General features: G+C 50.7%; 1 protein-coding gene across 1 annotated transcript; it reads left to right on the top strand.

Annotated features, from left to right (window-relative positions):
* The first annotated feature begins 3,955 nt into the window (after window positions 1–3,955).
* Window positions 3,956–41,257, top strand: WNT9B (Wnt family member 9B). The gene is made up of 9 exons (XM_061140774.1): window positions 3,956–3,983; window positions 4,249–4,308; window positions 12,491–12,568; window positions 20,395–20,425; window positions 20,619–20,777; window positions 21,016–21,183; window positions 38,791–39,044; window positions 39,605–39,870; window positions 40,708–41,257. The coding sequence occupies exons 1-9, from the start codon at window positions 3,956–3,958 to the stop codon at window positions 41,179–41,181; spliced, it is 1,518 nt and encodes a 505-aa protein (XP_060996757.1). The 3' UTR covers window positions 41,182–41,257.
* The last annotated feature ends 22,885 nt before the right edge of the window (window positions 41,258–64,142 follow it).

The raw sequence follows: 64,142 nt of genomic DNA, 5'->3' as shown, positions 1-64,142 counted from the left end.
AACCCATTCCCCTTGCTTGGGTTTCATTTAAGGATAGGTATGGGATCCAGTTTAGGCTAGTGAGACAGAAGGGAGTTCTGCTGGAGGGTACAAAACTTTTCTGCCAAAAGCTTTTTTGAAGCTCTTAAAGTGATACTATCCCCATCACTTCATGGCAGATAGATGGGGAAACAATGGAAACAGTGACAGACTTTATTTTTGGGGGATCCAAAATCACTGCAGATGGTGACTGCAGCCATGAAATTAAAAGATGCTCCTTGGAAGAAAAGCTGTGACCAACCCAGACAACATATTAAAAACCAGAGACATTACTTTGCCAACAAAGGTCCATCTAGTCAAAGCTATGGGTTTTCTGGTAGTCATGTATGGATGTGAGAGTTGGACTATAAAGAAAGAATTGATGCTTTTGAACTGTGGTGTTGGAGAAGACTCTTGAGAGTCCCTCGGACTACAAGGAGATTCAGCCAGTCCATCCTAAAGGAAATCAGTCCTGAATATTCATTGGTAGGACTGATGCTGAAGCTGAAGCTCCAATACTTTGGCCACCTGATGTGAAGAACTTGGAACCATTTGAAAAGACCCTGATGCTGGGAAGATTGAAGGTGGGAGGAGAAGGAGACGACAGAGGATGAGATGGTTGGATGGCATCACTGACTCAATGAACATGAGTTTGAGTAAGCTCCTGGAGTTGGTGACAGACAGGGAAGCCTGGCGTGCTGCAGTCCATGGGGTCACAAAGAGTCGGACATGACTGAGTGACTGAACTGAACTGAACTGAAAATGATACTATACACATTGCTTTTTCCTGCTTTTGGACATTATTATATCTGAATGTGATGCCTGGAGCAGCAGCAGCCATTCTGTGCCATGAGGGAAGCTGCCTGAGGATGAGGCTGACTAATAGAGGAAGAATAGAACTAAAATAGAGAAAGAAATTGGGTCTCTGATACCACTGCTAAGATATTAGCTGACCACAGGGGAGTCCTGCCTCAGAAATTCTTGTTATATGAAATGATACAGTTTCCTTGTCGTTTAGGCTATTTTAGTCTGTTACTTTCAGCCAAAGCCCTCCTAACTGAATTCTGTATTCTCCTGCCTGGGATAGGGCAGTTAGATAAAGTGTTACTGATTGATTTACAAATTGAGTTGCTTTAAAGTTTGGTCACTTTTCTTTTCCTTGGTTTTGGGGGCTTTAGTTTGAGAATGAGGTTACAATTGGAGCCTGGAGCTGGGAGACTCACTCTGACACAGTTTGGGGGAAGAAGGAAATAACAAAAGGGAGGTGTAGGGTTGAGGTGGAGCTTAAAGTTAATCCAGAATAGAGTTCCATTTGGTGTTGCTTTTTCCTTAAACAACTACAGCTTGACTACTAATGAGTATAGAGTATCTTCTAGAGATGATGAAATGTTTTGGAGTTAGATAATGGTGTTGCCTACACAACTTACTGAATGCAGCAAAAGTCAGTGGTACACTATAAAATGGTGAATTTCATGGTATGTGAATTATATCTTCATGGTTTTAGAAACAGAAAAACAAGCTGTGGCAATTCACCTGCCTTTCTTCCACACTCTCTCCTCCACCTGTGATCTTAGCCCTGCAGTCACTGGCCTCCTCAGGCTCCCCACTCTTAACACATCCATGCACCACTTTCTGAGGCTGTTGCTCAGAGGGGCTGGAGGAAGGCTCGTCTAGGGACAGAGGGTGTGTTCCGCTTTCCATCCACCGTTTTCAGGCCTCTGTGCATCCACCTCACCCTTTTATCTGAGGAGCCAGCATCTCCTGTCCCTACTGGCCAGATTGCCTCAGGTTGGGGGAAGGGTGTCAGAATGATACTGTGGGGGCACACGGGCTCTGTGATCCGACAGGGCAATTTCCAACCTTGGCTCCACTGCTTAGCTGTGACTTCAGGCAATTTATTTGGACTTCCATGTGATTGTTTCTTTATCTAGCAAATGGGTACATGTACTAATGCCACAGCTCACAGGGCAAATGGCATAACTTACCCCCAAGACCTGGGACATATAGTGAAAATGTTAGTCACTCAGTCGTGTCCAACTCTTTGCAACCCCATGGACTATAGCCTACCAGGCATGGAATTCTCTGTGCACGGAATTCCCCAGGCAAGAATACTGGAATGGGTAGCCATTCCCTTCTCCAGGGGATCTTCCCAACCCAGGGATCAAATCCGGGTCTTCTACATTGCAGGTGGATTCTTTACTGTCTGAGACACCAGGGAAGCCCAGTAGTTGACAATAAATGCTGGTTCCCCAAGACATGTTATTAACTTGTGACTAAACAAATGGCAAAACCTTGACCAGACTGTCTCATGATTGAAGATCAGTGGTGACCATGACAATGTTCCCAGCTTTTCTGCTTTGTCTGGCCCAAAAGTTTACCTTCCCCTCCTTCTCCTCACCTACCCTGACCTTGACCCTCCCAGGTCCCCTCTGCCTTTTGTTGTACACATTTAAGAGGATAGTGTTAAGAGGAGAAATCATTTTCTGAAACCCACATCAGAGAATGTGGCATAGCCAAAGTATTTTTCTTTAACTTTCTTTTATCTTTTTTTTTTCTTTCCTGCGCCAGAATTTAAGAAAGTCTGATGTATAGTTTGGCTAAAAGTTATAGTTTCAAGAGCCTTTCTGTGACTAATGGTAATACTTCTCAGAGGCTGGAGAGGACCATGGATGCCCCACAATATGAAGTGTGGTGTTAAATCACGTGGAGTCACATGTGAGAAAGCTCATTTATTCATATGTTCTATCCTGTTTTCCTTCACTCTTCCTGAGTATTGTCGAAAGTCTGGTTGATGCTAATACAACACTTCCTAAGATTCCTTTGTGATAAAGAGAGAAGGTCACACCCATCCAGGCTTTGGAGGGGCATAGTATCTGGTTAGAAAGATGTTGTTGAAAATGATAGTAATCTACAGTTTCCACTGTAATCGGACTTCTCTGGTGGCACAGTGGACGGGACTCCACTTGCCAATGCAGGGACATGGGTTCAATTCCTGCTTGGAGAAAATTCCACATGCCGTGCCGCAGAACAGCTACCTGGGTGCCACAACTACCAGAGCACCTAGAGCCCATGCTCTGCAACAAGAAGAGCCACTGAAATGAGAAGCCAATTCGCTGCAACTATGACTGCTGCTCGCTGCAACTAGAGAAAGCCCATGCACAGCAATGAAGACCCAGCGTGGCCAAAAATAAATAAAGTTTCCTTTGTAATTGAAGTTGTTAAAAGGAAAGCAAATCAATGTAAAGAAAAGTGTTAAGAAAATAGCAGAACACCTATGGCATGAAGGTGACATGAAAGCCTGAGGTCTGGAAAACACTGGATCGTGCGGATAACAGAGCTGAGTCCTTGCAGTCAGGGCGCCCTCACGTTCCACTGTGTGGCCAGGGCAACTTAGTAATGGGCACCTGCTGGTTGGTCAGGGCCCCAGGGTGACCTAGCTCCAGAAGCTGGCAGCATGGAAGGGCACTGGGGTTGTAACAGGCAGTCACCCTGGCCATGAGCTGAGAATCACCCCAGCATCATTTCTGCCTTAAGGCACCAGACAGGAGCCTTGAGGCCAGTCATCCAGCCTTAGGACTATGTTGGATGGCAAGGTGGCCTAGCATGAGGCCTCGGTGACCCAGATACTCCTACTGGGGGTGGGGTGGTGGTTGCTGCTGTTGTTTACTCACTAAATTGTGTCTGACCCTGTGACCCCATGGACTGTAGCTCGCTAGGCTCCTCTGTCCATGGGATTTCCCAGGCAAGAGTGCTGGAGTGAGTTGCCATTTCCTTCTCCAAGGGAGGGAACCCATGTCTCCTGCGTTGGCAGGATTCTCTACCGCTGAGCCACCAGGGAAGCCCCCGGGGAAGGGATGAAGGAGGAAGCTGAATGGTGTCCCAGTTGCCCAGAGGGGCTGGGTTTCCGGTCTAGGCCTGACACAGGAGAGGCAGAGGCATGGAGGAGGTAGGACAAGGCCCAGAAGGTGCGTTGGCTTTGGAGAGCCAACTGTTTCCCTCCTGTAAGGAGCGTGAAGAGCCGCAGAAGAGGGAGACCAGAAACTGGGGCTTTAGCCTCAGCTTTCTCTCAACTGGCTGTGTGTCCCTGGCAAGGCGCTTACCCTCTCTGGGCCTCAGTGTCCTTCTAGGTTACGGTGGCCAAGCGAGGAGCCCTTCTATTCCCGACATAGATTGGCTGGTCCACCTCCCAGGACCCTTGTGACCACCACTCTCTGTTCCTGTCCCTTTCAGGGCAGACCAGGACAATAGCCAGAGCTGCCTGCAGGCTCATGGCTGGGGCTGTTCTTCTAGGTGAGGGGCCACTGGTGTCCAGCCCAGTGAGGCTCTGGTAGTGTTGGGCAGTGCCCAGTGGCCGTGTTGGCAGGCTTAAGGTGCTAATAGAAGAGATGGGGACCTGGGAGGGAGGAGGGAAGGAGGGAGGGAGGGAGGGGATGAGAGGAGGAAAAGGTGCCTGGGTGGGGGCGGTCCCAGTGGCTGCCCTCATGAACATGCCGAAGGTTGCCAAATTGAGTTTAAGCCTTGGTTCCAGAACACAAAGCCTCATCTCTGGGGGCTTGACCCCTCGGAGCCCCCACCCCCAGGGCCGGCTGGCTGAGCCGCCCCAAGGGAACTGGCCCCAGAAGGGCCTGGTTGTTGGCTGCGAAGTGGCTGGGAGGGAAGTTTTAATGATACACAACACAAGACACAGGGGGGAAAGAAAGAGGGGGGTGGTGGAGGAGAGAAGGGAGGTGGGGGGGTGGAGAAAGAAAGACCTCCTGCTAGGCCTGTTGCCAGGAGACGGCTAGGCAGCCAGAATCAGCCCTGCTCTTTTCACAGTTGCCTTTAAGCAAGGAGAGAAAGCCCTGTCCATAAAGGGGGACATGTGTTGCTGGGTGTGTAAGGCTAGCCTCTGCAGTTAGGGGAGCCCCCCAGCCCCGCCCCCGCTCCTGCCTAGAGAGAGCCCCTCTCACCCCCAGCCCTGCCCCCCGCTCCTGAGGGTTATGGATGAACGGGACTGGGCTACAGAGCAATGGAAAAGGTTTCGGGAAGGCCGTGGCCCTGGCCACCAAAATGCCGCAGCCACCTCTGGGGTGAAACTCACCAGCTGGGGCCCCAGGAAGTTATCAGAGCCGGCAGGGTTGGGACGGGGGAGGCTGGGGGAATCTAACAAGGCAGGTCACAGTGTTCTGTTGGCTCAGGGTGGGCCAAGCAGTGCCTGGAGGTGTCCAGGTGTCTAGGAAACCTCCACAGAGGACTTCGAAGGGGGGTTAGGGGGCTGACAACTCCCCCATCCTTCACTCTGCCCCCCTGGTCCCTGTCCCATGGTGGGAACAGCTGTTCTAGAAGGATGAGATGGTTGGATGGCATCACTGACTCAATGGACATGAACTTGAGTAAACTCTGGGAGATAGTGGAAGGCAGAGGAGACTGGTAGGCTACAGTTCATGGGGTCCCAAAGAGTTGGACATGACTTAGCGGCTGAACAAAACCAGCGGGCTGTGCCTTGGTATTTGGGGACAGTGTTCTTGCAGCCTGGTCAGTCGGTGACTGTCTCTATCTCAATGAGGAGTCCGCCACACAGCCACGGGGATAGATGGAGGGTGAGGGATTTTGGTTACGCAAGGACTCCTGTGTCCCTGGCCCTGGCTGTCAATAGACGGATGTCAGCCGTGCGGGTTGTGCGGGGTGCACTCGGCGGAGGGGCTGTCAGTAAAGGAGACCAGGGCGTCTTCTGCCAGGTGTGCCGGGCAGCTGGGCTGGAGCCCTGAACACTCCTATTGGACTTGAGTGTGAGCTCCGTGGTAGAAGGGCTCCTTCAACATTGTGTTCTGACCCGCTGAAAACAGTCTGCCACATCTGTTGTTTTATGTAGCAGTCAGATTAGAGAAAGAGCAGTTTCTTTTACTCCTCTGGCAGCCTTTAAGATCTGAATTCTAGTTTTGCAAGCATTTCCAACCTGCTTCAAAGCTTCAAAGTGTTAGTGCTAGAAAGATGCAGCCAGCCAACTCAACCCAATTTCATCTGGGAAGTTCTGTTTGAACCTCAGGGGCACTGCTGGAGGTTCCCCTGGGCTCAGACACTTGTTTTTTGTCCCGGGCAGTGGGTGACCTGCATCCCTACTGCCCTCACCCCGGGCTGGCCTTAGTTGCTCAGTTGTGTCCGACTCTTGGTGATCCCACGGACTGCAGCCAGCCAGGCTCCTCTGTGCATGGGATTCTCCAGGCAAGAATACTGGAGTGGGTTGCCATTCCCTTCTCCAGGGGATCTTCCTGATCCAGGGGTCGAACCCGGGTCTTCTGCATTGCAGGCAGACTCTTTACTGACTGAGCTACCAGGGAAACCTGGCCTGGGGAGTGAAAGAGGGAGTGAAATAGCTCAGCAGAGGCCATTTCTGGACAAAAGGGAGAAGTCATCGCATCTTCTAAGAAATCTGTTACTCTGCATACATGTGTGCACTGAGATGTTTTCCATGCAAGGTGGTGTCCAGGAAAACAGGACTCCTGGAGGAAGCAGGCTGTCTGTCCAGGGCTCCTGGTTTGGAAGGCTTGCTTTTCCTCCAACTTCTTTTGCATCTTGTTTCTGCTGCAGTATATGTTTTAACTAGTTCTTGCTTTTCTTTTCCTTTTTTAAAAAAATTTTTTTGGCATGTGAGATCTTAGATCCCCAATCAGGGATCAAACTCCTGCCTTGGAAGTGAGGAATCTTAACCACTGGACCACCAGGGAAGTCCTGCTAGTCCTATTCTTTCCTGGCCCCATCCATCTGAAGCGAGGTACCACCCCAGGGGTCAAGACTTGCTTCCCGAAGGGCCAAATCCTCATGAAGTGATGACCAAAAGGGCAAACTTGCCAACGCTCAGGGAGGGGAATGAGGTGTGGTTGTGAGTAGGGGGGGGTGTCCTGGACAGTGGCTGGAGGGGTGGGTGGTTGCCTGAGGGCCTCTGGGGGAGGGCAGGCTGGCTGGGCAGGGAGGCAGCACAGCTGTTAGAGGTGGAGAGCTGGGCTGTTAGGGAACTGGAAAGCTCTGCCAGGCCCCCAGAGGTTTTTGGGGGTTTTTTGTTTTGGTTTTAAATACTCATCTATTTATTTGGCTGTGCCAGGTCTTTTTAGTTGGGGCACACTGGATCTGGGATATTTAGCTGCAGCACATTAACTCTTAGCGGTGGCATGTGGGATCTAGTCCCCTGACCAGGGATTGAACCCAGGGGCCCCCTCCATTGGGAGCTTGGAGCCTTAGCCACTGGACAACCAGGGAAGTCCCCTGGTTTTGGTTTTACAGTAGGAAGTATTGAGGGTCTTTCATAAAAAAGCCCATCTCTCTGGCTTGTCACTGACTTTCCATCCCAGGGAAGGCCATGGCTCAAGGAAGCAGACACGCCTGGTAGCAGCATTGTTCTCAAGGCTGGGCACAGGTTTAGTCCTGCCTCCCACTGACCCAGGCTGTCACACCCCTCCCTCATTCAGAGGACCCAACTTTTAGCCTGGAAGGAAAGTCTCCCTCTCCCCTTTCACAACCAGGCATGCTGTTTTCCCCTTACAACTCCTGGCCAGCTCCTCCCATCCCCTCACACTTTCTTACTCCGTGGCTCCTGCTTCTTTGACTTGTTGGGGGAGAATCCCTGGAAGCCCACCCTGACCTCAGAAAGTGAAAGAAAGTAAAAGTGAAAGTGAAGTCACTCAGTCGTGTCCGACTCTTTGTGACCCCATGGACTGTAGCCTACCAGGCTCCTCTGTCCATAGGATTTTCCAGGCAAGAGTACTGGAGTGGGCTGCCTTTTCCTTCTCCAGGAGATCTTCCAGTCCCAGGGATCGAACCCAGGTATCCCGCATTGTAGGCAGACGCTTTACCATCTGAGCCACCAGGGAAGCCCACCCTAACTCCAGAAACATCTCCCCAAATGGTCACTGATGAACTCACATCAGCACTGAGACAGTACTGAAGCCCCTAGATTGGCCCCTCGGCCTTCTTGTTCTCAGTGTGGGGCAGAACCATGAATGAGTGGGTGCACACTCACCTCCTCCAGGAAGCCTCCCTGACTTACAGCCCTCTTTGTGCCTTGTGGCTCCTCATCAATGTAGTGATTCCTGACCCTGAGTGGCCCTCAGCAGCCATAAAGATTTGTCCCCAAAGCTCAGGTCAGGTGGGTTGAGAGAGAGTGGGGGTTGGGGTCGGGGACACTCTACTAATGCAATGGAAGGAGAAGTCCAGCTGGGTTGGAAGGAAGGGAGGAGGGTCTAGATTCTTGGTTCCCTTCACTCTCCACGGTCTGCACCCCCAGCCCCTTGACCATGAGGTTGAACCTTCACTGAACCATGGTCCTTCCCTAAAATGGTCCTGGGAGAGACCAAGGCAGAGACAAGGTCTTTCTGTCTGGGACAAGACCCTCCTTGTGGGACTCCTTAAAGGTGAGGTCCCACTTCTGAGAGCCTTCAGGCCACAAACGTGTTTTGTGCACGGACCCAGGACAGGGACCTGTGAGGATGGTCAGGGTCACAGTGACACCTGCTGGGGCTTCTAGGAACAGCACCTGGGGAATCGCAGACAATGAATGTTGGTGGAGGGTGGGGTGGTTTAGGGCCATTAGTAACATCTCACTGCAGGCCTTGAAATTAGCCTGATTGTTAAACCCTCATCTCCTTCGCAGGAATGAAGCACAAGAAGATGCACAAGCAACGGGGCCATTGGAATTCCACCTAGGGCTCCTGGGGACATGAGCTGTATTTCTCAAACGGGTGGTATTTTTTGAACTTCATTCAGAGTCTGGTTTCTAGCGAAGAAACCGGAGGAAGTCTGAGATTGTTCTTTGCATTTCTCTGTGGAATGGAGTTTTAAGGGCGAAGAACAAGGACATGCCTTGTAACATTTCTATATTGTATGGCCTCCATAAGAGGAAGAAAAGTATGTAATACTGCCAATGTCAATGAGTAAAAACAGTCCAGGTGATCACTGTAATGTCAATTTCTGAAGAAACTGGGAGGAATAAACAATATAGTGAAATGAATTAGCACAGTGCCTGACACCTGATAAACACTCAATATGTTATTCCATGATAAAAGGAAACCCACAGTGGAGGGTCATCAGCCTCCCTGGTGAGCCAGGCTGGAAGGGTGCAGAGGTGCCCAGGGCACAGGGTGATGTCTTGGTTGGAAGCCCTCCACTGACCTGCCTCCTAATGCACAGGGCTCAGTAACTTCCTCCAAATAAATGAAAAGCCAGATATGCAAATAAAGAAATCCAAGGGTGGACTTCCCTGGTGGCGCAGTGGATGTGAATCTGCCTGCCAATGTAGAAGACATGGGTTTGATCCTTGGGCTGGGAAGATCCCACATGCCTCAGAGCAACTAAGGCTGTGCATTGCAACTACTGAGTCGGCAGACCCTAGAGCCAGCAAGTCACAACTACTGAGCCCGCGTGCTGCAACCACTGAAGCCCATGTGCCTAGAGCCCATGCTCTGCAACAAAAGAAGCCACTTCAATAAGAAACCTGTGCACCAAATTAGAGAGTAGCCCCATGCTCTGCAACTAGAGAAAGCCCTCCTGCAGCAACGAAGACACAGAAGACCCAATGAAGCCAAAAGTAAATTAATAAAATAAATAATAAATAAATAAAAAGAAATCCAGGGGTAAGGATTTCAGTTTGCAAAATAACCCTTCACTTCAGAAAGAACCCAGTCAAGGGCTCTTGCAAGTATTTCACATATTGTCTGTTTTATCCTTACACCCCTTAACTTGGATAATCAGATAATGTGATGACGGGGCTACAGAGAAAAACTACCCATGTAGCTAGCTGCTGATGTTCCTTCCTTGGGCAGAGTTTGGAGTACAAATTGGGATTTCCCAATGGGAAAATTGGGGGGATGGGACTGATGTTGGGGGTTCAGCAGGCCAGATCCTGGTCTTGGTGGGTTTCATTTACTTTCCCATCTAATCCTTAATAAAGCCCCACATGAGAGCTGGCACCACTCTTACTTCACAGGGTGGGAACTGGGATGTGCATCCAGGCCCACCTCACTCTGAAGCCAGGGAGTGGGGGTAACCCCAAAGTGCTGGAGTTGGGTACATGGAAAGGTGGTGGTGTCTCCACTGGGAATGGACACAGAGGAAGATTTTGGTGGGGGGATAGATAGCTAATGGTCAGCAAGACTCAGTTTAGCACTCACAGAGTGGAGGATGCCTGGGTATACACCATTAGGACTGCCATGTACAGCTGCTCATGTTGTGCACTGCAAAAGGTTACTCTCTCTCCTGCCCCGACCTAGGAGGGCCCCATCTGCATCACAGGCATATCTGCATGTTTTCTGACAGTTAGAAGTGAAATGCCTAGAGGAGGAGATCATTGTTTTTAAATCATTCAGAGGGGCTTCGTGGTGGGTAGGCAGTGCCCTGCCAGCCTTTTCCACATGTATTTGCATCATCTTCCTTGAGACCTCCACCCAAGGGAGTGAGCAGGTATTGGGAGTGGAGGAGCATTTCCTGCCCCATCTCATTTCTCCCAGCAGCCATCAGAGGGGCAACAGGGAGCAAAGCCTTCACAGTCCCCCTGTCCTCCTGTTTCCTCTCAGAGGTCCCTGGCTAAAGGTTCAGGCTTTTGCTCTCTTTGCTGGGGCAGGACCTCTAACTGGGGGGAGGAGGAGGAGATCTAAGGAGGAAGAGGAGAGAGAGAGTTCTATGGGTGAGCTGAAGGAAAGATACAGAGCAGGAGCTGTCTTTTTTTTTTTTTCCTCCACATCACAAATTCATTTTTAAAATAACATCAAAGGTCATTCAGGAAAGGGGAAAGTCCTTCTCTCAATAGCCTCAGTCAAGTTTGGGGAACCTGGAACAGTTTCCTAGAGCAGTATTTGCTGTAACAAGCAAATGAGTATATCAAGCTTCAGGCTGATGCAGTCCATAAAAATCTGGGCACGCAAGACAGATCATTTGTCAGGAGGTCTGTGCAGTACAGGGGATTATCCACCACACAGAACAGCTCACAAGCGGTTGTTTCCTTTATAATGAATTTCAAATGAATTTTCATCAGTTTCCATTGTATTTATTATTAATAATACCAGTATTTATTGAATATTTATTCTATTAGACACGGAACTATGTTTGTGGCCATGCTTGTAGCAGATACCCTGTCCCTCTGACCACAGCCAGTTAGACCAGGTATGGCTACCTGACCCTTGGGCAGTCAGTTCACAACTGGCCACAGCCTTTGACAGGTCCCAGAAGTGCCAGTGTGGGGTCCCCCTCTCCCCCTCAGACTCATGTTAGGATACATAGCAGATGCCACTGGGCCCCAGAGCTGAATGGCTGTGGCACCATGAGGGTGTCACGGTAGCCATGATGGGCCTCATGCAGGCTATACCTTCTGAGCGAAGCAGGAACCAGGAGTTAATAGAAGCAGAAAGACCTGTCTAGAAAGTGTGCAGGGGGAGGAAGCCAGCACAAAGAGGGGAGTGAGAGAGGCAGACCCCAGTACCTGAGAGCATCAGCCTGGCAGTGTGATTTGATTAGCCTTCATTACTGAGCCTTTTCTGTCTTCCAACAGCATCCTCCTTTCCTGTGTTCCTTTCATAGTGAGGGTGGTGGGGAGGTTTGGTCTTGGAAGGTTCTCATCTGGGAAAGAGGGTGCTCAATAGAAAGATGAGATCAGAGAGATGAGCCGAAGGCTCCCTGGAAGTCTGACTAATCGACCTCACCAATTATTGAGCACCTAGAATGTTCCAGGCACAGTTTACATGTTATCTTATTTAATCCTCGCATCCAGCCAGAAGAATAACTTTATCACTGATTTTACAGTTGGGAAAATGAGAGCTCCGAGAGATTTTAAGTGACCTACCAAGGTCACCAGCTCAGAAGAAGAGCTCCAGTGTGGGCACAGACATCCTGGCTGTCTAGGGCCACAGACACTGCTGGGCTGCTTTGCAGCAGAAAGAAGAAAAAAAAAAAAAAACCAATATTCATCACTCAGCGAGGTGAGCCCTACACCAGGCCCCTCTGGGTGGGGAGCGGCTGGGTGGGTGAGTGGAGAATTCCGAAGGAAGGGAGCCTCATCTGTGGTTCCCATGGGCTGACAAAGCCACGTTTCGGAATTGAAAGTCGTTTAAACTCGCGATCCTGGAGATAACACGGCTTTGGCGAAGAGAGATCTCTGGGGTTGCAGTCCGGGAGGGTTCCTGGTGGAGATGGACTTGTGGAACGAGTAGGGACTAGAGAAGAGGAATAGGGGCTGGCCAGGCGCAGTGCATGGAGGAAGGGGCCCTCTGGGCTCAGGAAGGCGGAGCAGGAGGGGAGGGGAGGTGGACGTGTCTGCGGTGTCCGGCGGGGCGTCTGAGAGACCCGCGTCCTGCTGGCTCGCTGAGAGCCTCAAGCAAGTCACTTCTCCTCTGAGCTTTGCATTTGCCATGTGTTAAGTGAGGAGGTGTGGGCGACTCCCCGGGCCCTCCCTGCTTTACTCCGGGGAGAGAAAACAGCCCCTCCAGAGCTGAGCAGCCTCTTGCACCCGCAGCCTCCGCGGCCGGCGGCACCGGTGACCAGCAGGGGGCGCTCCTGCAGAAGGCTGGCCGCCGCGGCCGTCCGTCCTCCGGTCCGTCCGCCTGGCCTTCCTTTTCTGTCCTTCCCAGTCAGCTCCGGTCACTCCTTTTCCTGCACTGCCCTTTCCCACCCCACTTTCTGGGATGAGCTGGTGGAGGAGGTTCCTGGAATCCAGATTTGGGAACAGGCCACTTCCCTTCTCTGTGCCTCCGTTTTCCGGGTTATGTGAGGAAGAGATGAATTACTGGGTGGGAGAGGTTTCCAGCCATAGTTAGGTGTCCAGGATGAGTCCTGCCATTTCACACCCTGTATCTTTCCCAGGACAGGGGATGCGGCTTTTACTGCCCACCAGGGAGAGCCAGAGCCTCCTTGCTCACCTTCGGGAGCTTCAAACTTTTACTCAAAGTCCTTTTGTACAAAGGTAGAAATGACTTCTGGGTGCTGTATGGTGCCTGGCACAATGAGTGACGCTTGACAGGTAGCTGTGGAATGATTGGGGTTTTGAAATCATCTAGACAGGAGCTATGGGTCTTTCTGGTAGTCATGTACGGGTGTAAGAGTGGGACCATAAAGAAGGCTGAGTGCTGAAGAACTGATGCTTTTGAACTGTGATGCTGGAGAAGATTCTTGAGAGTCCCTTGGACAGCAAGGAGATCAAACCAGTCAATATAAAGGAAATCAGTCCTGAATATTCATTGGAAAGACTGATGCTGAAGCTGAAGATCCAATACTTTGGCCGCCTGATGCAAAGAGCCAACATATTGGAAAAGACCCTAATGCTGGGAAAGATTGATGGCAGGAGGAGAAGGGGGCAGAAGAAGAAGATGAGATGGTTGGATGGCATCATTGACTTAATGGACATGAGTTTGAGCAAACTCTGGGAGATGGTGAAGAACAGGGAAGCCTGGCGTGCTGCAGTCCATGGGGTTGTAAAGAGTCAGACATGACTTAGTGACTAAACAACAGACAAGAGCTGTGAGAAAGTGACAGGAGCTGCCTCTTCTGCCATATTCATCTTCATCCTCACATTTCTAACCACTGTAGTGTGAGGAAGATGGACAGGAAGTAGTATATTTATTTTACGGATGAGGAAACCAAGGTCACAGAGGAAACCAAGGGCAAGGTTAATTTAGGACCCAAGGATCTCTCCATTCAATTACAGTTGACCCATCCCTTTGCTGTCAGCCACCCCCTGTTGGAGACACATGGTATTACATGAAGGTCCAAGTAGCCACAAAGTCTGATCAAGAGGAGAAATGCAGGCACAACCCGGGTGGGAAATCCAAGAGGGAGAGGTGGAGATAGACCATTACATCAGAGCTGGAGGCTAAAAATGAGATTCCAGAGTCAATAACATAAAGCAGCAAGGATCAGCAAGTCTCAAAGCATTTCTTATTCTAAAGTACCCAACACCCTGTCATTCTACTTCTCACTCCAAAGGTGACCTCAGTATAGCAAAGGGATGCTCCATGGGCTCATCTGTTAGAATTATACCAACAAACAATGGTAACACTTGATTCCTTCTCAAACATTTCTGTGGTAAATTAGGATGAATTGTGCCATTTGGCAATGTGAAGAAAGATGGATTGAAAAGAGTCACTCTGCAAAATCCAGCTCAAATATCACTGCATCTCAGTACTGCCCCAGACACACCTTACCTGGAATGGTGAACAGATTGTCCTGTCATGTGGATCTTAGTTCCCTGACCAATTATTGAATCCAGGCCCTCGACAGTGAAATTACAGAGTCTTAACCCCTGGACAATTAGAGAATTCCCAGCACTTTCTTCTCTTTACTGCAGCTCAGTGATGAAACACATACCCACTCCTTGGGTTCTAATACCAAGTTTACTAGCTGAGCAGTTACTTACCCTCTCTGTGCCTCCATGTCTTCATCTATAAAATGATGTGAAGATGAAATGAGCTAATATGCCTCTAGGACTTAGAACAATGCTTGGCATGTAGTAAGTACTCAATATCAAGTTTATACTTGTATAGAAATGTCAAAATGTTATATGTATTTATGTACATGTCTTTCCCAACAAACTGTGCTTTTCAGGGACAGGACCTAGTTCATCATCTCTTACTCCCAGATGCTCAAAGTTTGTTAAATTGAATAGTATATAATCATGCTTTCTATGAAAAGAAAATTTTGTAGTAAAATTGAATTAGTCATTGTGTGTGTGTGTGTGTGTGTGTGTGTGTGTGTGTGTGTGTGTGTAGTTAAGCCTGAACTTACTATTTCCCATACGTAAACTAAGATTTGAGTCTCTCCCTAGTTTAAGGAAAGACATCTTTCTGGGCCACTGAACTACATATCAACTTTAGGAAAACATGCTATGGTCCAGTTATCTCCTAGTCAAGACTTTGTTAATGAGCACTCCCTACCTGTGCCTATGATTGTGCAAATGTGACCAGGAGGAAGTGGGCACCATCCAGAACTATGCAAGAGACTGCATTCCTCCAGGCACCGGCTGAATGTTCTGCATTTCAAAATGGGGACCCTTTCCTCTTACCCTTCACTTTCAGAAGCAAGAAGTTACTCAGATGGAAACTTGTTAACAAGAATACGCAACATGTGCCTCTGTTCAGAATCCAATCTTTAGAATGTTATTGATAGTCAATTCTGGATGGTTTTTCTATTTCCTAAGAAAGTTATTCTTCTTGCCTTTCTCCTACTCTTCCTTCTTTGTTTTCTTTCTTTTGAACTGTACTAGTAGTTGTGGCTTGTCCGGAATACCTTTCTGTTCAAAGGTCAAACACCTTTGGGCTGGAGAAGGGCCTGATGTGGGCAAGGGCTAAGGAAGCATCATATCACCTTCCGCACAACACAGCCTCCACCCAGAGCATTGTTCTGGAGCAGAGAAGGCAAGAAAGGGAGGGAGGAACAGAGACAAGACAGTTTCGAACTGGAATTGCCATGGATGGGTGTGCCCTGCCAGCTATAGGGGGAGCTCCCCATAGAGGACCAGAGTCCTTCCTATAGAAAAATAGGTGGATGGATGACACATGAGATGTCCAGGAATACATCCCTTGTTCTCTCCCAAATATCTTTCCTGCCAAGGCTTAAAGTTTTACTATTAGAGATTTTTCTTGTGTCCTTGTTGCCTCTCCCTTTGAAGAAAAAAATTTTTTCATTATAAATGCTAAATTAGAAGATGCAAAGAAGATAAACTCATTTTTAACACACCCTCACAACCTCCAAAGCACTCACTTTTAAAAATAATAATCATGACCTTTATTTTGGACGGAATGGTCCAAGGCACCCACTTCTTCTTTTTGACTGTGCTGGGTCTTCACTGCTGCACGGGCTTTTCTCTCGTTGCCACCAGTGGGGGCTACTGTCTAGTTGCAGCAGGCTTCTCAACGTGGTGGCTTCCCTTGTTGTGGAGCTGGGTTTTAGGGCACACAGGCCTCAGTAGTTGTGGTACATGGGCTCAGTAGTTGAGGTCCCTGGACTCTAGAGCATAGGCTCAGCAGTTGTGATGCACAGACTTAGTTGCTCCACGGCACGTGGGATCTTCTTGGACCAAGTACTGAACCCACATTTCCTGCATTGGCAAGAGAATTCTTTACCACTGAGCCACCAGAGAAGCCTGCAAAGCACTCACTTTTTAATACATATTTTGATATGTTTCTCTCCCATCTTTTCTCTTGTTTTCACGCATAGCTGTAAGTCCCCCCTGTGTGAGATTCTGTGACCCACTGTCCCCAGTTAGTTTCAGTCCTAGTTCGGTCTGATACTCTGAAAAGGTCAAGTATATGCCACCAAGTGCCAGTGAATTCCATGATGTTGAGGAAATTACCTACCTGTCTAAACTTCAGTGTCCTTCCTGTGGAGTGGGGACAGTGATGCCCAATGTGATAACTCACGACACCCTGGAGCCAAATCAGAGAGAAAGTGAGAGTTAAGGCCAGTTCAGAAGAGCACGGATAGGACGGATGGGAGTGGTCAGAACAGAACTATTTACAATGAGACCATAGCCAAGAAGGCTGGGTCACGGGGAGTGGGGGAGCCCAGGCAGAGGGACAAGGGAGCACTCCCACACCAGTCCTGTTGGGTCCTCCCTGGGACCAGCTCTCCTGAGCAGCCATGCCTCATGCCTCGGGCTCCACCTGGGCACAGGTGCCTTCCCTTGGAGCCCCCGGGCGTCACCTGCCCCACTTCCTGTTGGGTTGAGTCCATTTCCAGTGCAGCCCTGAGGGTGATCAGAGGGAGATAGCCAGCCTGGAATTCCTCATTTCCACTTGCTCACAGCCAGGTGGTGAACTCAGAGGATTGTGTGAGTGCTGGCCTCTGCCTGGGGCCCTGGGCTTGACTTGGGAGCCCTAGGGACCTGGGGCCAGACAAGGGTGAATGAGTCCTGGGGATTTGCTTCAGGCAGGGTGGCCTGGTCTGGGGGCAGGTTTGGGGGGAGGATGAAGAGATGTGGAGCTGGATTCGATACAGCCTCCACAAGTCGTTTGGATCACTCATTTGTGATCGCCCCGGTGTGTGTGCATGTGAGCGTGCGTGTGCAGGGCGGGGCGGGGGAGGGGGGACAGGAGAACTGCATCCCTAAGCTGTGGCTGCCTTGGGCTGGCTCATGGAGACAGGTAGCTGCACGTGGATGTCTAAGAATGCTCCTTTTGCATACCTGTGTGAACGTGCAGGTCCGGGAGCAGCTGTGGGTCTGCCTAGGAATTTAGACAGCCATGGGGGAGGTGTGGGGGGAGTCTGTGTGTCACTGAATGCCTGGACTTGAGTTGTAGAGTGTCAAGGGGTATATGTGTGTGTGTGTGTGTGTGTGTGTGTGTGTGAGATGGGGCATGTGTCTGGCTATGGGAAGGAGTGTGTCTGTGAACATGCATTGTGTCAGAATAACACAATCTCTTATTTCTATCTCTGCAGTCCCATAAAAAGGCCAACAGACCCGAGTAACAAGCTGGCAACAACACGTATTACCTGAGCACCTACTATGTGCTGGGCCCTGTGCCAGGCCCTGGAGATATAGAAAGCAATAAAACCCAGGGCCTCCACCTGCCCCCTGCCTTGAGAAGCTCCCAGGGCAGAGGGTGAGGTGGGAGGAACAGATCGTTATGGTCAAGGGTCTAAGTCCCGAGGGCTGTCCCTTGTGTCCTTCCTCAGAGGTTCCACAATATCCCAACTGCGGAGATGATCTGTTTTCACTGCCATCTCCTCCTCCAGACTAAGCCCTGCAATACTCTGTAAGGATGAATTATGCCAAGGCCCCTGTGAGTCGGGGTGTCTGGGTGGCCCTCAGCCAGCCGTGACCAATCATGAGCCGCAACCAGTGCAACAGTCCCACTGGGCTGAGCTTAACTCTTGCTTCCACTACTTACAGCTGGGTCACATGCACCAGCTACTTAAGTTTCCTGGGCCTCAGTTAACTCATCTGTGCAATGGGTATAATGATGGCTCACTAACCTCACAGGAGGCCTGAGACTTCAGTGACACATGTGCTGGGCCCAAGGATGGCATCCTAAGCCATGACTGGTGGAGGCTCAAGAACTTTCTTCTGAGTCTGGGATTAGCAGATGCAAACTGTTACATACAGAATGGATAAACAAGGCCCTACTGACCAGTACAGATGGGCTTCCCAGATGGCACTAGGAGTAAAGGACTCACCTGCCAATGCAGGAGACAGGAGACTCGGTTTTGATCCCTGAGTTGGGAAGATCCCTTGGAGACGGAAATGGCAACCCACTCCAATATTCTTGCCTGGAGAATCTCATGGACAGAGGAGCCTGGCAGTCTACAGTCCATAGGGTTGCAAAGAATCAGACACGACTAAAGTGACTTAGCATGCACGTATAGTACAGGGAACTGTATTCAGTATCCTGTGATAAACCATCATGGAAAGAATATGAAAAAGAATGTACATGTATCTAGAACTGAATTACTTTGCTGTGCAGTAGAAATTAATACAACATTGTAAATCAACTATACTTCAATAAAACATTTTTTTAAAAGGGATAACTTCTTTCTGGATATTTCCATGTGTATCTCAACATCCAGTCACTGATGTCCTTGGTGAATCTTAAGTGTTTTCTCCAATTTCCCTGCCTTACAGCTTTAACTGTCAACAGGTAACTTTTCTGAAACATTGAAAATGTGTCACTTTGGGAGAGTATGCCTCACCCTGCCCTTGCTCCAGGCACATGCATGCTTGTGTATGCTTGTGTGTATATGGCGGGGGCCCATGGGCATAAGGACAGGAGGGGCTGCTGCGGCAGCTCCCTCCTCATCTGCCTGAATTCAGGTGCCCACTGGGGTGGTTGGGGCCTGGTGGGGGTCCTTCTTCCACTCTGACTCACACTGGTCCAGCTTGAGCTTTGTTGAGCCTGGCTCAAGTTCTTACCAGTGGTATGCTGGAGCCAGTTCCAACTGGTTTGCAGAGCCACCCGAGCAAATCTCTTCCTAACTCCTTAGATCAAGGATGATGCCACATCATAACTTGAAATCATCCACAGTGGCAATATTTCCAGCAGGGAATCGGCAAATGCTATTAGCCAGACTCCCACCCACCCGGCAAAGCAGCACATCCTTGTCTGCAGTTTTGTTTTTTTTGTTTGTTTGTTTGTTTTTTTGTCTGCAGTTTTAACAACCCCTGATATTGAGTGCCAGCACCTGTTAGGCATTTGGCATCACTTTTTTGGTTTTGCTTTTTTGGCTATGCCACGCTGCTTGCAGGATCTTAGTTCCCCCACCAGGGATTGAAGCTGCGCTCTTGGCAGTCAAAGTGGGAAATCCTAACCACTGGGCCTTCAGGGAATTCCCATGGCATCACTCTTATTTGCACAAAAATCCTGTGAGCTATTTATTATCGTCCCCATTTCATATCTGAGGTTTATACTTTCCATGATTTGAATTCAGGTCTCTGCCCACCACACTGGACTGTATGCCTCAATACACAGAACCATGAGATGTGATTGTTAAAGATCATTGCTTAACCGCTGCCCTTGTTGGACAGGGAAACAGCTCAGAGAGCCTCACTACAGCTGTTAATATGGCAGTTGTTAATATGTTAATATGGCAGCTCCCATCTTCCCCCAGTCTCCCAGCACCTTTGTGTGTCCACAAAGCCAAGGTCACTGTCACCTGATGTTCTGCATACATGGTTGATTTTTTGGAAACTTTACATTCAGATCTTGACATTCAGTGTGACTTATGTTTTGTTTTGCTCGATTTGACCCAGTATTCAACACTCTCAAAAACATATTAAACCTTGACGGGGTGATTTGTTGTGTGTCTCCCTCCCAGATGGGAGCCACCTACTGCCTTGGTCCCTGGACTTTCGCTGCAGGAATTGGGGTTAGACTTAAAGAAAAGAAAAAAAAAAAAAAAAAAAAAAGGCAAGGCAGAGCTTTATGGCCCAACACTGAATATATCCATCCTGTCTGACAGAAGTTCTGGGGTCTATGCACTTTGGAAAGTAAGTTCCTTCCCTACCCCGTCCCAGGCTCTGCCTGCTCCACCGACCAGAGAACCTGGATTTTTTTTTATGAACATCAACTAATGCTAGTGAGGCCTCCTCCCCGATCGTCTCTAGTTTAGAAACTGGGTTCCCTTATCCCGCTTCTGCTCTGACCATGGGAACCCCCGTCCCAGGACACCCTTAGCATTTTTCCTGTGTCCACAGCCGGCCCTCCTTTAGTGTCGCGGAGCTGGGGCAGAGGGACCCGCAGCGACCCGGCTGGAGAGTGGATGAGACACGACTTCTCAGACTCCAGGCGCCTCTCTCCTTTTATGCCCCGACCCCTTGTTCCTTGGGGGAGGGTATCCTGCGGGTACTTCCACCCCGCCCGGAAAGGCAAAAGCTCCCTGGTCCCCGCTTCGTACCCCTATCCTTGCCTCTCCAATCCCCGGGTCCTTCAGCCGCCCAGTCCCCCGACCCGCACTACATCAGGTGAGACCTCACCTGGGGAGGGTGGGCGGGGGCCGGGAGGCGGGGCAGGGGCGGACCTGGAGAGGTGGCCCCACCCTCAGAGGGGCGGGGCAAGTCGGTGGGGCCAATGAGGCGGGGGGCTCGCCTCTCGGGGCTGGGTAACGCCAGCGCCGCTCCCTCCCCGCCTCCCGCTCCGCCCCTCTTGGGTTTAAAGCCCCGCGGGCGGCTGGTGGCGGCGCTGCGAGCGCTGCGCGGCGCGAGGAGATGCGACTGGGCTCCGCGCCGCCGGCATCATGCGCCCCCCGCCCGCGCTGGCCCTGGCCGCGCTCTGCCTGCTGGCGCTGCCCGCCGCCGCCGCCGCCGCCTACTTCGGGTCAGTGCCCGCCGCGCCCCGGCCCGCCTGCCTCCCCCTCCTCCCGCTGCAGCAATGCCAACTTTTCCCTTCCGCTGGCCCCGGCCCCGGCGGGATCTCGAACTCAGACCTTAGTACCCAACCCCATCTCCGGGTGGGAGTTAGTGCCCAGAACTCCTCAGGCTTCCCGGACTGGGCCCGAATCGCACCTTCCAGAGTCCGAACTCTGGTCCCCTTCACCTCCGCTTTTCTCACCCAGTCCTGTCCTAGACCTCATCCCGCCCACTAAGCCGGGTCTCGGATCCCGGCTCAAGCTCCAGGATTCTGCAGGCGTCTCGGACCTTGTGCCCGTGCGCCCCGGCGCGCCCTGTCCCTGCCGGTCCAAGGAGTCCCTCCCACGCTCGGACGTCCTCTCCGATCCTCACTTGTGCCCTGTCCGTCCCCATCCTGGGCTCTGTCCAGCCACCAATCCTTGCCTAGGGCTCCCTTCATACCTTCTGCCTTCGCCCTGCGGAGCTGAGACCCGGAGGGCTGGCTGGATGGGCGGGGTGGGTTGTTCCCAAGGTCGGGGGAGGGGATCGCGCTGATCCAAAAGGGATGGAGAAACCTTCGGACCGTGGGGAGAGTAGGAGGGAACCGTCTGTGGGGGAAACCCAACCAAATCTCAGACCTGGCGTCAGGTGAATTCTCAGGAGAATGACGAAGAGAGTAAAGGGGAGGTGGTGTACATGATTGGAAAAGGAAGCTCCGAGTTGAGGGTGACATCTGGGGAGAGAATGGGTGGGACCGGGCAGTGTTTGGAGAGCAAGTTACAGGGTAACTGACCCTCCTTCTCTGAACCTGAATTGCAGGGACTTGGTATGAGTTGGGGTCGTGGGTGTGAAGGGACTTTCCTGACCTCCACCCAAAGCCTGCTCTAAATATATAGTCTGTTTCTTTAAATCAGGGCACTTTTTGTGATCCTCACCCAAATCAAGGTGAGGCTTACAGCCTGACCCCAAGCAAAGGCAAAAGCAAGCAAGCCAACAAAACCCAAAAAAACATAAACCACCAAGCAAGTGACCTGCCAGAGACTGCTCTTATGGACCTGGCAGGGAGGGGCAAATAAGGGTCAGAGAAGGTCTGAGAGGTCCCGCACAGGAATAGGGCTGTGGGCTAATTTCCAGGTCATGACCCCTGGTTAAAACATGCCTTGGCTGTGGGCAGTGGCCTCTCTTGAAACATATAGGGGGTGGGGTGGGAGTAATGTCAGCCCAGACCCTAGGGCTCTGGGCTCAGCTTGCTGGGAAGACCACTTAGTCTCTGGCCTCAGTGTCCCCTTTTGTACAAAGAAGGGGCTGAACTTGGTGCGACTGAGCCCCTCTATCTGCTTTCTGTCAAGAGCACTGTGCATTCATGTTGTTTCCCAATGATTCCAGGCTTGGAAAGGCACTGTTGCTGCCTCAGCAGACAGGATAAAATGGTTGGGCACAGTCTCTGGGTTCAATCCCTGATCCATCTACTTGCTAACTGTGTGAGTTTGGCCAAGTCACTTAACCTCTCTGTACCTCAGTTTCTTATCTGTAAAATGAGGATAATAGTGCTTATTTCATATGAGTATCATGTGAATCGGGCTTCCCTGGAGGCTCAGTAGTAAAGAATCCATCTGATCCCCTGGAGAAGACAGTGGCAACCCACTCCAGTATTCTTGCTTAGGAAATTCCATGGAAAGAAGAGCCTGGTGGGTCATAGTCCATAAAGTCGCAAAGCAGTCGGACACAACTTAGTGACTAAACAACAGCAAATCATGTGAGTTAGTACATGTAAAGCACTTAGAACAAGGTCTTTGTTGTTGTTGTTTAGACACTGACCCAGGGTCTCCTGCATTGCAGGCAGATTCTTTTGCCACCAGGGAAGCCTGAACAGGGTATAGCATGTAGTAAATGCACAACTAATGCTACTAATTATTAAGGAGATGAGGTAGAGTGTCTTGATATTTCAGCCCTGACAGGGATTTCTGAGCTGGAATGGAGTGGTGTGGTGGACAAATGGTGCCTGCAGCCTCTTGGATATCAGCTCATTTTCACAATCCTTTTGTCTGCTTGGGCTCAAGTTGAGGATGGGGCAAGGGCCAGGTGAGATGGGAGGAGAGGGGCTCCAGGAAGCTGAGACCATCCAGGCTGGTGTGGTAGGAAGGGAAAGGAGTTTGTGGCAGTGCCCAGGGTGAGAATTTGAGGGCTATAAGCAACGGGGCAGTTTTGGAAATGAAAAGGGAAATCATAGATCGAGCATGAATTGGGGCTGAGATGGATCATATGTGTGAGTCCCTCTTCCAAGTTGTGAGCTCCACTGGACATAGCTGGCAAAATGCACTCAAGCCACCATCACCCCAGTCTGGGGAGGAAGATACATTCTTAGAGATTAAGATAAAACTGGGGCTTCGTGCTATTATGTGTTTGGTCTCAGAGAACAGAAAGGAATGAGCCTAAATTCTCCCTGAGGAAGCCCTGTTGTGACTCAGTCAGGCCAGGTTTTCCATCCTGCTATTTGAATGTGCTTTCTGGAAGGAATCTGTATCAGTCATTCACACTGTAGTAAGAATAAGAGGCAATGTGCTTCTCCCTTCTCCAGATTATTTGCATTTGAAATCTCATTTCTGACTATAAGATCAAGTGTTTCATCATCCTGATAAAATAAAATTCAAACATCAGGAGAACAGGTAAGGCCAATCTTCTTGCGGTTTTTAAAATCATAGAATCAGACTTAAGAGTTGGAAGCGACCCTCAAAGTTTCCCTGGTCTCTCCCTGCTTCAAGCAGGTCATGTATTATTCCTATTTTTCAGATGAAGGGACCATCATCCCCAAGTCAGTGAGCCAGCAGCTGCTTCTGGTGCTTTTGCATGAGTCTAGCACCTAATCCTGGTGTTGCTGATAGTATTAGTATCATTAGTATTACAGTTTACAAATAATTTTCTTATTCAGCCCCTCCGTCATCTGATCCTCAGACCCATTCTTGAGGTATACAGGATGGATGTAAATAGTTTTCAAAAGGAAACTGACGGTGAGAAAGTTTCAATGACTCACTCTGTGTCACACAGAGAGCTAGTGGGAGAGGCACCATAGACATCAGGTCCTGTGGCCAGTCTGGGCTCTTCATTTGACAGAGAGCATTAGCTACCAGAGCTAATACCATGTGGTCATCCAGGAGAGCCACAGCTGCAAGGGAGCTGCAGAGGATGAAGTGGGTAGAGGGTTGCCCCCATCTCCTACTTGGTTAACTCTGTTAGACATTCTTGGCTGTTGTGGGTTGGGTGGGGCCCCAACATTCTCCTCTGTCCTGAACAGTGAGATAGGATGCTATGAATTCTGCTCAGGTATCAAGTAGGCCCCCATAGATGGCATGATGACAGTGGGATGGGAGGTAGAAAGGTTTGTCCTAACTCCAGACCACTCTCTGGGCTGTCCGTGGTCAAGTCACTTGCCTCCAAGGTCTTTAGCATCTGGAGGGCCTAAGGTTCCCTAACCAGACAGCTCTGGCTTGTAAGTCTAAGATTGCTCAAGAGTTCATGTTTTGGCTCAGTTGGCTTGGGAATTCTGAAAATATTAACTTCTGCGGTGTTTTATAAATGAGTACTCACTGTATTATGTGATGAGCTGAGAATATGATAAGCCTTGTCATCCAGTTCAGTCTTTAAGTCAAGAATTTTGTGTCCAGGAATAGTTAATGTGGATGTGATTGTTAAAATTGTAGTTGACTCTGGTGGTGCTTTGTACATGTGTAGCCTTTGCAATGTTTGTGTTTCTTTCCTGTCTAAGGGTGGTATAGATAGGTTTAGGAAAGCACAATCTTAAGTAGTAGCTCAGATGGTGAAGAATCCGCCTACAATGCAGGAGACCTGGGTTTGATTCCTGGCTCTGGAAGATCCCTTGGCGAAGGAAATGGCAACCCACTCCAGTATCCTTACCTGGAGAATCCCATGGACAGAGGAGCCTGGTGGGCTACAGTCCATGGGGTGGGAAAGAGTCAGACACGACTGAGCAACTAACACTGATCACTGATCTTTGCCTCTTGCCAGCTGTGTGACCTCGGGCACATGTCTTTATCTTTCTGAGCTTTGAGTGATGATAATACCCATCCTAAAGGCTGGTGTGAGGCTTGAGACAACGAATGAAAGGGCCTGACAGGGTGCCTGGCACATACCAAGTGCTCGGTATGGGCTCACTCTTGGTGGCTGCTGGGATTCTCATTACCTTCTTGGGTTGTAGAGGTGTCATCATTGTGAAGAAGCAAGATACAACCTTAATTTTTTTTCAAAACCAACATCACACATAATGAAATGCATGCATTCTAAGTGCAAGATTTGGGTTTTAACGAATATATGCCTCCATGTAAGTACCGCCTCCATTACTATACGGAACTGCACCATCATCTCAAAGGACTCCTCGTGTTCGTTTGCAGTCAACACTCCCCCACCAGCCCCAGGTCACCACTTCCCTGCTTTCTGGGAACTTTAGATAGTTTTGCCCATTGTAGAATTTCGTATAAATGGAATCATAGGGTATACAGCCTTTTGAATCTGAATTCTTTTGTGCAAAATAATGTTTTTGAAATTATCCATATGGTGGCATTTATCAGTAGCACTTTCCTTTTTTTCTTGCTGAGTAGTATTCTATTGTTTGGATGTACCACAATTTGTTTATTCATTCACCAGTTGATGGACATTTGGTTTGTTTCCAGTTTGGGGCTCTTCCAAATAAAGCTGCTATGAACATGCATGTACATCCCTTTTAGTGGACAGATGTTTTTATTTCTCTTGGATACGTATCTAGGACTAGATTTCTGGATCATATGGTGTATATATTTATATACATTTTATATTATATTTATTTATATATATACATTTTATAAGAAATGGTTGAATAAAGTATTCCAAAGTGGTTGTACCACTTTACACAGTAACGTATGAGAGTTCTAGTTGCTCCATATTCTTTTCTGCTGTCGGTCTTAATTTTGGCCATTTTAGTGGGTATGTATTGGTGTCTCATTGTGATTTTAATTTGCATTTTTCCACTGATGAATACTGTGCTGAACATTTTTTATGTGCACATTCATCATTTGAATATCTTTTGCATTGAGTTATTTGTCTTCTTATTATTGAGTTGTAAGAGTTCTTTACATATTTTGGATATAAGTCCTTTATCAGAAATTACTGGCAGTATTTTATCCCTGTCTGTAGCTTGCCTCTTCGTTTTTCTTATTGTTACCTTGCAAAGAACAAAATTTTTTAAAAACTCTTTCTAGACAGAGGAATTTTATTTATTTATTTTTTGGCCACACCATGCAGCATGTGTGATCTTCCCTGACTAGTGACTGAACCTGTGCCCCTTACATTGGGAACACAGAGTTTTAACCACTGGACCACCAGGGAAATTCCGGAACAGAAGTTTTTAATTGTGATGAAGTACAATTTTTGAACTTTTTTTTGTATGGTTTGTGCTTTTTGTTTCTCTCATTCAAGAAATTTCTGTCCGTTAGAGGTTGCAAAGATTTTGTCCTATGTTTTCTTCTAGAAACTTCACAGTTTTAGCACTTACACTTAGGTCTATGATTTTTGGGGGGTTAACTTATATGGATGGTGTGAGGTAAGAGTTTAAGTTTATTGTTTTCCATGTAGATATCAACTTGTTACAATACCATTTGTCAAAAAGGTGATTCTTTCTTTATTGTCATCTTTATTGCAAATCAATTGACCCAATATATGAGGGCTTATTTCTGGACTCTCTAATCTATTTGGTAAGCTTATGGGCATGAACTTGAGCAAACTCCAGGAGATAGTGGGGGACAGGGAAGCCTGGCCTGCTGCAGTCTATGGGGTTGCAAAGAGTCGGACATGACTTTGCAACTAAACAACAACAACAAAGTTATCTTTGGGCCAGTACCACAGTCTTAATTACTGTAGCTGTGTGGTAAACCTTGAAACCAAGTACTATACATCCTGTCCTTTTTCAAAGTTGTTTTGGCCATTCTAGATCCTTTATAAAATTTATGTTTCCACATAAATTTTAGTATCAACTTATTGATATCTGTAGGAAGGCCTGCTAGGATTTTGCTTGGGATTGCACTGAATCTGTAAGTCAATTTGCCTTCTGACAATATTGAGTCTACTGGTTTATAAACTGGCCATATCTCTCTTAGGGGAGCTTTTAAAATTTCTTGCAGTAGTGTTTTGTAATTTTCAGTGTATGGATCTTACAAACATTTTAAGAATTATTCCTAAGTGTTTTATGTATTTGGATTTTTTTTTGGAACAGTGCTAGGAATTGACTGGGTCCTGAGAAAAACAGGGTTAGAGAGAAGAAAGGAAGAAATTTTACTGCTTTGGGGTGGTAGATTGCAAGCTAAACATCACTGATAAGAATCACTGAATTTGGGAAAGGAATTTAGACTAGCTCGTCTCTAGCTTAACTCTAACTCTTGAGAAGCTGAGCTCTAGCGTTGAGGTCAAACCAGCCTCCTCCATGGATGGTGGTGAAGTTTCTGAGGCTGATGGAGGGAAAACAGGAAAGAGAAGCAAGGGGTGGGGAGGGACTCCTGGGCTGGAAGCTCCTAAGGAAGAGAGGTTCTGGTGCCTTTAGACTTGTGTGCTCAGGAGGAGGTAGGCCAGGTGCTGTGAGGGTCACCCTCACTTTGGTATCAGCCTAAGCAGGATGGGGCACAGCCTAAGGCCCTGCTTTAGTGTAAGGAGCACTGGACTTGGAATCACACGGGTAGAGTGCAAATCCTCCCGCCAACCACTTACTAATGGTGACCCAGAGCAAGTCAGTTAGCTGCTCTGACCTCAGTTTTCCCATTTATAAAATGGCTAGTCCTTACCTCATAGGGTTGTTATGAGGGTTTTGTGTATATAAAAGTGCTGAGATGCTATCCACATATATGGAGTCCAAGAAATCTAGTGGTCTATCTTAGAGAATCCCAAGTAGAGGAGCATCATTTTGACATTTGTTGCTTCCTCTCTTCCTCTTTTATCCCAGTCATTGTATAATTTGAATCCTTCCTATGCCCTTTATGTGTATAATCTTATTTAACCAAATGACATCCCAGGAGGTAGGTGATGGTGGAATTCTCTTCCTTTAGAGGTGTGAATAGGGGGGAAATGCTCAGACAGGCCAAGTGCCTTGCCCAAAGTCACAGAGCTACTGACTGGCAGCACCTAGACTTGAATTCTAGTCTGTTAGAATCCGGAGCCAATTTCTTCATCCCTCTCTCCTGCTGATGCCCAGCTGAGACCTGGGCAGCTCTGACCTTCTGAGTCCTCCACCCTGTAGCCTCTTTCACTTGGCATATGTCATAGGTATCTCTGGCACTACATGTCTTCAACTCTAGGTATGTTACCTAATTTTTTATGTGCTCATGTCTCAGATTCATGCATAGCATCCTTTAAGCAGAAGTCTTGGGACTCCATGGTTGGTCAGCTCCCCCCACAACCCCTAGCATTGCCTCCCAGTCCATAGTGAGCGTCGGGGTGGGCAGTCCCCTTTCCTTTCTGCTGACCCTTCCTTGCCCCCTGAACCTCCCTCTCTGCCCTGTCTTTGGCTATTTCTGCATGACCCTCTCAGCCCATGCTGCCTGGCCATGACCTGGCCTCTATCTGGACAGGAACGGGAAGCAAAGCAGCGAGCCCCCATCAGAATCTGGAAGTCAGCCACACCTGACCTTCCGTGGGAATCCTGGGGGCAACAGAGATGAGCTGGGGTGGGGGCCAGACACTTCAAGCCCAGACTCTCTCACTGGGAGACTTTCGAAGAGCCAAGAGAAAATCAAACCACCATATTCAGTCAGTCCTGGAAATTCCAAAGAGTCTAGTTTAAGGGTAAGAGCAGAGAAGTTCCGCTTTCCCCATAGTGGCCATCCCTTTGAGGCCAGATGCATATTATATTATTTTTATATTAAAGATAATATGTATACCATGTATCACATAACATCCTTAGCAATGTGGAGGGCAGCACCCAGCAATCAGACATGATTATTTTTGCAGAAAAACATCTATGCGTTGAGATAAAAACCGTAAGTATTCTCACTTTGGTTTAGTTCAAGTCTTGCTGCCACATGAGTTCACTAGAACCATACCAAAAAAACTGTAGTTGTCCGAGCTTCCTGGAGTCCTGAATCATGGTAGAAATTTTGTGAACCTGCAGTAAACTTCCAGAACATCATCATGAGAGGAGGTGCAGGTTGAGTTTTAAAGAAATACCTGGGCCAAGTTCTCACTGCTTATCAGGGGAGGCTCTGGCTGACCAAGCACAGCTTGTCCCCAGAAACAGGTTCAGAGGGGCTGAGCTAGTCGGGGGAGTCAGGGTCTGACTGACTGAAGCCAGGCTGCCTGGAGATTTGGTACCAGCGAGAGGGCACTCCAGATCCCAATCTGAGGACTGGGGAGGGTGTGGCCACAGGGCAGCTCCGTCAAGGCCACGCCCTTCCGGAGCCACGCCCTTCCTTCCAGAGCAGGGCTTGAGTTTGGAAAGATTTCGTGGTGGGATTGGGGGGTCACTGGGTGACCCCTGCAGCCTGGGACTGGGACATCAGGGAGGCCAGTGATTTGGGCCTGGAGGGCTGAGAAGAAGCTGAGGAAGAGCCTGGACGTATACTCTCTGCTTGATCCATCTGAGGGATGTATGCAGTCAGTAGGTGTTGGGCTGGGGCTGGGGGACCGCCAAGGATGAGAAACCAGGACCTCTCCCAAGGGGATTACAGGCTATTTGGAGAGACTCTCTCTACAGCCCTGAGGAAGAAGGAAAAAAAAGTGTGAACCATGCAGAACTAATGGTGCCATAATCCCAAAAAACTGAGAGAAGTCAGAGAAGTTGGATGGTTAGAGTGGGATGGGGCTGGCAAGTAAGGAGGACTTCTGGAAGAGGCAGACAAGCATCTTAGCCTATTAAAGCTGGATGGAGCCTCAGGATCACCTTTCCCATTCCCTGCATTTTTGAGTCAAGTGTTGAAAAAGGCTGTAGTTATAAGAGTCCCGGGGATCCACGAGGGCTTTTTGGACTGGGAAAGGCAACCTAGGTAGCAGTTATATCATGAAGAAAGGCATGGCGATTGGATTACTTTAGCCGAGGCAGGGGGATGAGGAAGAGCCTGGCCTGAGAGGAGGGGCCCTTTGCTATAGCCCTGGTTGGCTCTGCATCCAGGACAGTCCAGCGTGGGAACTTGCCCTGAAAGACCCTACTCTCTTCCCAAAGAAGCCCCTTACAACTCCATCCATCCCCCAGGGCTGTCCTGACCACTCTGGCCCTCACCAGGCCTATTCAGGGAGGGGTTTCTTGGCGAGGTGGAAGTTCCTGCCATCTTTAGAGGGGAGGGGTGTGGAGAGGGATGGGCCATCCGTGGGTCCTGCCTGCAGCAGACAAATGGAAGCTGCATGGAACCTGCAGCCTGGGACGTCTCCTCCTGGAGCATCTGCAAACAATGGAATTGTCCTCATCACAGGTGGTCGCACATGGGGCATTCACCAGGGGCCAAGCCCTCAGGGCCCACAGCCCCACCTGATCCTGCCTGTCTGCATTGAGGAGGGTGACCACCCAAGAGCCTGCCAAGCTGGTTAGTTGGTCAGCTTACCATGGTTAGAAAAACTTGGCAGAAGTCACCCAGCCCATGAGCCAGATCCCATGGTTTGAGCAGAGCTGGGGGGGTGCTGCTTGCTCCATGGTGATACAGCCTCAGCGACTACTTGCTTTTCTCTGCAGTTGCCACACTGTGTCCTCCGAACTATTAGTACTCCTCTGCTGGCTCAGGACTGGGCCTGGAAACCCCAGAAGTTGTGAGAGTTTATCTTAAGCCTTCCAGCCCCCCTTTTCCCTTCCCCTTCCCTTCCTCACCCCAGGCTTCCCCTTTCTCTCTTCTCTTCATGATCCCAGACTCCTTTCAGCTTCCCCTGTCTAGCAAAGTGTGTTCTCAGGCCTTATTATATCAGACTCTCACACTTTAGTATGAATTGGCAGTCCACTTCTCTAAGTTTTATTTTGTACTTTTGGCTGAAGAGAAACTCAGTTTTAGACCAGGGTCCTTCTCTCCCTTTAACTGCCCAGGGGGCCCGAGGAGGAGACCTGACCAGGCTTCCATTCCTTCTATCCTACCCATCTTATGTTCCTATCACCCTGGACATTTACTATGATGATGGCTGATTCTGTTTCCCTGAAATATTACATTAAAATGGAAAGCAGAAGCTGTCAGTCTTGATAGAAGCAATCGGGAGACCCGGGGTGCAGACCCAGGCTTGCCGTTAACTCAGGGTCATCTGAGACAAAAAAAAAAACAAAACCCTTAGATGAACATCCAGGGCACCAGAGAAGTCAAAACAGAGACCTACCTACTTGGCAAACCTCTGGCCCTCCTACCTGTCCTCAGGAGGTTCTGGGGTAGCTCCCAGGAGGCATTAGGGCAAAACTTCTGGACTGGGTGATCCTGAAGGGTTTCCCCAGTCCTAGAATGTACTGATTCAAATGATGTACATTTGGACATGGCCAGGGAACTAGGGGAGATGTTTATCACCCCAGACTTGTGTGGGGCTGGGAGGCCATCCCTCCATAGCCATCATGCCACCTGATTTGTACAGTACATGCTAGGGACAAAGACCCCCTCCCCATCTCCAGCCCGAGCCTGAGTGGAGTGGGAGGGAGAAAAGAGGAGGAAGCGGGAAGCATTTCCTCCACAGATGTTGCACCAGCCACGCTCTAAATACCCGAGATTGTTGAGATGCAAAGCAAGCTGGTTGGGCGGGCTGCTCGCTGCCCACTTAGCTCCTGAGCACATCCTCCATGATGCCATCCTCCGCAGGCAGCCCCTGGAAAACAGGAAGTGGAGCGGTTCTTGGAGAGACAAAGCCCACAGCTGGGCTAGGCTCTTTTCTCTCTGAGCCAGGGGTGGGCTGGGGGGCGAGGCTCTGGGGTGGGCTCCAGGGTGGGGCAGGGGGAGGTGTACTGATTCAGTCCTCGAGGTTCTGAGGCAGAGAGCTGGGGAGGAAAGGGAGGCTGGGACCCAGACAGGGATGTAGTGAGCAGTCTGGTGGCTTTTGGTTTTCTTTGGCCTGAAGCTGATACTCAGTATTGAAATTTAAATAAATGAGTGAGTGAAAGGAGTGGGGAGAAGGACTTGGAATAAAGGTGGGAAACGGTACCTGCCAAATTTGCCATTAAGGCTGCTCACTAAGGACATCTTCTTGGAGGAAGTATGAGGTGACAGTGAGTCTTGTCAAGGAGAGAGGAATGTGAAGGATGGAGGGAGGGAGGTGCTTCTCAGGAGCGTAAACCTCAGGGCCCCTCAGATGACGGGAGGGGAGAGGAGCCAGGGGTGTTGAGGGTCTCCCCCCCACCCCGACACTGCTCTGAAAAAGGACTGCCTGGATCCATGTGCCCTCTTCCTGGGCCAGACACTGCCCTCACTAACTCTCCCCTTCTGGGAAAAGGTGGGGAGTGGAGAGCGCAGGTTGGGGTGGGGAGTGTGTGTGTGTGTGTGTGTGTGTGTGTGTGTGTGTGTGTGTGTGTGTGTGTGTGTGTGTTTAGGGGGGCTTAGTGAGGGCAGGAGAGGTGGGCTGAGATATTCGAGATGAAAGCACAAAAGGCCCACTTAACCATGCAAATGGCCCTGCAGCGGAAACCTGTTATCAGGAGGATCTAATAGGGTTTTTCAGGGCCAAGGCCAATGCTCCAGGCAGGGCAAAGCTTTCCTGGTTCCCAGGTAACTGCCTGCAGTTGGCACAGGCCCGGGTGCCAGGCATACCTCCTGGTCCCTCCAGCTAAGGGTCCAGACAGGTTGGCCTTACCCAGCGCCCTGGGGACCGCCAGTCTTGTCCTGTGCCCCCTACCTGCTCACCCACCCACATCCTGGGGGTGGCCTCCTCTGGAACCATCAGACCCTCTCAAGCAGAAACAAGGATGGGGGTGGGGGTTGGAAGAACAGAGCCAGGCACCCCCAGGGATGGGAAATGCTCTCCCTGCTCAGCCTTCTCCAGCGAGCTCCTGAGAGCTTCCTCCTGCCCCCTCGCCGCCCCAGGCCTCCCACTGCAGGCAGGAGGAGCCTGGCTGGGGTCAAGTTTTTACCCTGATGGTGTTAGGAGATCTGATCCAGCCCCTGAGCAGCTATTGATGGTTCCCTCAGGAGCTGGGCTGGTTCAAAGCCTTCTCCTTCCCCTGCCCCTTGGGCTCTGGGGAGAGTCTGCATTGCTTCTGAGTCCAGCCAGGGTCCCTCCAGACTGTGAGCACCCTGAGGCTGTGACGGCATGTCCCAGCACCCAGCGCAGCACCTAGCATGTAGCAGATGCTTTAGAGTAACACTTACGGGACTTCCCTGGTGGTCAGTGGCTGAGATTCAGAGCTCCCAATGCAGGGGGGGCGGGTTTAATCCCTGGTCAGGGAACTAGATCCTGCATGCCACAACAAAGGTTGAAGATCCTGTGTGCTCCAACTAAGACCCAGAACAGTCAAATACATAATTTTTTTTTTTTTAAAGAAGAAGAATGACACTTCTTGTAAGCTTACACTTCTTGTAAGCTCCAATGACCTGGGGCTTACTGTGTGCCAGGCACTGTTCTAAGAGCTTTACAGAAATTAATTAATTTAATCTTCACAGTATGCTTAGTTGCTCAGTCCTGTCTGACACTTTGTGACCCTGTGGACTGTAGCCTGCCAGGTTCCTCTGTCCATGGGATTCTCCAGGCAAGAGTACTGGAGTGGGTAGCCATGCCCTCCTCCAGTGGATCTTCCTGACACAGGTATGGAACCTGGATCTCCTGCGTTGCGGGTGGATTCTTTACTCTCTGAGCCACCAGGGAAGCCCAGTCTTCACAGCAACCATGTGAAAAGTCCTGTGATGTCTGCATGTCACAGGTGAGGCACAGAGAGGTGAGCGCCTTGCCCAAGGTGGCACAGCTGGTAAGAGGTGGAGGTGGGATTTGAGCCGAGGCAGTCTGGCTCTGGTCTGGCTTTCCCTCTAGACAAGGTGTATTTGTTGTCTAGAATGAGCTTGGGGCTGAGAGGACATCCCTGGGGTCGCCAATGAGTGAGGGCAGACCTGGGACCAGACTCCCCAGGGCTTCATAGCCTTGAGGGTCCTTGGGTCCCCACACTCTAGGAGATTGTGGGTGATCGTTCCAGGGAGAACTTCTAGTTCTGCTCATGGGTTTGGTGGTCCCTGGGGTCCTGCTGATGCTAGACCAATGCTTCCCCAAAGCCTGGGAGAAACTGCTTTTGCATCTTTCAAGGTCATCCCAGATGAAGCAGCTTTAAAAAACAAAAAACAATTCTGTATTTATTTTTTGGCTATGTCAGGTCTTAGTTGCTGTGTGTGGGCTTCTCTCTAGTTGCTGCATGTGGGCTCCAGAGCATGGGCTCAGTAGTTGTGGCATATGGGCTTAGTCGCTCCATGGCATGTGGGATCCTAGGTTCTTGACCAGGGATTGAACCCACATCTCCTGCATTGGAAGGTGGATTCTTAACCACTGGACCTGCAGGGAAATGCCCTAGATGGAGCAGCTTTAGCCAAAACTATGGATGGGGTGAGCCTTGGACAAAGCGAAAGGAGGCAGGGGTAGGAAAGGCCAGGTGATTGCAAGGGGGGCTTGGGGAGGTGGGATGTGAGATGAAGTCCTGAGGGGCACTCTTGACTTTTTCCCCCTTTGGAGGGAGACAAGGTAGCCTGGGAAGTGACTGGAGAGTCTCTGGGGCCAAAGCCAATGGCATCTCATTGTGTGTGAGTGGGGACTTCTGGTCTTATCATCCTGAGCACCAAGGGTCATTGGCTGAGGGTGCAGAGGGCAGAGGGGCACAGGCTGGGGACAAAGAGGAGAGGAGAATGGAGCTGGTCACACGGGGTCATTTCTTTCCTAATGGGATGTGAGAGGCTGAAAGTCAGGCTGAGAGAGCCCAACAGGAAAAAGGAATGGGGGAGACAGACCAGCTGGGCCAAAGCAGGTACAACCGATGAAGGCGGAGTTGTCCTGTGTGGCTCAGGAGCATTTGAGTCAGGAAGGGGCCTGAAGGCACTCTTGTTCCTCAGTCTGGAAGGGCAATTGGCAAGTCTCACAGATTATCCATCCTCTGTGCTTCAGTTCTGAGCACTGGTCACTTGCTTGGTTGATAGCATCTGACCTGACCAGGGGGCAGTGTCTTCATTACAACCACAGGTTTTGTCTTGATGCTTACTTCATCTCTGATTGTTCATCTGAACCTCAAGCAGCTCAACTAACACGTGGGGGATGGAGATTTTTGCATAAAGGCCTGGTGGGTGGGGTTCTCAGGCCTGGGGTGCCAGAAAGGATGGTTTCTTAAAGGAGAACTGATCATGCCCATGGACCCTGGAACAGACTGGAACCTGCAACACCTATAATTCTCCTGAGGTCCAAGAAGAAACCATCTCTAGCAGATGCCTTGGCATCTACAGGGCATGTGTTACAGCATTTACTAGCACTGTTTAAGGAAACCAGTTGAGGTATTTTCCAAGTTTAATGTCACAGCACTTTTCTAAAAAGGAAAAATGATCCCAGACTACAACATAGAAAACAAATGTTGGGTTGGCCAAAAAGGCCATTCGGGTTTTTCCATAACATCTTACAGTAAAACTTGAACTAACTTTTTGGCTAACCCAGTAAAAAGGAAACTGGGTGGTATGTCTCTCAACTGTCTTTCTAGGCCCTTGAGGGGGTCCCTGAGGCTGTGAGGGGGGCCTTTTTGAGAGCAACCCTGGGCAGACCAGAGCCCAGTGTGGCCTGAGGCTCCTGTGCGGTTGACTGCCTTTCCTGACCATTAATCGCTACTAAGTGTCATTACTGCTAATAAAATTAACCGACTTTATACTGGACTCCTGGGGCCATCAATCACAGGGTCAATTACATGAAATTAAAAAAAACAAGGAACTGTTGATGGGGGAAAAGGTGTTTGTTGAGCCGAGCTCAGAAGGACAGCCCAGGGAGTGTGGTACTCCACAGTTGTCAGGAGGTGGTGATCAGGGACGACACGCTTAATTAGACAAATTGACTCCCAGCCTTGATGTTGTTCTCCAGACAGGAGTGTCTCAAGCAAGAACAGAAATGACCACAGGAAGACTCTGGGGCCAGGGACTGAAAAGGTCCCGAAATTCTCCCTCCCATTCTCACTTCTGCTTCTCTCTCTGTGTTTGATTCACTTTTTCTCTCCTTTGGATCAGCTTTCTCTTTTTATCTTCTGAGTTACAAGCCCAGTCACCCAAAGAAAGAGAGAAAAAGCAACTGTGTGCTCTAAGTCAAATTCCAAATTTCCGAAGAAAGAATGGATTGGCCCAGCTTGGGTCATGTGATCCTCAGTGGTCCAATCAACAGGCCAGAGCAGCAAGGTCACATGGTATAAAATGGCTGACAGGGTAACCATGGAGGTAGAAAGACCAGGTAGGCAGCCAACCCAACAGGTGTCTGCAAGAGTAATTTAAGGGACTTAGTAATAAGCACTCAAAATATGGTAGATACGGGAATTCCCTGGTGGTCCAGGGATAAGGACTCAGCATTTTCACTGCCAGGACCAGCTTCAATCCCTGACTGGGAACTAAAATCCCACAAGCCATGCAGCACAGCCAAAAAAAACCAAAACCATGGTAGATAATATTGTGTAGTAGGATATAAGTTATATATTATATAATATAGGTCTAATGATATAAAAATAATAGCCATTGTTCTGCAAATGTCATTTGAGACAAGTCTTGAAGGATATGCAGCCCTGTTGGCCAAAAGTTCCCAGCATTCCCTGCTTGTCCTCTCACCTGTCAATCACTACTACAAGGGAGGTCCCAATTTCTGAAACACCAGAACTGCCTGAGCAGAAATTGTCCTTCACACCCACCGCTGGTGTGGGGAGGAAGACATTTGGGGGCTAGATGGCTGCTGTGCCGTTTGCTCCTGCAGCCCCCGAGCTGCCCTCCACACCGGAGGCCGGTCAGGGTGGGGCCTCCTGGGCTGGAGTTGACATCAAGTTCTGCTCTGGACCTGCCAAGGATCGAGCTCTAAGGAGGGTTTCCTGCCAGATTGCAGGGAGGGGTTTGGGTGTAGACCTGGTGGACTGGAAATTTACCCATTTGCCCCCAGATTAATGATTAACGGGTCCCTGCTCTCACCCTGTCTAGGAGGGGAGCCCAGGGCCAGGCTGGGCCAGGAGGAGCCTGATAGCATCTGTCTCTGCTCAGGGGTTTCGGAGATATGCTCCACACTGGGTTGGCTGCACCTGATGGATTTGGAATCTATGGGTACTCTGTGGGGGCACTTGGGGCCTGTCCAGGACCCACACCCTCCCTGGGGCAGACAGGCAGGGTGTGGCGTCCAGCCAGATGTCCTGGCTGGGGCAGGTAGCTCCAAACAGGAGAGCCATGCCCTTGGCTCTGTGGGATGTGCGCTTCTCTGACCACTCAAGGCTTGGCCACAGGGCTTGCCTTGGCTGGTGGTGCTTGAGCACGAGTGACAAGTGTCACATCCAAGCAGGAGCTTAAAAGCTGGCACCTGCTTCCACCTTTGATCTTTCTCTGTGGTTATGAGCCCAGCATATTCCAGAAAGGGGCTGCATTCTGGTTGCCAGATTGATGTATATGTTCCACCCACATCGAGGGCCACCAGGGTCCAGGAAACAGCAGATAACTTGAACTGGGAGAAACATCTCATGGATCGCTTCGGGGGGGAGGGAAGGTGATCTCTATTAGTAGTCCTCACCTTGCTGCTGATCTGCTGTAAAACGAGGGCTAGTCATCACCTCTTTGTAAAACCTAAAACTTTTGTTTCCTTATCTGGACAATGGGAAGATTCTGGCCATGTTAGAGAGTAAAGCATCTGGCAAGAGGAAAGAGTTGAGAAACTCCAGCTAGGGGGGAAGTGAAACAGCAAGTCCCAGACTCTGTGGTTAGTAACTTTTCATACAATCCTCCCAGCAGCTCAGGAGGTGGAGAGGATCACTCTTTCCACTTCCCAGAGGAGAAAAATCAATGCTTCTGGATGACACAGCTAGGAAATGACATTCAAGCCACTAGAACGTGGCAGCCTGACTCAAGCATCCCTGGATTCAGATATAGCAGAATAAGTCAGGGGCTGATAGCCTGATGGAAATGCAGCTTCTTCATCTGCATCCACCTGTCAATCCATCCACCCATCCTTCTTCCTTCATCTCTCCATCTTTCCAATCTTCCATCCATTCAGGTATTCCCCAAGTATCTCTTGGTAGCAGACATGGAGTGGCCAGATGGTTAAAGATTTATGGGGATTATGGAGACAAGCTAGGTTGGCATGATGTTACTTGGGCAGCTACCTAATGTAAGGGGGAGAGGGATGCCAGGGTCATTGGCCGGACACCTTCTCAGTGTCTACATCCCTCTGCCACCCCCTCTTAGCAACATGGCTCTCCCTTCCTGGAAGCAGCTAATAACTACATGCACTATTTCCCAAACTGCCCTGATTCTCAATGCTGCCCAGGGAAAGTGGTAAATGTACAGATTCCCATGTCCTATTCCAGACCAAGAGAAGCAGAACTGTTAAGTATAGATCCTAGGCATCTGTGGTTTTTTTTTTTTTTTTTTTTTTTAGTTTAAAAGAAAAAAAATTTTTAAATTAAAATTTTTTTATTTTTTGGCCACATTATGTGGTATGTGGGATCATAGTTTCCTAACCAGGGATTGAACCCATACCCCCTGTGTTGGAAGCATGGAGGCTTAGCCACTCAATCACCAGCGAAGTCCTGGGCATCTGTATTTTAAATAAGCATACCATATGATTTTTCTGATTCAGCAAGTTTGGTAAACAAGGTGGATAAGAACAGCAGAGACTTTGGCTTCCAGAAAACTTGAGTTTGAGATCTTGCACTCACCCTTGTTATAAGCACCTTGGTTTCCTACTCTGTAAAATGGGGTCAGCCTCCCTCCCAGAAGGCCAAATAATGCAGCCCCCAAGAAGGCCCCCTTCCCCTCACCTGCCCCCCCGTCCTTAGGGATTGTCATCTTTCACCCCCCATCACAGCCCCCAAGGATCACTGGTCTCCCTTCTCTTGCACCCTTTAGCCTGACTGGGCGGGAGGTCCTGACGCCCTTCCCCGGGCTGGGCACCGCTGCTCCGGCACAGGGTGGGGCCCACCTGAAGCAGTGCGACCTCCTGAAGTTGTCCCGCCGGCAGAAGCAGCTCTGCCGGCGGGAGCCAGGCCTGGCCGAGACCCTGCAGGACGCCGCACACCTCAGCCTGCTCGAGTGCCAATTTCAGTTCCGGCATGAGCGCTGGAACTGCAGCCTGGAGGGGAGGACAGGGCTGCTCAAGAGAGGTAGGGAGGAGGGCTGGGGAGGAGGGTGAGGAGAAGGAGACCGGGGAGGAGAACTGGGAGGAGGAGGCTTGGAGGAGGAGGGTGGAGGGAGGACTAAGAGGAGGAGAGCTGCCTTTCCCACTCCCCAGGCCCCTGTCCCCATTCCACGTTGCTCTTATGAACCCGCTCAGAAACAGGTTAGTCGAACTTGCTCACGCATCACCTTGGAGTCAAGATCAGTAGTTTAGCCCAACCTTGGCACTCACCAGGTGCCTAAGCCACTTTTCTCTGCATCTGTGTTCTCCTCTGTTCAGTAGAGGATGCAGCCCCCATCCTGCCGCCCTGAGAACCTGGGTACACACCCCACAGGGAACAGGACGCTCCGTTTAGACAGCAACTTGCAGCCTGAGTTTAAGGGGCGGGAGACAGGGCGACTGCCCTGAACTGTGTCCTTGGGGTCACATGCCCCTTGTCCTGTTCGCCACAGCAGCCCCTCCCTCTAGCCCATCTATCCTCAGAGGGCAGCTCACAGCCCCTGAGCCCACTCTCCTCCTCCCTCCTGATCCCACCGCCTGGCCCAGGTTTCAAGGAGACGGCCTTCCTGTATGCGGTGTCCGCGGCCGCCCTCACGCACACTCTGGCCCGGGCCTGCAGCGCTGGCCGCATGGAGCGGTGCACCTGTGATGACTCCCCGGGCCTCGAGAGCCGGCAGGCCTGGCAGTGGGGCGTGTGTGGCGACAACCTCAAGTACAGCACCAAGTTCCTGAACAATTTCCTGGGGCCCAAGAGAGGAAGCAAAGACCTGCGGGCACGGGTAGACGCCCACAACACTCACGTGGGCATCAAGGTGAGTGCATTGCTGGGTGCAGAGCCGGGGAGCCGGGTCTCTAGGAGGCCAGTACCCACCCTGCCCCCCCAGGACACACACAGAGGTGGTCCAGGATGAACCTCATCCTTTCAACCAGTGTTCCTTGGGCATCTACTCTGGACCATTGTCAGGTACCAGGCAGTGGGGAAGAGTCCTGGGCATCATAGGTTGATGGGCAGCAGGTGGGAGCCTGGCTTGGTGAGGCAGGAACGTGTTTGGAGAAGGGTCTCCATTCCAAGCACTGGCCTTCCTGGAGGCCCTAGGAGCCAATGCTATTTGAAAAGTGATCTGGTACAACCCCTGGCCCTCCTCCATTTTACAGATGGGAAGACAGAAAAGGCCCAGAGAGGGGAAGGGACTTAGCTGAGGTCACACAGCAGTGGAAAGACTGGAGGGCAAAAACTATCCAGGTCTGTTGGGACCAGGAAGCTGGGAGAAGCTCGGGCTCCATTTCTTTAAGAGACTGAGTTCAGTGTCCTGTGTTCTCATCACTGAGTTGGTGTAAACCAGGGCTGCTGTGTTCAGTTGTGCTGTCTGCTCCGCAGGAACTTCAGGCCAGGGGAGGTGCTGGGGGTGAGATCCAGCCCCTGCTGCTCTCACCAAGGCGTGAGGACCGTCTCTGCCCAGGAGAAGGGGCGCCCAGAGCTAGTTTGCGCTAATGTGCCACATGGCTCAGCTTGAGTTTTAGCTGCCCGCCTCATGTGGACCTCCCCTGTCTCTCTCCCATCCTCCTGCGGCTCCTCGGCCACAGTTGGTGCTCTGGGGGCTGCGGCCCGGGGGCCCCTGACCACGCTTCCCTCCTGCCTCTCCTCACAGGCCGTGAAGAGTGGCCTCCGGACCACGTGTAAGTGCCACGGCGTGTCAGGCTCCTGCGCTGTGCGCACCTGCTGGAAGCAGCTGTCCCCGTTCCGCGAGACGGGCCAGGTACTAAAGCTGCGCTACGACTCGGCCGTCAAGGTGTCCAGTGCCACCAATGAGGCCTTGGGCCGCCTGGAGCTGTGGGCGCCGGCCAGACCTGGCAGCCCCACCAAGGGCCCGGCGCCGCGGCCTGGGGACCTGGTCTACATGGAGGACTCCCCCAGTTTCTGCCGGCCCAGCAAGTACTCGCCTGGCACAGGGGGCAGGCTGTGCTCCCGCGAGGCCAGCTGCAGCAGCCTGTGCTGTGGGCGGGGCTACGACACCCAGAGCCGCCTGGCGGCCTTCTCCTGCCATTGCCAAGTGCAGTGGTGCTGCTACGTGGAGTGCCAGCAGTGTGTGCGGGAGGAGCTTGTGTACACCTGTAAGCACTAGGCCCGCCGCCCGGGGTGCCAGCCAGGCGCTGCCAGGACCTGCCAGGGCACCGGGCCGCCTCCAGGCCACCCAGCCGTCCAGCCGCTCCCCGCTGCAAGCCCGCCCCCGCCAGCCCAGGCCGGAGCACGTGGCATGCGTGTGATCACCCACGTGCGTGCCGGCACACTCACACGCCTCTCCCCGTTGGCTCCCACCAGTCTTCCCCTCTCTCAGCTCTCAGCAAGGAGAGCCCCACCCCTGAACCTGAGGGTCCCCCGCCTGGTTGAGGACTTGGAGCAGGAGGGCAGAGTGGAAAAGATATGGAGGGAACGAAGGGAGACCCAGAGGAGGGCAGGACTGAGGTTTTAGAGAGGGGAGAGAGTACATCTCCCTGTCACGAATCCTGGGATTAGTGGCCTAAAGACAGCCAGAGGTTGGGAGGTGAACTTCTGGGCCAAGAAGGTCCAGGGAGGCAGGGTCAGCTGGAAGCTAAGGCTGGAGTCTGGCTGGGATGGGTCAGGCCAGTCTTCAGGCCCCACCCAGGTGATACTCCACCCCAGGAGTCATGCACCTTCATTTCCCCACCCTAGAGCTTTGCTGTGCTAGAGATGGGAGGAAAGGCCAGGTGGTCGGAGCCGTTGGTCTGGAGAAAGGAAAGCAGGAGTCAGATATGTGCCCTGGATCCTTGTGATTTGGTTTTTAAAATATGCCTCCACCAGCCCTCATTCTCACCTTGAGAGCTGAGTGATCCACGCCCAACCAGCGCTGCTCAGTAAAAACACCAGTGGACGCGAGCCCAGTAGAAGAGCCAGTCCCCAGGGTGAGGCTCAGATAGTACACCGAGGTCGCCCAGGGGGACAGAGACCCCTCAGTCTCTCAGCACCCACCAGGAGCCCACTTGGGCCAGCTCCCTGTGGCCGGGGTCACCGTGTGCAGTGAGGCCCTGCATAGCTGGCATTCATGATATACGAGAGTTGGTGTATGAGTTTTGGTTCAGTTACATTTCTATTTCTACAGCTACTCATCTAATTAAGGTTTTTGCTTGGGCAGGAGTTATAAACATGGGAAGTGTTTGCTAAGCTGGGCTCTTTGGGGGCCCCTTTCATTTACTAAGGGCCCCCCACCTTGGCTCTTTGCTGAGGAAGAGAAGTGGCTGCTAATTCCTTCTGATACTGTGGACATTTCCAGGGCTACCTACTAAGGCCCTGGGAGGGACACGAAAGGAGCTGGTACTACCCATGGGTACACACAGGCCTCCCCACTCCAACACGCAGGCACACCTCTGGGACCTGCCAGGCTGAGGACTCTCATTCAGCGGCACACGCCTCTCTGGATCAGGATGCAGACTTTGCAGGGGTCACATCGCTGGAAGCCGTGTGCTTTCCCATAGCAGGGCCCGATGCCAGCCGGGAGGAAGTGACCTCCTTCGGGACGCCCTTGGCTGCTCTGCTGGCCCTGCCACGCCCTCTGTCAGCTTCCTCTTTCCCTGAACCCAGAGCTGCTGACCCTTTGCCGGGACAGGAAACTTCAGAATCAGCCAAGTGCTGAGAAACCGTCTGTGCAAGCCCCAGGAAGCAGCCCCCGGGGGCTCCCTGTGATCTCCGAGGGCAAGGAGGCCCTGCCCTGTCTTTGGTGGATCACGCAGCCTCCTGAGGGATGCTGGAAGGATCTTTGGCTGCAGAGGCTCTGATGAGAAGCCCTACTGACCTTAGACCTCTCCCGAGAGTGACTTTGCTGACCCGAGCAGTGGGCCCACATCTTAGCAGGAAGAGAAGAAGGAAAAAGTGCTGTCTCCCCAGTTCCCTCCACGCCCCCATCGCATGAAGACTTTCTCTCTGCCTGCTCGATCCATCCTTCTCCTCTGAGACCCCAGCTCTGCCACTACCATGGCTCAGCCCGAGGCATGAGGCAGCAGGAAGAGGGGACCTGATCCTCTGACATGCCATTTGCATCCCAGGTCCACGGCCAGCAGTGCAGGGGTGGCAGGAAGATAAAAGGTAGACTCTGAGGGACTGAGGCCATGACCGGCCAGTAACACTGACCAGGCCTAGGATGCGGTTCAGGGCCCCTCAGCCTCTCAGGTCCTCGCTGTCCAGCCATTTCCCCTCTCCTCCTTCCCTGCTCCCACCCCATGTCTTCTAATTGCACCCAAAGGTCCATCTCAGCCCGACTGGGGCCCCTGGGACCAGTGACCACTGACCCCTCATTCTATAGCATTAAGGGAAACAGTCACAGGGTATTTTTTGTCTACCTCGCATATATATATATATAGTTTTTAGGGCAAAAGAAAATAATTTATATAGATAAGATATATATAAGAGAATATTTATGTTATTTATATAGTTTCTATATTTTATGGGCAGCATCTGTGGGGGTTGTGTATTCTGCTGGAAGCCTGTGTATATCTGGGGAAATACAGCTGGCCTGATTGGGGTCCCCACTGAACTGGACACCAGTGGCCAGGGAAGAGGTCTGGCAGACTCCATGTCCCTTGGCTGGCTCTGTCCCAGAGCTGGTGAGCAGCATCTTCTCTGAGCATGAACTCCGACCGGCTTCATCCAGATCCTCCTTGTGAAGTCGTTGTAAATTCTCAGCTCTTCCGGGTCCCAGGCCCCTTCTTCTGCTCTGGAAAAAGTGTCCTGCTCATGATAATAATGATAACAAGGATGACCACACTTGGCATTTGTAAAGCACTTTTGATCTTCGGAACCACTTTGGTCCCTCTAGTCTCCCTCGATTCCCCTTTATCCATGTGAGATAGGTGCGGCCACATCATGACCCATTTTATAGATGCCGCCGAGAGATGGAGGGCTGTGCTCGAAGTCACATTGAAGAGGTCCTTTCACTGAATATTTTCTGAGCATCGACATGGGCCAAGTGATGGCAGCTGATCTATCCTGGACCTGGGAGCCCCAAAGTCTGGATACACCCGGAGCCCAAGAAACCAGGGAAGTGGCTGCTCCCCCGGGCTGTGTCTGACCCTGCCTCTTGATCTGGACAGCATGTCAGCATCTTCTGTGTCTCAGGGGTTGGGACTGCCTGAGGGGCCTAGAGAATTGAGGACCCCGTGGAGGCTACTTCAGTTCCTCCCTTTGCCCATACCACCTGAGAGGGTTTGGCTGTATTTGGGGGCCCCTCCCGGCCCAAAGATGGGTTTTATTTGCTCTCGTTTGTGTTTTTCTTTTCTTTTCTTTTCTTTTTTTTTTTGGCCACACTGCACAACCTGTGGGATCTTAGTTTCCCCCATCAAGGATCGAACTCTTGCCCCCTGCATTGGAAGCACAGAGTCTTAACCACTGGACCGCCAGGGAAGTCCCTGTGTTTTTTCCTTTAAAAAGGATTTGTTTTCCTTTGGATTTCTGGCTTCTTTTGTAAAAATCAGCTGCACTGGCCTGCTGGTCCTTCGTTCCCACCCTGGCCATGGTCAACTGGAGAGAGGGAGCCCTATTAGACAGGATACATGGGGGCTCCCTAGTTTGCCAAGTACACCTCAGCACACACACCTCACTCATGCATGTTGCTGGCTCTTGTGGGCACATCATGTCTGGCCCTGGTTCGGATAAACCCAGCTTCTCTGGTGTCCTCTGCTGGCCAACAGACAGACAGACAGACAGACACACCAGCCCTGAAGATGACTTCTTGCTTCCCCGAATTTCCTTTCTCAACAATCATGAACTTCGAATGCTTTATGTCTCAGCACATTTGAGAACCACAGCGGGAGCCGTCATGTGTCAACCACCCGCTCTGTTCATCCAGGCAGTCAATGGTGGTTTAGGGAGCTCCCATTGAGTGCCAGGCACCAGCCGGGGTGCTGGGGTGTAGCAGGGAAGGAGACGAAGTCCCTGCCTTGTGGGGCTGCCCCTCTAATGGGAGAGAGAGACAATAAATCAATAAACCTCATGTCAGCTCTTGGTACCTATTTTGTCTCACTTTATAGCGATGACCGCCCCCATCTCATGGTCAAGGTAACAGAGGCTGTGAGGGGTGAAGGCTCCGAATGACAAGCAATGGTGTCAGGATTAGAACACAGAGTGCATGAACGCCAAAGGATGAGTTCTTTTTTAAAAAACTTTGTATTGAGGCATAGCCGATTGACAATGTTGTGATAGATTCAGGTAAACAGCAAAGGACTCAGACACACCTATGTGTGCAAAGTATGACTTCTTGCCTCTGCATTGTTGCCTCCTCTTGGAAGGAGGGAGCACAGAGATGGATCATCCCATTTTATAGATCCTGGGTCAGCCGAGGCCCAGAGGAAGGAGGTGACCCACCAAAGATTCTACACCAAGTAGGACCAGCCCAGAGCCCAGGTGCCCTCCTGGAGATGACAAGTATTTCTAGTGCCCACAGCCTGTGGCCAGCCACGCAGGGTGACCCCCTGGGGCACCCCAGGGGGGCAAGTTAAAGCAGAGCAGGAGCCTTCAGGGACTTGTGGTCCCCTAGGAGGCATGAGACACACAGCCGTGCAATGGTTTCAGTCACTTACACGTCAGCCTCGAGTCCCTCCTGGCCACTGCCTTCCCAGCATGCTTTGGCATGTGCAAATGCGTGTCTTCCACCAGCTGCTCCTGGAGGTCTGATGGGAGAGGAGGCCCCTTTCAGATCAAAGGGTGGCAGAGAAGGCTTGGCCCTGCCTGCCTTGGCTCTTCAGCCTTCTGGGATCTACACGGGGTCCCCAGGGAGGGAGGCAGGGTGAGGTCCACCCCTCTGCCTGTCTTAATGTGTTCCTGCTTCCTTGTGTTCTTGGGCCCAGAGTGGTGACAGACGTGTTCACACCCACAGCAGCAGGCTCCAGCCCACCGAAGGATTTCTCACCTGTTTCCTCACTTGAGCCTCATGAGGCAGGCACCTTTCTTCCCTTTTTACAGAGAGGGAACCTGAGGCACAAAATGGTTAAGTGACTCACTGCAGACCCAGGTCTTAGCCTATAAACCCTGTCTTCTTCCTACCCTATACTGCCTTCAGCCTCTTCCCACTCATATCCGAGCCTTTCACTTCTCTAGTCCCCAAACCAGCTCCCAAACAGGCCCTTGGGCCCCTCCACCCTTAGCTGCTCAGGGCCACTACTTTCCCTGGGGATCAGGACTTGCAGAGTCAATCACCAGGTGGGTACTTCATCTGTGCCAGATCCCCTTTTAAAAGCATTTAGCCATATTTTCTCTCTCTCTAGTTAAATACATGTATAAGTAAATATATAAATATATGTATATTTATTTTGTTGATCCATATGTGAGGACACTGTAGACACCAAGGCATTTAAATACTTTATCACACATTCTCCAAAAGAACCACAAGGCCATAATCACATCAGAGAGAATTTTAACATTGACACAATATTGTCTAATACACACTCCCCATTCAAATTTCTCCAGTTGGCCCTCAAAATATCCTTCATAGCTTTCTTTCCCTGATCCAAGATCCTCTCAAGAATTGGGCATTGAATTTTGTTGTCATGTCTCTCTAGCTCCCTCTCTTCTAGAATAGTCTCCTTGCCTTCTCTGCTTTCACAATATGGATATTTTGAAGAGTTCAGACTGGGGGTCTTGAAGAATGCCTCTCAACTGAGATCTGTCTGATTGTTTCCTTACAACTAGATTCTGGTTAAACGTTTTGGCAAGAGGTCAGCTTAGTGGTGTGCACCCTTCTCTGTGAGTGCTGTCAGCACTACCTGAGATGCTCAATTTCATCACTTGGCTAAGTTGGTTTCCTCCAGCTCTCTCCCATATAAAGTTACCTTTTCCCTTTGTGGTTCATGACTCATCTGTGGGAGCTGATACTTGAAGATTCTGAGAACATCTTGTTTCCCAGCAACATTTTACCCAATAGTTCAGCATTCATTGGTGATGATCCTTGCCCAAATCAATTGCAAGTGGAGATTTTTTTAAAAATTCCATCATCCCTTATGTATTTTTCAGTTGGCATTCTTCATAAAGTAGAGCTTCTCCACTCTGCATGGTGGGAAGTGCTACCTCCATTTTACAGATGAAGAAACTGAGGTTGGGGAGCACAAAACAGTGGCTGTGTGAGTGGCAGTGCTGGGGTTCAAATTCAGGCCTTTGACATGCCTGAGCACATACCCATTGCCTTCTATAATCTTCTCCAGGCCTGGGTTTCTTCTCTGATGACTTATCTTTGAGCACACAGTGAGAAGCCATGCCTTCTCCTGGTGGAATTCCTGTAGCAAGTGGGGAAGATGTTTACAGCAGTGCTGGTGGGGAGTCAGGGAGGGAGATTTTCTCTCCTGAAATCACGAGATAGCCTTGCTCCAACTTCCCCAACCTGCTTCCCACCTTAGAGGCTCTGGAGTGCCTCAGCCTCCCTCTTTGCTGCCCCTGAGAGCCTCTCACCCCTGCCAACCCCATTCCATCCTTGCTTGGTCCCCAGAGCTGTGCAACATGACTGTGGTGACCCCACGTCCAGGAGGTGACCCCCTCAGATGGGCCCAAGGTCGATGACTCTGCCCCCTGACTCCTAAAGACAGGTGGAATGATCCCCTAGGTCTGATTTCCATTGGGAAAATAGGGTCACCATCTGGCCAGCAAGCATATCACGCCTACGCCTTGCTCTAGAAAGGTCAGAGGGATGACCTATGATCAGAGGGGGGACATTCTGGAGGAAGAGTGGCAGCGGGGCCCCCTGCCTACCTGGACCCTTCTCTTTACTTACACACCTCACACCTGGTCCCTTCATGGAATCGCTTGCTCAGCAAACACTGGCTGCCTACAGTGTATCAGGCATGTACTGAGGCGCTGTGGTGCCAAGACTCACTCCCAGCCTTCAGGGAGCTGCAGATAAGGAGACAGACAAGGAAAAAGATCCCTGGGGATTAAGCACTGTGAGAGGTGCCTGACTGCACCGAAACTCTAGTGTCATCTCCGCAGATTATCTCATTTAACTGATATGGCAACCCTAGGGCTGCATACAACAGTGATCTCATTTTATTTTTATGTATTGGATTGTGTTGGGTCTTAGTTGCGGCACGTGGGATGTTGGTTGCATCGTGCAGGACCTTCTATTGCAGCCCACAGTCTCTCCAGTTGCGTTGCATGGGTTCACTAGTTCTGCCATGCAGTCTTGGTTGCTGCAAGGCAGGTGGGATCTTAGTTCTCTGACCAGGGATCGAACCTGAGTCCCCTGTATTGGAAGACATAGTCTTAACCACTGGACCACCAGGGAAGTCCCCATGAGCTCATTTTATAGAGGAGGAAACCAAAGCTCAGAGAGGCTCACCATCATGCTCAAAGCCTTACAGTAAATAGCAAGGCTGGAAATGAAATAGCTTCATCATGTATATTCTCCCACAGTGTAGGGCATGACTTGTGCAAAGGCCTGGGCACCAGGGAGAAGGTGGCATCAGGGAATTGCCAGGATCCAGCATGCCCGGTGGCATCTTCCTCCCTCTCCCTGGGGCCTCCTGTCTTTCATGTTCCTCTCCTTCCCTCTCCCTCTCTCTCCTCCCTGCATACCTGCAGAGCAGAGGCTCTCTGCCTCTTGGGTGTCTTATCCCCTCTACTCCCATCCGCCGTGCTCGAGTCCCCAGGGGCTGTGGGGCCCACATTCCTCTCTGGCCCATTAGTATGTTTACGCTGGAGCGGGTCCCAGGGGAGCTGAGCCTGGACGCTCCCACCCTGCCCCCACCACAGAGGAGAGTGGACACTTGCGAGGCTGTAGCTGGTCACAGCCACAGGAGAACCGACCCAGGGTCCGAATTCCTGCCCCCCCTGTCCGAACAAGCCCAGGGCGGCACCAGTAGCCCCTGGGGTCCCCGCACCCCTTCCCGCACAGCCCCTCCCCTGGCTGACAGGCCCTAATCTCAGCTGTCTTCGCGCAGCCAGCCCTCCAAGCCCAGGGTCACCTGACGCCGACACATTTTAATTCAGAAGCTGATTTCTGCTTGTTGGCAACATGTCATTTCTGAAATTGCTTTCTCTGCCCAGAGGCAGGAGATGTCAGAGCCGCGCAGGTGTTACGGCAGTGCCGCCCCCACCCTGCACCCAACCCCCCAAGTTCAGGAAGGATTAAGGGGCGTGGGGGGGGGCACACATTAGATCCTCAAGCTCTGCTTCTCATATTTCCCCAAGGGCTGGTGGAGGGGTGGGGGGGCCTGGGATGGGGGATGATGGGAACAGCTTCTGCTTTCCTCTCTGCCCAAAGACAGAGGCCCAGATGTGGGAGAATGAAGCTGATGTGGCTGAGGGTACTCACTATACATCAGCAGCAGGTCATTTTGAGTGTGTTCTATACAGAGGCCAGGCACCTTCAAAGTGACTCTCATGCACCGTCATATTTAAGTCTCATGACAACCCTCCAAGGAGGTGTCATCCCTACATTACAGCTGAGAAAACGGAGGCTCAGAGAGGTTAGATCCCTTAGAGGTTAGGTCACACGGCAAGCATATAGCAGTGCTTAGGCTCAAACCCAGTGAGGGCAACAACCCACCTTGGGATTTAGAGGTCTGGGAAGAAATGGGCCATGGAGCTGGGGAGGACTTGGGAGCTGGTTTTTTCCTTTGCTTGCTTCATGGCTTGACCTAAATATCTTCAGTGAAATGTGCCTGCTTCCTAACTTCCCCACTCCTGCCACCCACCCAACAGTAATTTGCTCCTTTTTTTTTTACATTTTCTTAGCATTTTGCCTACACTTGTATCTTGAATAGCAATTATCACAGCATGGGTGTCCTTCATTTTATTGGATGAGTGAATGAAAAGATGAACAAATGAAGGTTTGAATCTTGCACTCTGTGCTGCTCCCCCACTTCCCCTTCCCTCTGCAGTAGCAGGCTTCCTGGCACCATGTGCCTCCTTGATACATTGGCTTTTCACTAGCCAAGCTCCCTGCCTTTTCCTCTCCTCCTTTTCCTTCCCCTCGTTCCCTCTTGCCTCCCCTCCCCAACCCTTGGGCTTCCTGGCTGCCTCAACCACCAAGAACAAGGCCATTCAGAAGCCTGAACAAGATGAGGGCTGCTCGCTGAGTCCCCAGGCAGGACATGAGCTGATCCAGATGAAAGCCACCTGCCGGTCCCATGGAAAGCATGGTGCTGGGGCCAACCCATCCTCCCCCAGGTGGTCCTCAGGCTCCACTCTACCTGCTTCCCCAGGATCAATTTCTCCTTCCTGTTTCTCCTTCCAGTTCTTTGGAGGACTGGTGGCTGTGTGTGCTTGACACTTGACCTGGGCCAGAGCTAGGGACATGGGCAGATCAGCTGGTCCTGACCCGTGTCATGCCTTTGTTGTCTTGGTATCAAATATTTGTTTTAATCAAAAGGCTTTCACAGGACTTCCCCGGTGGTACAGTGGACACGAGTCCACCTGCTAATGCAGGGAACGTGGGTTCGATCCCTCATCTGGGAAGGATTCCATATGGCTTGGGGCAGCTAAGCCTGTGCACCACAACTGCTGAGACCTCAGTCTAGAGCCCATGAGCTGCAACTACTGAACCTGCGCACCCTAGAGCCTGTGCTCTGCAACGAGAAAAGCCGCAGTACTGAGAAGCCCCCGCACTGCAATGAAGAGTAGCCCCTGCTCGCCACAACTAGAGAAAGGACTCACATAACAACGAAGACCCAGCGCAGCCTCCCAGAATAAATAACCAAATAAATATTTCAAAAAGGCTTTAACAGCTACCATTTCATTTAATGTTGGCACAAAGCAGCATCAGCCATAAGGGGTAAAAATAGAGACGATATCAAAAATCCATAGAAAGTCAGACCTAATGGGCCCTTTCCCATTTTACAGATGAGGAGGCTGAGGCCCACAGTGAGCAGCAGCAGCTGCAGCAATAACTTCCTGGGGTTGACTCTGGGGCCAGCGTTGGGCAGGATCAGGGGGAATTCTGAAGCGTGATAAACTGCTATTTCCTGAAACATGGTTCTTTGTTTTGCGAAATTTATTGAGCGGTTCTAGTTCTGTTCCAATTTAAAAATTAAACTTAAAAATATGAAATCTTTTCACAGAGGATGATCAAATATCCAAGAAGGGATAGGTCATCTTTATAAATCAGATAAGCAGGGGATTCCCTCAAGGTCCACTGGTTAGGACTCCACATTCTCACTGCTGAGGGCCTGGGTTCAATCCCCGGTCAGAGAACTAAAATCCTGGCATGGCCAGGGGAAAAAAAAAAAAAAGCCAGATAAACAGAGTCTGGGTAAGCACTGCCTAGGAGTTAGAGCCAAAGAGCCAAGTTAACTTTCTTCTCGAAGTCTCATTCATGAAATCAAAACTTTAGAAACAAAAATCTCTCTGTTGGTATCTCTTGAAGAGAGACAGAGAGATTACACACATAGAACTTCTACTATATGCCAGGCACTGTGCCAGGCCCTGGGGATGAAGCAGTTAACAAGACAAGCCGAGTTCCTAAAGCACGGAAGAGAGATAAACAAGTCATCACTATTCGGTGTGATGAAGCTGACAGCCCTGGGCCCCAGGCGGCTGAACTCAGTGGTGGGGAAACAGGGGTAGGAAAGCAGGAGGACTTTTCCTCTGCATCCCTTGTTGTGGCTTTTGGATTCTGAGTCATGTGAATGCACTGCTTACCCCCTAAATGAGTAAAATTTAAAATGGAATAAAAATTAAGTGTGATGAAGGTTAACAAGGGGTAAGTACAGGCTGCTGATGGGAACTGTGTCGGTGATGTGAGCAGACCTGCTGAGGGGAATTGAGACGAGACTCTGGAGATGAGTGATGGCCCAGCTTCAGCCTGAAGCTTCGTGGGGTCTTGGCCAAATGAGGGTTTGGGGGATGGGGGATGCAGGTGTCAGCAGAAACGTTACGGCATAGGGTGATAAAACCAACCTTGCAGGGTCATCGGGAGCGTTACAGGGTGTCTCTAGAAAGTGCTTGGCACACAGGTTGTGTTTAATGTGTTGTAGCCACTGCTTTTATTTTATTTTATTTATTTATTTATAGCTGTGCTGGGCCTTCGTTGCTACACGGGCTTTTCTCTAGTTGTGGCAACCGGAGGCAACCCTCTAGTTGCTGCAGGAGGGCTTCTCATTGCAGCTTGTTGCAGAGCACAGGCACTTGGGCTTCAGTAGTTGTGGCTCTCAGGCTCTAGAGCACAGTCACCCTGAAGCATTTGGGATCTTCCCAGACCAGGGTTCGAACTGGTGTCCCTTGTGTTGGCAGGCAGATTCCTAATCACTGGACCACTAGGGAAACCCACCACTGCTATTATTATTCCCCGATTATGATTGCTGCCATTGGCAGGGGCTAGGGAGAAGGGGCCCTCATGCTGCCATTGACTCTGATATACTCCCGGGTGTCTGAGGGTCTCCTGGTAACAGGAATTAGGCACTGCTTGAGCCTGGTTTGGTTTACGAGGATCAGTCCCAGGGGCAGGAAAGCACAGAGAAGGCCTGAGTTCAGGGTGCCGTGTTTGTGGGGAGGCCATGGCTCTTCTAGAATCTGCTCCTCCTCAGACACAGCACCAAAACCAATCCGAGCTGTCTGATGAGGGGACGGTTGCCCAGGTTGTTTCACCTCATGTCACAGACCAGGAGACCTCCCCAAGCTGGGAAGAGAAAGGACTCTGTCCCCTCCTAGCCACAGGCCCAAGGCAGTACAAAGCATAGCAATTCAAACCAGTGTTGTGAGCATGAACGACACATGAATGAACTCCTCATCCTCACAAACACCCTCCCAGGAGCGAGGTACTACAATCACTGTCCCCATTTTACAGATGAGGACACTGAGATGTACAAGGGTTAAGGAACCTTCATGAGGTCACATGATCAGACTTTGACACCCACCCCCCCAGGCGACCTCTTAGCCACTTCCTGGCCCCAAAGCAAAGCCCCCACTACCTCAAATGTTCTCTGCTTGCCTGCTTAGGTCTCCCCTGCAAAAGGAAGGACACCGTTTCCTCCATCTCAGGAGAGCTCAGTAAGCATAACCGAAACCTTCTCTGTGTCCCGGATGTAGAACCCATGACGACATCAATAAAATTGTGAACATGTGATTTCCAGGGAGGTTGGATGGTCAGGAGGTGACCCCATCACGATGCAGGATGGGGTAGGGGTGCCCTGCTCACTCAGGGGTGCTCCCTTCAGAATCAGGCCCCGAAGGGTGAGATAGCATTAGCCCACCAGGAAGTGCTTCCCTCAGGAGGGGGGTCAGCATGTCTCCACTGGCTGGGGGCCAGAGAGGAAGCGCCTTGACCCTAGGGAAGCCATGCTGGTTACCATGTCCCCTCTCTCCGCAGTAAAAGGTGGGAGTTAGATCTTTTATTTATTTATTTGGTTGCACCACCAGGGCATGCGGGATCTGAGTTCCCTGACCAGGGATTGAACCCGTGTCCTCTGTAGTGGAAGCACAGAGTCTTAACCACTGGACTCCCAGGGATGTCCCAAGTGGGAGTCACATCTCAACCTACCATTTTATCATGGCTTCAGCAGATGTCACTGGCCATGGCCTCCAGCTCCTGGTTGACTACATGATCCTCTGACCTTCAACCCCTAAGGGCTCACGAAGACCTCTGACCTCTGTGTTCCTGCTCCCCCCGCTCCCTGTACTCCCTCGGCCCCCATTATTCATGCCTGGGTGGTGGTTATGAGCACATATCCTTTCTTCCATTCCAGACCCTGCACAGGGGGCCCCCACATAGCCTAGTACATGGTAGCTGCATCTCACTGACCCCTGAGGTAGGTCTTTGACTTCTGACCCTTAGACAGAAGAAGATGGCCTCTGTGAGCAGCCAGACCCCAGCCTTGTAGTTAGGATGGGTGTTCTTTATTGATGGGCCTTACTGGGGCATAATTTCTCCAGCATCTGTACAACGGGGTAGTAATAGTAACTCCTTACCTACATCATGAGGATGACGTTCATTAATACGAGAGCTGAGAACAGAGTCTGGGTTGTTGCAGCTCCAAAGAAGCATTAGCTGCTACTACTATTATTATTTTCATTGCTGTTGTTGTAAGACTCTGTCCTCCAGATTCCTGGGCAGCCCCTCTCGCACCGCGTCAGCCAGCCCCGCCAGAGTCTCCCTCCCTGAGGCCCTGCTTGTGTCTGCTCTCTGTCTCCGTCTTCCATTCCTCCTCCTCCTCTCTCCCCTTCCCTCCTTGCTGTCCTGGCTCCTGCAGCCCTGGGCTGGCTAATCACGCTACTGTCAATTCAGATTAGAGCCCATTACGTTCCTTCATCTCAGCTTAACATTTTTGTGGTTTCCCAGCTCTGCCCAAAATGCTCCACGAGGGGCAAGGGCGGCCCAGCTGGAGGAAGCTTTGGGAGGAAGAATGAGAGTCTGTGAGTTCCCCAGGCGGGCTTTCCAGGATTCCTGCCCATCGGAGGTTGCGGCTGGATTTGGGAGGGGGCGGGGCACAGGGAGGAGTGCTCCCTCTTGGGCTGTGCTCCAGACTCCAGGGAACTGGAGGTCTTAGGATCTCAGCCTCCTTGGCCTGGTGTAGACTCCCAACCCAGTGTCCCATGACAGATGGAACCACATTGAGGACCGTGTCTTTGTCTCTCAGTCTGAGAAGAGTCTCAGGGTCGTGGAATTCTGAGCCTGGAGGGCTCCTGGCAGAGCCACCAGTCCTAGGACTTGTGTTGGGGTCCAGCTCCTTCAGCCACAGGTGTGGCTTCTCTACTCAGTTCAGTTCAGTTACTCAGTCGTGTCCGACTCTTTGTGACCCCATGGACTGCCGCACACCAGGCCTCCCCGTCCTTCACCATCTCCTGGAACTTGCTCAAACTCATGTCCATTGAGTCAGTGATACCATCCAACTATCTCATCCTCTGTCGTCCCCTTCTCCTCCCGCCTTCTTTCTTTCCCAGCATCAGAGTCTTTTCCAAGGAGTCAGTTCTTCTCATCAGGTGGCCAAAGTATTGGAGCTTCAGCTTCAGCATCAATCCTTCCAATGAATATTCAGGACTGATTTCCTTTAGGATTGACTTTGATCTCCTTGCAGTCCAAGGAACTCTCAAGAGTCTTCTCCAACACCACAGTTCAAAAGCAATGATTCTTCGGTGCTCAGCTTTCTTTATAGTCCAAATCTCACATCCAGACGTGACTACTGGAAAAACCATAGCTTTGACTAGACAGACCTTTGTTGGCGAAGTAATGTCTCTGTTTTTTAATATGCTGTCTAGGTTGGTCATAGCTTTTCTTCCAAGGAGCAAGCGTCTATTAATTTCATGGCTGCAGTCACCATCTGCAGTGATTTGGAGAAGGGAATGGCAAACCACTTCAGTATTCTTGCCTCGAGAGCCCCATGAACAGTATGAAAAAGCTTCTCTGCTCAGAACTCCTCAGACCTCACCCACAAGCCTGCCTTCCTCAGGCCCAACCTCTGGGAACCTCCCCGCCCTGGGGAGCCCTGGGGAATCTGGGAGAAGCTCTCAGAAAGAGATAAAAGTGGGAGTAGAGGAATGGGAGGGGGCTGAGCCTGAGGAGAGAGCTGATCGTGAGGTGGGAAAGAAGACAAATGACGCCTTGATGAGCACTTTCAGTGTTGGCGGTGTGCTGGGCCTCTGCAGGCAGCGTCTTAATTCCCGCAACTGCCCCCTGGTGTAGACACCCCTGTCACTGCTGTATAGGTAAGGAAACCGAGGCATAGAGATGGAAAGTGACCTGTTCAGCGTCACACAGCTAGAAGGGGAAAGAAGGATGGGAGTTCAAGTCACTTGGTCTCCACCACAGAGCATGAAGATAGGAGAGACAGGAGACCCTCCAATAGCTCACAGAGTGAGCAAGGACTTGTCATCCCCGTTCGCAGATGAGGAGCCCAAGGCTCAGAGAGGTGAAGACCACCTTGCTGAGATCACAGGTGGAAGGTGACTGACCCAGAACTCAATCCAAGGTCTTTGGTGTCCAGGTATGGAGGGTAGGGACACTGCACCCTGATCTCCCCACCCTCTGCAGAGTTCCCAGCTGTACTGCCCAAGAGCTGAGGTGTTTTCTGCGAGTACCCAAGCAGGGGCAGGATTTTGTCTGGGTGCCTCAAATCTTCTCCTGTCCCAGTCCGTCAGTTCAGTCAAAACAATGTCAGTTTGCCCGTAGAGGACGCCAGGGGGACATTGCCAGGAAATGTCTCCCTTTCCACCTGGCCCAACAGCTTTCCCTCTGAAACATCCTCACATGGCCCCATCTCACCCTGCTGCCAGGTTCCAGCCCTTCTTTGAGCTCTATTCACATAAGCCAAAGGATCACCCTCTGCAGGGGCCTCAGGGACCCCAGAGCTTTCTTGGCTCTAAAAAAAATGATCTCTGTTTTTCTTTACTTATTAAATTCGGCTGCACCACTTAGCCTGAGGGATCTTAGTTCCCTGACCAGTGATCAAACCCACGGCCCCTATATTGGAAGAGTAGAGTCTTAACCACTGGACCACCAGGGAAGTCCCAAAGTGGTCTCTGTGTTTAGTGAAAGTTAATTTCGGTCCTCAGAGTCTCAGAGTCCCTACATTTACACTTCTTGGTAGCTGGTCATGTCACACCCCTGCTTGAAATCCTTGGCTGTTTCTCTCGAGGTGAGTTCCTCAACCTCTCCCGCCCTCCCAGTCCAGGTCTTCAGGCCCCGCTTGAAGTGTCCCATGCCCCATTCAGCTGAGTCACCTCACCTCTTCCTGAATGTGGTTCATTTTCCCACCTCTGTGCCTTTCCCATCCAGTCCTGCAGAGAATGACCCTCCTCCCTTTGTCCACCTGACTCATCCTGCTCCACCTTAAAGACTCAGTTATAGAAAACTTCCACCGCTCCCAGAGTGAATCACTCTCTCCTCTGAGCTCCCACCATCAGGCTGTATTTTCTTTTCCATTTGCACCAACCACACTGCATTGTGGGCAAATGTGCGTCCACCTCTCTCTCGCTCCCCCACACTGGACTGCAAGCTTCTTTTCTTGGAAGGAGAAAGTTCTGAAAAAGTTCTTCCCCATCCCTCCCTCTCTCCTCCCCTCTCCTTCAGCACATATATATTCCGTCTTGCAATGTGCCAAGCCAGGTGCTAGGTGGGGTTCAGGGGCAAATAAAAAGACACAATCCTGGGAGTCATGGAGTTTGCAATTTAGTAGGAGGTAGATAATCAAATATTCACACAATTAATCAAAAGACTAATTAGCACTGTGGTAAGTGGCCTGTTGAAGATGTTATATGGGCTAGGAGGACTTGAAGAAGCACCTGAGAGTGAAGAGCAGGTTGCTACCTTCAAACCATTCCTAGCAATCCAGCATCCTGTTGGCTTGACTCTCAGAAGACCCATGTGACCAGTGTAGTTTCAACTTGTGGTCCTTTATGAACCCCAGATCCTTTCTATCTATTCTTGCTCATAGTCTTTCATTCCCCCCATGTGGCATTAATAGGGAATCTCCTAGCCTGGTCTAAATCACATCAGTGGAACAGTGTATGGGAAATGCTGGGAAGGCCAGGGTCTCTTTGACTTGGACAAGTTTTTACCTACATGTCATTGGTAGGATTCACTCACCATGGGGAGAGGTAAGAACCATATCAAATTTGAAGTTGAGGTTAGAAGGCTGAAGAAACCAAACTGGAAAGGCTCTGGCTTCTAGAGGCTGGGAGCAGAGAAAGAAGCAAGAGGCAAGGGTAGATTCTCAGAGCCCAGTTGGCCGAATGGAGCTGTGGATCCCCAGTGGGGCCAGATAGGGGATATCATGCTTCCAGGGTCTCTGTGGGGGTGGAGGTGGCTTAGTGGGCATCTTTGCCAACACACACAGTGAAGACTAGCACAGCAGGATTGGCACGGCTGACTGCCTTGACACCAACCGCCTACAGTCAGTCTGCCTGTGGCATCCCCCTACTCACTCCCCACTGGTACCTTGGTTTGTTCTGGTGACTCCAGACCATGGTTCTCACCTACATCCACTCTTCATGGCCAGTGAGTTAGCCCTGAAGATTTGGAGAATGTTCCAAATGATCATCACACTTCTTAAGTACAAACTTTTTTTTTTTTTTTTTTATTGGCTGTGCTGGGTCTTCATTGCTGCTCAGGCTTTTCTCTAGTTGCAGCAAGCTGGAACTACTCTCTAGCTGTAGTGCGTGGGCTTCTCACTATGGTGGCTTCTCTTGTTGCAGAGCATGGGCTCTAGGTTGCATGGGCTTCAGTAGTTGCAGCTCCTGGGCTCTAGAGCACAGGCTTAATAGTTGTGGTGCATGGGCTTAGTCGCTCCACGGCATATGGGATTTTCCCACAACAGGAGTCAAACCCATGTCTCCTACATTGGCAGCTGGATTCTTTACCAATGAGCCACCAGGGCAGCCCCAGGTACAAACTTTTTATCACCCACACAAGCAACAAATGCTCACTGAACACCCAGCATGTCCCAGACACTGTGGGGTTCAATGGCGTAATGAAGTCACGCTGGCCTTAATTACTCTGAGCTAATCACCCCAGTTCCCTTAACCCCCATACTTTAGGTATTAAGAGAATTAGAGATGCAGCCCTGAAACTTCCCTGATGGTCCAGTGGTTAAGAATCTGCCTTGCAATGCAAGGTATGCAGGTTCAATTCCTGGTCCAAGAACTAATATCCCACATGCGGTGGAGCAACTAAGCCTTCAGGACACATCTAGAGAATCCATGTGCTGCAAGGAAAGATCCTGCCTGCCACAAGTAAGACCCAGTGCAGCCAAACGAATAAATATTTTCTTTAAAAAAACATGCAGCCCTCATCCTTGAGGGACTTAGAACCACATGGAACTAACCACAAGGTAACCTGACTGCTAGTCCCTTTTCTTCTCTGGGCCCTGGGCTCCCTCTCTGTAATAACAAGGAGGATCAGACTCCCTGACCCTGAGTCCTTGGAGGTTCCACACTTAAGGTCACTGGGTGATGTGCAGGAATCATTTAAGTCCCCTTAAGACAGGTGCCAGGAAACCTACCAATTGGATAATTAGACTTGCCCCGACCCCGCGTCCCTGGAGGGACCGCAGCTGCCCTCCCCACAGAGGCCGAGGCGGAAGCGCTGGGCGCCGCGGGGGTCCCCTGGTGGAATGCGGCCACGGTGGGCGCTGGGACCGGGGCTCGGCTGACAGATCTAAGGCCGCCGCCTGCCACCAGGTCTCCACGGGGCGGCCCGCCGGCCTCCCTCCTGTGGAATGAGGAGCCCCGCTCCCCCCCTACCTGTCGTTTAATCTTTAATGCAGCCCCAGCTGCCCTCGGGCAGGACCCATCAACCCACCCGCTCTGATAAAAGCGATAATTAGCTCTTTTTCAACTTTTCATTTCTACCCCCTCCTTTTCCACTCTGATGTGTGAGCAGTTGGGAGAATTCCAGCTAATGGGCCTGCCCTCAGCCAATTCTCGGGTCCATGCAGGCCGGAATGCGCGGGGTCATCAGCCGGGCCTCCCGGGCAGGGGCCCGCACGCGGGACATGCTCGCTCAGGGGGGCGCCCCAGCCACCCGGGAGAGGGCCCGGCCTCGGCGGAGCAGACCTGCCCGGACCTGCTGGGTCCCTTCTTCCTCAGCCGCAGCCCCTTCCGGGACCTCGGCAGAGCCCACTGGGAGGTCGCCTCAGGCTCCCACGGGGCCAGGCCGGGAGGACGCGGGACCATTCGTCCCCAGGCATCGCCCTGCTTCCAGGGCAGGGAGCCCAGCCTGGGTTCAGCCACCGGTCAGTGCAGAGGCTGCTGGCCGGGATGCCCCCCACCCCACCCCTGGCCCCGCCCCGGCCGTGACTTATAATAACTAACTTGTGCGCAGGGTCGGTCCCTGATGAAATGCTTCCAAATCACTCCACTAAGACGCTCCACTCAGCCCTGCAGCCCAGGACTTAACCATACAGGCTCAGGAGCTGCCCTCCAGGAGCAGGGGGCGATTCTGGCTAAGTTCCCTACCCTTTCTCTCTGACCAGCACGGGCTGAGGTCCACAGACTTGTCAGTCACTTAGGGCCAGAGGCTGCCAGCATCTAGAGACATGAGGCCTCTGTCACTAACGCCACAGGGTCACCAGCACTCAGATTGCCTAGGACTCCCAGTGGCTAGAGCCATTGCTTCCCAGGGTCATAAACAGGCCAGTGATGCCTAGAATCGGAGGTTACCATTAGCCAGGGCCAACTTCACCTAGAAACCCAGGGCTCCCTTTGCCTGGTGCTGTTGACACCTGGAGCCACCTAGCCCCACAGGACACAGGCATCTGGAACCCCAGAAGGGCCCACCCAGGGCTGCCATAAACTAGAGTCACCATGAGCCAGCATGTTGAGTTACGTGTCACCCATCCTTGGACACACGTAGGATTGAGGAAATTTGTAGTAAGCTCGAGCTGGCATTTAGTGAAATGGCTTTTCTCAGATGTGTGCTTAGCCACTCAGCACTGACTTTGCAAGCCCACCAGGCCCCTCTGTCCATGAGATTCAGTTCTCCACGAAAGAATACTGGAATGGGTTGCCATTCCCTTCTTCAGGGGATCTTCCCGACCCAGGGATCGAACCCGGGTCTCCTGTATGGCAGGCAGATTCTTTACCATCTGAGCCACCAGGGAAGCCCTTTCCTCAGCTAGGCTCAGAGGAGTATTTCCCTTTACTGACTGCTCAGCAATGTAATAGCCTGGAACCTCTCGGGCCACTTCTTCCACTGCCTGAGCCAAAGGGCTCCTCGCCCACCGGGTGCTGGATTCTCACTGTGAACTTTCCAGAGGGGAAAAGACAGGTGGATCCTACATACCCAGTGTTCACCCTTGAGTGGGGGCCTGCTCAGCAGGAGGGTGAGCATGGTCTCCACTAACGTGTTCTCCTCTTTTTACAGAAGGTAGCTTGGAGAGTAGGATCTAAGGACTTCCTGGAGGAGGCTGCATTAATGCGCCAGAGACAGAGCAGAACATCATCAGAGAACTGGTCACTGGGGCCAGGACCTCCCTAAGCCACACCTTCTTCATCCCACCCACCCAAAGATCAACACTTCTCCACACTGTTCAGCCTTGGACAGTACTGTGACCTCCCTGAGATAACCCCAGACAAAATGTGGGAAAGGACTTTTACCACCTCCCCACCCTCCCCCAGCCAACAAATGTGTGCATGCTAAGTCGCTTCAGTTGTGTTTGACTCTGTGACCCCATGGACTGTAGCCTGCCAGGCTCCTCTATCCATGGGATTTCTCAGGCAAGAATACTGGAATGGGTTGCCATCTCCTTCTGCAGGGGATCTTCCTGACCCGGAGAGCGAACCCACATCTCCTGCATTGGCAGATGGGTTCTTTACCGCTAACGCCACCTTCAAAATGTCACAAATGTACACAGTAAAAGTTTCAAGCTCTTAACTGGAATCTTAGTGATACTGATTTAAAAGTTGTACACTTTAAAAATTCCCATGGGGTGCCTTGGCCTGCTATGCCAAGGGTTTCCACTGCCGAGTTCAAGGGTTCTGCGGGGAGTGGGCTGCTCAGCTCCTCCCGCTCTGGCCATGGTCCATGCCCGTGGCTGTTTTCATGAAGCCTGGTCTCATCTCCAGTCCACCAGAGCCTTCAGCCACCCCATGATGTGTGAGCACGGCAAAGGTGAGAACCCTGGGGATAACAGGATTGGAGGAGAGTTAGAGATTAGGGCAAAGAGGAAGGTAAGGAGGCCGTGAAGGGAAGAGACAACTGAAACAAAAATAAAAAAAGTCATGTTCATGTACACACTGCTGTTTTAAAATGGGTAACCAGCAAGAACCTGCTGCATGTAATGTGGCAGCCTGGATGGGAGGGGGTATGGATGCATGTATATGTATGACTGAGTCCCTTTGCTGCCCACCTTAAACTATCACAACATTGTTAACCAGCTATACTCTAATATAAAATAAAAAGTTAAAAAAAAATAACAAAAACTAAAAAACCAAACAAAAGTCATGCTGGGGTTTTTTGCCTTGTGGAAACTTAAAATTCAGAATGCTGTAACCAACTGTACAGTTTACCAGTAATAATACCAGCACCCTGCATCCCTTAAGCATTGTAACCCTCCTCCACTGCTGGTGGGAATATAAAATGGTGCAGCTGCTTTAGAAAATACTTTGATGATTCCTCAAAATGTTAAACCCAGAGTTACCATATGACTCAGCAATTACACTCCTGGGTATTTACCCAAGAGAACTGAAACATATGTCTATGCAAAAACGTGTACAAGAATATTCTTAGCAGCATTATTCATAATAGTGGGGACCTGGAAGCAACTCAGAGTCCACCAGCTGGTGAATGGATACACGAACATGGTCCATCCATATGATGGATATTATTAAGCCATCAGAAAAAGAAGTACCAATGTGTGCTGGAACATGGTAAGCCTTGAAAACATCCTGCTGAGTACAAGAATACAGGTCATGTCACAAAATACCACCTATTGTATGATTCCATTTATATGAAATGGCTAGGGTAGAAAAAAATCTATAGAGGCAGAAAATAGAGCAGTGGTTGCCTAGGATCAGGGGGAGGAGGAAATGGGAGTGATTGTTAATGTATAACTTCAACTCCTTTCAATCCCTGGGTTGGGAAGATCCCCTGGAGGAGAAAATACCAACCCACTCCAGTATTCTTGCCTGGAAAATCCAGGGGACAGAGGAGCCTGGCCAGGCTACAATCCATGGGATTGCAAAGAGCTGGACATGACTGAGCAATTGAGTATGCACACAGCCACCTTCTTCGTGTTCAGGGACCTTGATTAAGTCTTTTGACCTTCATGAGACTCAGAGGTCTCATCTGTAAAATGGGCACACCGATCTGTATGTTACACACAGAGCACAATGCCTGATGTGTAGGCATCATTACCATTAGAGATGCTTCCTTCACACTGTCTTCCCCTCATTTTCTATTTCTCAAGCCCCCTGAAGTGCCATCACCCTTAGAGGAGAAGGAGAAGCAGGGATAAGTCAGTCTTCCACCTTCTCTCTGTCAGCTCACTTCTGCATGATCAGTGTTGCAGGGTGGGGAAAATTCCAGTTGTAGCTAATCTCTCTCCAGCACTTTGGAAAGAGATTTACATTTATTCATTTTTGTTGTTGTTTTTGGTTTGGTTTGGTTTGGTTTATTTCATCTCAGAAAAGTGATCCAGCAGGAGATATCATTAATTCATTCACTGTTGACCACTATCCACAGGTCAAGCTCTGTATTCCAGGGACCGAGAGAGTCAAGGGTCTGGCCCTCATGAGGTTTTTATTCTAGTGGGGAGAAGCAGATAAGAAAGAAGAAAGCCTAGAAAGAAAGTATTTTCTGATTAGCTATAATGCAATTAAAGTAAGACAAAGAAAGGTAGAAGGACTTCCTTATTATCTAGGTGCTCAAGGAAGGTTTCTCTGAAAAGCTGGCTCTGAGCTATGATAGGAAGAGGGCATTTGAAGTAGAGGGAACAAGCCTGGCACATTTCAAGAAGAGGATGAAGGCCAGAGTGGCTGGAGCTAAGGCAGGGAAGGGGAGTGAGGAGAGGGCCTGTCTCGAGGTAGGCATGGCCCCTGTCACACAGAGAGTAGGTTTGCATCAAGAGCTTGATTTTGTATCTAGTGTGCTTGACTACCATGGGAAGGTTCTCTTCGATTTCTTATAAGGAGGAACCAGAAGGCAACAGTAGCATCCCATGGACTACACTAGGATGGGATCTCTTTATGCTTATGGCAGTGAGGTAAAAGGGTTTTTGCAACAAGCCATTTGCAACAAATCTTTGGGTTTTCTTTGCAAAGTCGTGCTGCCATGCACCATCTCTGGGCTAGATGGAACAGGGCTTTTACCACTGAGATTCCTTCCGGAGCCTGCTATGGACCCACCTGGCTAAGCAGCTTCCCCACTGAACAGATCACATGGAACACGTGAGGTTAGATGTCATTTTTCCTTTGCTCTAGATCAAGCCCAGTCTTTGGCTGTGAATTGTTTATGAAGAAGTGTGGCTCAGAGATGCCTGCTTATGCAAACCTTGTCAGAAATGGATGGTGCTGTCTACACTGGGCAGGGGGGAATGCACCAGAATAGGCGTGTTCCTCATATAGATGCAGGATTTAGAGTAACCCAGTGGACACCTAGATAGTGTGTGTGTGTGTGTGTGTGTGTGTGTGTGTGTGTGTTGTAAGACTGAGATAGAGAGA

The sequence above is a fragment of the Dama dama genome, chromosome 5, assembly GCF_033118175.1.
Source record: "Dama dama isolate Ldn47 chromosome 5, ASM3311817v1, whole genome shotgun sequence".
In the NCBI taxonomy this organism is placed as follows: domain Eukaryota; kingdom Metazoa; phylum Chordata; class Mammalia; order Artiodactyla; family Cervidae; genus Dama; species Dama dama.
Note: the sequence above shows the minus strand (reverse complement) of the source record. Positions and strands in the feature narration are given on the sequence as shown.

What these genes read in the sequence shown, in the direction of transcription:
- WNT9B (XM_061140774.1), top strand. Translation starts at nt 3,956, where the DNA reads ATGGAGGAGGTAGGACAAGGCCCAGAAG. An exon ending in CCGCGGCCGTCCGTCCTCCG is followed by an intron (nt 12,569 to 20,394) that starts GTCCGTCCGCCT and finishes CGGGTCCTTCAG; the next exon opens with CCGCCCAGTCCCCCGACCCG. An exon ending in GCCGCCGCCGCCTACTTCGG is followed by an intron (nt 20,778 to 21,015) that starts GTCAGTGCCCGC and finishes TTTCTCACCCAG; the next exon opens with TCCTGTCCTAGACCTCATCC.